We start from the raw sequence: 72089 nt of genomic DNA, 5'->3' as shown, positions 1-72089 counted from the left end.
TTGTGGTTGTAAATGAAATATGGTGTGAATGACACAGTATATTTAATCTGCAAAACCTAATCAAATGTACGGAGCATTAAGATTTATCTGCAGCCTCAAGTCCTTTGTAAGCTTTCTCGTGGTCTCTTCCTACATACTGAGGGGAAAGGATTTTGCATACAAAAAAAATCTACTCCTTTCCTTCTTAAGTATGTCTTGAAATCTTCAAAACTGGGTGGGAATATTTTGCACACAAAGTATTCTCAATTCCCTTTTTATATAGTTAGTGTCCTCATTAGAATAACTGACCAGCATTCTATAGGATTTCTAAAGAAATTTTGAGGCTCTAATTATGATATGTCAACATATTCTAGAAGATTAATGGTAGTAAATTTAATGGTTCAGATTATTAAACACTGAATCTCTCTCTCTCTCTTCCTCTCTTTGTGCATGAAGAAGATAGATGTTAGATAAATGGATAGAGGATAGATAGATAGATAGATAGATAGATAGATAGATAGATAGATAGATAGATAGACAGACAGATGATAGATAGATAGAATGAATGGAGAGGGGGGATGGATGGAGATACTCTGGTCTGAAATCAAAAGGAAATTAGATTCTCAGCAGAACAGGTGGAACTATTGCTAGGAAGTGGAGTTGTGCATGTACAACACAAACTACTGTAGAAAGAGCATTGAAAAGACACGTAGGCTGGAAATGTAGGCTCCTCCAAGCCATGGGGCAGGTTAACTCTGCAAAAGGGGCATTAATTGTACCTCCCATTCGGTATAGCAGAGGTGAAGACATTAAGGCAAGGTAAAGAAAAAGCTCTACATTGTATTGGTAGGTAAGACTGAATAGGAAATGTGTTAGAGGGAAACATTTCTGGTTCATATCCTGCCAACACCAAATTTCTAATTAACCTTGCTCCACCTGTATGGCTAACATTGCTCTCCTAGGATTATACATTTGGGTCTTGTTAGCCTCCAGAAGTTGTAGGTGCTCCAACTCTGGAAGTTTTTCTAGAAAGAGATTGGTCAACCATTTGTCTGAAATAGTATTTCCTGCTTGAGCAGGTATTTGGACTACTAGAAGATGTTCAAGGTCCCTTCCAAGGCCCCATGTCCAGGAAGCCATTGTATGAGATGTTGCATTGGTATAGAATAGATCTTTCTGACTTCTAGCTTGGGAGGGAGAGGGAAGGGGAGAAGAAGAGGAAGAGGGAGAGATGAGAGAGTATCAAAAAGGGCCTTGACTGCCAGGGAATCTCTGGAAGAGTATTGTTTCAGCCAGAAATAGAGCCAGCAAATGCAGACTTTAGATCCCAGGGGGATCATCCTGGAAATTCAAGAGGGTATTCAAAATAATACTCCAAGGAAGCTTGAGTGAATAATATGTAATGGATTATATTTGCATATCTGGGGGACGGTAACATCGGGGGAAGGATTTGGCTTTAAAGAGTTTGATGGCCCTGTGTATGTTCTTGCTTCCTGTACTACAAAAGAAGCCCAGAATGGCCTTAAAGGAATTTCTAACCTCAGGAATAAATGGAATGTATTCATTCCAGATTCCAAAGGGTTGAAATGCTACGCCAAGAGATTTAAGGGATGAAACTTGGTCTACGATGTTAATTCCATTATGTTTTGTGACGCCTTAGTTCCTTTGAGAAAGTATGGTTTTGGTTTCAGATTGTACATTGTGAAACCTTTTCCCTACAATAATCTCCTGGTGTCTATGGAGGACTTTTAACGCCATCGGATAACAACATCTGCTTTTCGCAGATCCTTTGGAAGGTGTTGGGGGAAAAATCCATCTGGTTCAGTTCCAAGTGGGGAGAAAGACACTGGAAACATGAAGGCTGATTGGAAAGATGATTTATTGATGGACAGGACCACATGGGTAGCTGAACACATGGAGGAGAGAGAAATAGAGGTATTTATACCCTCTCTTGGGTCTTGCCCTTGAGCTACCTGTTCCTGTGCAAGAAATGTATTATATTGGTTGTCAGAATCCCAGGGAGCTATGCAGGAGTCATAAGTGAGGTTGCCTGAGGTAAGTTTGGTTGAACCTTGCTGGGTGATGCAATGAAGGGGTTTGGTTGTGCCATGTGGTGAGCTCTGCTGACAGATAATACTATTATGTCCTGGAGGGATCATGTCTTCATCCCATCACCCTGGAGCTGAAGGTCTAATTGTTTTGTAGATAAGCTTGGCCCAGTCTTAATGCGCACCCAATATCTGTTGTCTTTAAAAACATGTTTCTCCTTTTTTCATCCAGGGAAATTTAATATTCTGCCTTTTTAATATTTCCTAGAATATTTCATTCATCTAGGAGAAGGGTGCGTGCTAACTTTCTACAAAGGATTTGACAGGTTGGAAAATACATGCCAAATCCAGTCTCAACATCTCACTGACTGTGCAACCAACCACAATATTATTGTGTATTATTGTGTTATATAGTATTTGATTTCAGCACTGCCCAAATAGAGTACAGCAATGACTTTCTATCTTTTCTTCACTATGGACCCTAACCCTAACCTTAACCCTTTAAATATCTTTTGTGGCCACGGATGGTGGCCATGGACCACCAAGACTTAGCTCAAGATTGCATTAGACTGCATTAAGCCTTCACAGACCCTCTGGGATAATATCACAGCTCCCCAGGGATCCATAGACCACAGGTTGAGAATTATTAGAGTACAGTACTAATAAGAGATAGGGTAACTAAGGAGGGAAAATAAATAAATAAATAAGCAAAGATGGCAGATCTGACCATCAACACATCTCACAAAGATAACTCCAGAGATATCTTCAGAGAAATGGCTGTTGGGCTACTACTCTTACTAACGTGCGTAGCAGCTGCGTTTCCATGCAACCAACACCCTCATTAAGCAAAACAACCTCCCATCTATGGATGAATGAAACAGCTTTTACCATGGGCTTTCTCCAGGGATGGTATCAGAAACTGATTTTAAATCAATAAAGGCAAGACATATTGGTGATACCTCAGTTCATGGTGACATATGATCTCACCCAGCAGTTTCATATAAATGTTGAACAGAAGCAGAGATGTGGAATCCTGTAAAGCAGTGGGCGAGGGTTGGATCTCTCCCCTCCTATCAACACCGACAGAGAGCGGCTGCAGAGGAAGGAAGTGAACCAAGACAGCACAAGGCCTCCCACTCCCATTCCCTGAAGCCATCCCAGGAGAATCCCATGGTCAATAGTATCAATAGAATGGATGCACTACCCCCATCCCGCTCCCGCCAGAGATCAACTAAACGTGCAACCAATGCTGTTTCTGTCCCAAATCCAGGCCTGAATCCTGACTGGTAGGAGTTGAGATAATCCGTTTCATCCAGAAACCTCTGGAGCTGCTGCACAACCACCTTCTCAACAACCTTCCTCAAAAAGGGAAGATTGGAGACAGGTCGGAAATTATCCAACCATGTAGAGTCAAGTGATGGCTTCTTAAGAAGAGGGCGGACCACAGCCTCCTTACAGTGCTGGGGTACCATCCCCTCCTGTAGAGAAGCATTAATCACCACCAGAGTCCATCCGACTGTCGCCGATTTTAAATCAATAGAGGCAAGACATAAAGAGCAGGACTATTTTTGCTTGTATTTCTCTGCTAAAACCTCTTGTAATAGACCAGCCATCCCTAAAGCCCATTTGTTTATGGGCTTGAAACTTCTTCTCCTGTCCTGGCCAATCCAGAAGTTTATAGAACAAAAAAGCATCCATGTAATTTATTGGGAATGTTTTGGAGGCTGATCAGATGATACTTGGAAGGATCCATTTGGTTGCCTTTCTTTTTTCGGAAAGCAATGCAGTGATAGAAAAATTCCATTAATTCTTTAGGCAATTGGAAGCATTTATTAATTTATGTGAAGAGTGAGAACCCAATGTTCTTCATTGTTATGTTCCAGTAGGTAGCAGCTCATGCACCAGGGCAGTGATGGGATTCAATTTTTTTTACTACCGGTTTTGTGGACGTGGCTTGGTGGCTGTGGCAGGGGAAGGATACTATAAAATCTTCAGTCAGAGGTAGCCTTTGCCAGTTCTCCGAACTATTCAAAATTTCCACTACCAGTTCTCCAGAACTAGTCAGAACCTGCTGAATACCACCTCTGCACCAGGGTCTTTTCCATTGTTTAACTGACTGATTAATTTAGTGAGTGCAGGAAATGCTGTTTAGAGACTTGAATTTAGCCAAATTCTAAAAGAGCTCTTTGGATCTGTAAAACTTTTCTCCCTTCTCAGATGAAATTTTCACTTCTGGACAAACTGTTCTTTTAACTAAGTTTGGAACAATTCCCAAAAAATAAAAGGCATTCGTAGCTTGGAAGAATTGATCCTCAATTTGGTTTGTAGAAATGTTTACTTCTTTCTGTTTTATTGGATCATTACAGCTGTCGTTCAATCTATCCTAAAGCTCAAGGAACTGCATGAAAGAGAGAGAGAGAGAGAGAGATAGACAGACAGACAGACAGACAGACAGACATTTAGGGTATATTCCATTCAATTAACAGTTTCTTTTCATTGAATGCTAGGTTATTTAAAGGGTTTGCTTGACCTGGTAGATATTTTATTTTACTTATTATTATATGATATGCTATGATATAATATGACATGACATATTATTTTATTATATTATACTATACTATACTATACTATACTATACTATATTATATTATATTATATTATATTATATTATATTATTATGTTGTGGCTCCGGGCTTGGATTCAGCTCCTGTGATTGATATGAGTTCAAGTGAAGAGGTTATGTCAGAACAATATGAACCAGCCTGGCTTACTGATTGGACTGATAACCAGGATGAGGAGATGAACGTGACAAAGGACGACAGACCTGATGTATTAGAATTGTCAGGACCTTTGACCTCCTCTGGTTCCTTATCTGATCAACAGCCGGGAATGGCTGACAGGGAAGTTTTGAGAGAGTCTTCTAGTGGAGATGAGAACTTGGAAAATTTGTGGTTAAATGTAAAAAATAGAAGACGGTTGAAAAGGCAAAATCAGCTGGAGCAAATGAGAAGGGCAAGTCAGTAAATTAGCACGTTGCCTTAATGAGTATAAAAGGACACAGCTGGGCTGGTACATTTCGCCAGGAACAAAATGACTATTTGAGTGAGGACGTTACAGCAAAGAGCTCTGAGGCTGAGGATTTATTGCCAGGACTGGTTTGCCGGACAGAGTAAAGATTTATGCTGTGATTTCTGCCAGCCGTTATCTTGTAAGACTTCTTTCCGTTTGATTTAATTGTGAAACGGCTGCTTTCTGTTTTGTTCGTTTGAATTTCGAAGGGGAGTCATAACAATATTATATTATATTATATTATATTATATTATATTATATTATATTATATTATATTATATTATATTATATTATATCATATCATACCATACCATACCATACCATACCATACCATACCATACCATACCATACCATACCATACCATACCATACTATACTATTGTGGCTTCATGTCAGTGTTGACTTCTGGTGATTGCCTGGACAAGTCTCTGCCATTTTCTTGGCAAGATTTCAGAGGTAATTTGCCACTGCCTCATTCCTAGGGCTGAGAGAGAGTGACTGGCTCATGGTTACCCAGCTGGCTTTGTGCCTAAAGTGGACCTAGAACTCACAAACTCCTGGTTTCTAGCCTAGTGCTTTAATCACTACACCAGTTCCCCAGCTTGTTCCAGATAGTTAATAATGCTCTTCTGAATACCGTTCCCAATTTTCTAATATCTCAGGCACTGTCACAAAAAGGAGAGGGTCAGTTTATTTTCCAAAACACCAGCGGGCAGGACAAGAAACAATGAATGGAAATTAGAGGCAACATGGAATTAAAGAGAAACTTCCTAATAGTGAAGACAATTAACCAGTGGAACAACTTGCCTTCAGAGGTTGTGGGTGCTTCATCAGTGGAGGTTGATGACTGGAAAGTCATTTGTCTGAATTGGTACAGGGTCTCTTGCTTCAGCAGAAGGTTGGACTAGAAGACCTCAGTCCCTTCTAGCTCTATTCAGACTGATTGATCTTGGAGATGAAATCATGTACCAAATAAAATCCATGCAAACTCTCTTGAATCTCATATACTCTCTCATCCTTCCCCCTCCTCCCCAATATCTGTTTCAACAGCCAAAGTCCTTGGTAAGTGGCAATTCAGTAATGCATCACTCAAGAAGAAGGGATTAAAGTATTGCCTCTAAATTGTAATGCTAGAAATTAGCTAAATGACAAAATTAACATAAAAGGTTTCATCAGTCACAATTGCAAGGGCAAAATTGCTGAGATGTGGGTTACTTTCATAGAGAACCAGGCAGGGGGTTGGTTATAATTATAAAGTTTTGAGGCTCAGTAAGATCCCCATCAACATACTATGAGTTTTGCTAGGAGAACTTTTTGACAACGCTAAAATAAATCCCCAAGGAAGATCAGAGTGTATACAGGTACTCCTCGAATTATGACCACAGTTGGACTCTGAATGTCCATTGCTAAGCAAGGTGATTTTTAATTGAGTTGCATCTGATTGCCGTGGTTGTTAAGAGAATTGTCAAGATTTTTTGTAGGGGGCAAAGGGAAAACCAGGTCTCCAATTAATTTTCTCTGAGTTGCATCTGAATTTTTCTTGGTCCTGGCACTTTTAAACAAACCAATCTGATTCATACTTTTTGGGTGACTATTTAGAACAAGCTCCCGTTGTCCTTCTGTTTTCTCATTTTACTGGATTTTGTAATCTAAACTGCAATTTAAAAATAGACTTGAAAAGGAGTAATTTGTAAGCATGAGAATTTGAAATATGCAGGTCTCGCAGAACCCCAGCTTTGAGTTTTTTATGACAGCTTAACTGTAATTTGAGGGGAAAAAAATGTAATAGTTTTCTCTTTGTACTAGTATAACTTGCTGGAAATAGGACAAACCACTGATACAAAAAGAAAAACACTATCTTTTTGTAAGTCCAAATAACATTGGTCAGATGCTGCCACTCAGTCTCTGGAAAAGAACACAGCAGTTCTTAGTTTTATGCTGTCATCTTCTGTTTTTCTATCAATTAAAAATCTTTGATATAGTTATCATCCTTTCTGGTGAAAGCAAGAAAAAAATGTTCTGATATTCAGCTTGCTACCTTCCTCACTAAACCCCCTCCCCTCCACACACACCTTTTTCAAAACTGGTTTTAATGTTATGCATTGTCTTCCCAATTATTCACAAACTTGGCAATTATTTGAGATTAAAATGTGTAAATTTTAGCTTGTTGGCATGAGATCTTCCATCTGTTGTGCTTTGTGCAATTAAATTTAATAGTTATTAATGGCTAAATTGGTTATCATAAACACCATAGAACTAAGAGTTGTGTGAGGAATCACAAAGATTAGCAAATTGCTAATCATGAACAAATTGTTGATGTTTAGCAGAGATAACATAGAGTATCTGTTTTAACCATGATCAAATAAACTAACTTTAATTTCCTTCCTTTTACTTTTGACAATTTTGATCTCTAACCCCTTCAGATAATGTCCTAGAACATTATTACATAATTGGGAGCCTCACATTTTAATTTCTAATAACACCCAGGAATTATTTTAATTTGGATATTCATGGGAAGTATGGGAAATCTGGCATTTGGCAATCAGATAACAGATAATCAGAGTTGGAAGGAACCTTGTAGGTCATCTAGTCTAACCCCCCGCCCAAGTGGAACACCCTACACCATTTGGACTGACAAATGGCTGTCCAATCTCTCCTTGAAAGTCTCAAGTGATGGTGCTCCCACAACTTCCGAGGGCAAGCTGTTCCATTGGTTGATTGTTCTCACTGTCAGAAAGTTTCTCCTTATTTCCAGGTTAAATCTCTCCTTGTTCAGTTTCCATCCATTATTCCTACAGGAGCTTTAGAAAATAGCTTGATTCCTTCCTCCCTGTGGCAGCCCCTCAAATATTGGAAGACCGCTATCATGTCTCCCCTGGTCCTTCTCTTTACTAGACTAGCCAAGTCCAGTTCCTGCAACCGTTCATTGTATGTTTTAGCCTCCTAATCATCCTGATTGCTCTTCTCTTACTTCTTTTAGAGTCTCAGCATCTTTTTTATCATGTGGTGAACAAAACTGGATGCAGTACTCTAGGTGTGGTCTTACTAAGGCTTTATAGAGTGGTATTAGTACTTCCCTTGATCTTGAGTGTATCCCTCTGTTAATACAATTTAGGATTGCATTAGCTCTTTTGGCAGCTGCTGCACACTGCTGGCTCATATTTAGCTGGTTGTCCACTAAGACTCCAAGATTCCTCTCACAGTTACTGCTATTGAGCCTGGTTTCACCCAGTCTGTATGTGTCCTTTTGGTTTTTCTTGCCTAAGAGTAGAACTTTACTTTTCTCTACATTGAATTTCGGTTTGTTAGATATGGCCCAGTGTTCTAGTCTGTCAAGTTCCATCTGGATCTTAAGCCTATCTTCTTGGGTGTTAGCTATTCTTGCTAGCTTAGTATCATCTGCAAATTTGATAAGTTCCCCTTCTATTCCCTTATCTAAGTCATTAATGAAGATATTGAAGAGTAGTATTGGGCCTAAGATGGAACCTTGTGGCACCCCCACTGCTTACTTCCCTCCATGTAGACTTAGACCCATTAAGGACTACTCGTTGAGTACGGTTTGCCAGCCAGTTGCGAGTCCATCTAGTGGTGGTGCTATCTATTCCACTTTTTTCTAGCTTACTAAGAAGTAGACTGTAGTCTATTTTGTCAAATGTCTTGCTGAAATCTAAATATATTATGTGCACAGTATTTAGTCACTGTGTTGAAGAATGAAATTAGATTGGTTTGCCATGATCTGTTTTTAACAAACCCGTGCTGACTGCTAGTTATTACTTTACTTGTTTCTAGATGTTGGCAGATCTTTTTTTTTACTATCTTTTCCAGTATCTTCCCGGGTATTGTTGTTAGGCTGATTGGTCTATAGTTTCCTGGGTCTGTTTTTTTTTTTCCTTTTTTGAAGATGGGAACCACATCAGCTCTTTTCCAGTCCTCTGGTAGTTCCCCGGTGCTCCAGGATTTTTGAAAGATATGGTGCAGTGGTTCTGAGACCTCTGCCAGCTCCTTTAAAACTCTGGGATGTAATCCATCAGGCCCCGGTGATTTGTTTTCATCAAAATCAGACAGGTGTTCTCTCACTATTTTTTTGCTTATTTTAACTTTTATTTCTGGTCTGTCTTTTACAGTTATGTTTTTGGTGGGTAGAGCTATAGTCTCTTTTTGCATGAAGATGGATGCAAAGAATGAGTTAAGTAGTTCTGCTTTCTCTCTTTTGCCTGTTACTTCCTTGCCATCTTCTCTCTTTAGCGACCAACTTTTTCCTTGACTTTTTTCTTGTTATTTATATGTTGGAAGAAACTTTTTTTTATTATCTTTGACTTTTGTTGCAAGTCTTTGTTCGTTCTGAGCCTTTGCTATCCTGACTTCGTCTTTGCAGATTCCAGCTATCTGCTGATATTCTGCCTTAGTTGTATGTCCTTCTTTCCATTTTTTGTACCTGTCCTTTTTTTCTTTCAATTTGCCAGAGAGATCTTTGTGCAGCCATGCTGGTTTTTCCTTGGATTTCTTGTTTTTCTTTCTCAGTGGTATTGTGCTGGTCTGGGCTTCTATGATCATACTTTTTAGAATTTCCCAAGATTCTTGAGTTGTTTTCCCCTTGAGGATTTTCATTCATGGAATCTTTCCCATGTTCAATCTGATTTTATTGAAATCAGCTCTTTTAAAATCTAAGACTATGGTGTCATTATGTTCTGTTGCTTGTGTTTGTGCTATGTTGAATTCTAGTATGACATGGTCACTCTCACCCAAGTTTCCTGCAGTTTCAACTCCCTCTATCATTTCTTCTCTGTAAGAATTAAGTCCAGTATGGCTGTCCCTCTAGTTTCACCCTCTACCTTTTGGACAACAAAGTTGTCAGCTAGGTTGGTTAGGAACTTATTTGATTTCTCACTTGGTGCAGAATTAGTTTTCCAATTGATATCAGGATAATTGAAGTCTCCCATTACTATTGTTGTGTGTTTCCTGAATATGTTTGTTAGTTGGCTGGCAAAAAGGACATCTATATTTTCTGCTTGATTGGGTGGCCTATAATGTACACCTATGGCCAAGTCACTCTTTTTTTCTTTTATATTGACCCATATGCATTCTAGGAGGTTTTCATCTTTGGTTTCATGCATTTCTGTAGAAATGTAGCGATCCTTTACATACAGTGCAACTTCACCTCCTCTTTTATGGGGTCTGTTTTTTTTTAATAGTTTGTATCCTTCTACCAGTATGTTCCAGTCATGGGTTTCATCCCACCAAGTTTCTGTTATTCCAACTATATCATATTTACCTTCATGTATTCGTAGTTTGAGTTTACCCTGTTTGTTCCCCAGACTTTGTACATTTGTATATAGGCACTTGAGATCTTTATGTCTGACACTGTGTTTAATCTCTATATAACCTGTGTTGTGCCTGCCTGGCCCTGCTTTCTTGCCACCTGTTTGATTAGTGCACATGGTATGGCACTCACTATTAAATGCTTGGTTTTGGTTGGCATCAAGGTTAATAATCTTACCTGCACAAACATCTATTTTGCATGCACTGGTATCCTTATTAGTTTTAGGTTGCTGGGGACAGAAATGTTCTGAATCCATTAATTCTCTATTCCCGCTGTTCAGTTTAAATGTTTATCCAGGAAATCTGTGAATTTAATGCCAAGTAACTCAGTCCCTTTCTTTGATGGATGCAAACCATCTCTTTTGAACAGTTTTTCATTGGACCAGCTTGGATGTTGACCTTGGCATTGGTGGGGCACTTTGTATTGGGGTCAACGCTTTTTGGATGTCTTGCTCTTCTTGTGTGACTTATCTTAGAAAAATTTATAAAAATCAGCAAAAGCTTGAGAAAGACATCAAGACTAATAAAACCAAAGCCTTCCCTTTTACACCATTCCTTTAGCCACACCTTAAACTCTGCTACACGCTGCCCTTTCCCTTTTTGTTCCTTGCATACTGGTAGAACCTCTGAAAAGATAAGCCTACAGCCCATATTACTAAGTTTATACCCCAAGCTCTGGAAGTCTTTCTGAACAGAAAGTACATCCTTCTGGGATAGATCATTTGTACCAAGATGTATACTACTGCGTTTCTCATATAATAAGGCCGGGTCTTATTTTTTTTTGAGTCCCAAAAAAATGGCTAGGTTGTCTTTTCGGGGGTGACTTAATTCCGCCCCCCTCTTGCATCTTTGGATGGGTGGGCAGCGACAGCTTGGATGTTGACCTTGGCATTGGTGGGGCACTTTGCATCGGGGTCAACGCAGGCAGCACCATATCCAGGTGTGCAACAAGAGTACTTCCTAACGGCAAGCCCCCACCATTCCCCCCCATTTCGCATGTTTTAATATAGGCCTTAATTTGGGGGGAGGGGCTTAATTTCATTTCATGCCTATAAAACATGCTGGGACTTCCTATTGGGGGAGGCCTTATTGTTGGAGAAACAGGGTAGCAACAACATCACAGTCCTTGCTGGCAATCTTGACTATCTTAAGAATATGCTTCTTGTCTCTGCTGGCAGTAGCACCTGGCAGACACCTGACCTCTTTCAAAACCTCAGTATCCTTTCCTAAATTTACATCCCTTACAATTGAGTCCCCAACCAGAAGGTGGCTTCTCTTTTTGGATGTCTTGCTCTTCTTGTGTGACTTATCTTAGAAAAGCTTATAAAAATCAGCAAATGCTTGAGAAAGAAATACAGCAGATCTTTGGAAAAAAATAAATTAAAAATACATGAGAACTAAACCACCCTTCAACATACAAACAAATACCTAGTTTGTATAATGGAAGTGGCATAAAGAAAACAAGTATATATTTGGGGAAGTTGTGTAGAAGAGATTGTAGAATTGGATTCTTTACATAAAGAAACAGTACTGAGGTGGTATGCAGCAGGTTCTGACCAGTTCTGGAGAACCGGGAGTGAAAATTTTGAGTAGTACGGAGAACCGACCAATATCATCTCTGACTGGCCCCATCCCCATCTATTCTCTGCCTCCTGACTCCCAGCTAATTGGCTGGGTCTTCTTTGGTTGCCCTGCACAGGAGAACGGAGCCTTGAAAGCAGGTTAGTGGGATGGGGAGGCAATGGGATTTTACAGTAACCTTCCCCTGGGAGTGGGGTGGGAATGGAGATTCTGCAGTATCTTTCCCTTGCCACACCCACCAAGCTACTCCCACCAAGCCATGCCACGCCCACCAAGCCAGACCCACAGAAACGGTAGTAAAAATTTCTGAATTCCACCACTGAAACAGTAGATATTGGGATAGTCAAAGTCATTAAAGGTATTGAATAGAAAAAAGATATCTATTAATGATTAAATAGTTAATACATTAATTATTGGGAAAATGTCTAAAGGATTTGGCTCAAAAATTATTGAGCATTTCTTTTTGATGAGTCAGTAAGCAATTAGATGAACAGGCAGAATAAATGTAAATATGTAGCAATATGGACTGAATTTCTCCCTGTTTGTATGATTGCATCTAATTCTCATACCAGACACTAGATAGCCAATCACTTAGTGTATTTCAGTCTCCTCCATGTGTTTTAATTGTCATAGGCAGCAATCCAGGTGGATGCGTAAATTGAATGCAACATATTTTATGAATACTTAAAAGGTAGGTTCACATATTTTTATGGGTCTTCTGCTAGGTTAGGTCACATTAAAAAAAAACTTTTATAAATGTGTAGCGTGGGAAAACTGTTGCTAACCTGTCATAATAAACTAACTAACTGAAGCCCTCCATGAAAGGGGGAGGTAAAGGAAAAAGAAAAGCAAGCAATATTTGCCTTGTCTATGAAGTTTATGAAAGTCGCTACGTACCAGCAACCGTAAACTGGTCATAAAATAAAATTGGAATTTATATTGAAATCATTCTTAACACCCTTGGGCCTTTTTGGATCACTGCATAGTTTACCCAGAGCGATTTAGCAGTAGAAGTTTATGCTAAGTGGCTAAAAATAATAGCAAGCCTGTCAGTAAAAGTACCTTTTGGGGAATTTATATTATCAGACTATTTATTCTGATGTTACTATACAATCTACTCCTTGGAAAAGATTCACAGCCTGGTGTTATTTGCAGGAACGGGTTTCTTCATTAGACATGACCACAGATGAGTCTGTTAATAGTTGTGGATGGAAAAATGGTTATGTGCAAAAAACACCCCAATCCAACATCACTCAAAACTAGGAACGCACACCCCTAACTACCTCTATTCCAACTACAACTGGCCTTAAATGCAAGCTACTCAATGCAAGAAGCCTTATAAATAAACTACCTGAATTTCTCCTCTTACTGAATATGGCTAAATTCGACATTATATTTGTCTGTGAAACATGGCTCAACGCATCTCTCCCTGACTCCATTACCTCAGTAAGAGACTACCAGGTTTACCAATCCGATCATGAAATCCGTTGAGGAGGTGATGTTCCTATCTTCTATAAAAAGTCCTTACATCTAAAAAACATCCAAGTTACCCAGGAGCTTGCTATTCCTGAGACCATCGTCTGTGAACTGTCTTTAAATATCACATTTAGGTTCTTACTATGTTACAGAGCCCCTGATTATGACATCGAACATGCAAAGAAGCTAAATACACTACTTACATGGACAGCATCCTGCCCACACACTTTTATCTTTCTTGGTGACTTCAATCTACCTCATATTCACTGGACCCTTAATGAATGTACAACTGAACCCACACACGCAACCAGGGGTGGGATTCAAATTTTTAACAACCAGTTCTGTGGGCATGGCTTAAATGGTGGGCGTGGCTTAGGTGGTCATGTTTTTGGCTGGGTGTGGCCAACTCAATATCACTCACATTGAGGCACGCATCTCCTCGTCTGGCTTCTCATGACTGTGGGGATGCTGCAAGAGTCGTAAGTGTGAAAAATGGTCATAAGTCACTTTTTTTAGTGCCATTGTAACTTTGAATGGTCACTCCACACAAGCAAAGTACCAGCAAAGGAGGTGAAAAATCTCCAGAGACTTTCCTAAGACAGGAACTCTAGTCTTTCCAAGAATGTAATAAGGGTTAACGGAGAGGCAGTTTCCGTAAGCAACACCAGAATGTTTCCTTCCTGCCTTCCTTACAGGATTAGGCCAGTAACTTCTAACAACTGGTTCTCCGAACTGCTTAGAATGCTAACAACTGGTTCTAGCAAATATGTGTGAACTGGAAGAATCCCACCCCTGCAAGAAACCTTCTATAATGCAATAACAAATCTGGGACTGGAACAACTAGTAACCAACAACACTAGACTTAACAACTGCCTCATTCTCATCTTCTGCAATAGTTTGAATTCAATTTATGGAATACAAACTAAAGAACCCTTTTCCAACAGTGATCACAACATGATTGACTTTTGTCTCAACATACGTCCACACAAAAATTATCACAACGACGGAATCCCCAATTTGTATAGCTGAAAGTCTGTAGAGCTTTTTAGTCATCCAGGTCATGGTTGTCCCAAAAGTGCTTTTCCCCTTTGATTCAAGGATATAAATCTTTCCATACATCCTGAAAATCTCTACAGACTTTTACTTGGGACAGTTTACATCCTTCGATGATACTTTAAACATAATTAAACAACAACAGCCTATCCCAAATCCTTGGGAAGGACAGATGGACAAAAACGATGAATCCAGTCTAAATGGATGACCAACTGTGAGGCCAACCACATGTAATTTATTAAACTTGTTTGGCTCACAATATTAGAAATATTTACTTCTAAATATTATTTCTAACTACTTATTAAATTCCGTTTAGATAGGAAATAATGACATGAGCTCAGCTCAGCAGGACTTATTTACTAACTGACATTCCAAAAGTCCCCAAACAAAATTCTTTTAGCCCCTGAGCCTGAGAGAGGTCAGCTCCTAGTTCCAAGAGTACTTGGAACTTTATTACTTTAGGAATACTTGTTGTCCCAGCATCCATGGACCTCCTAAAATTTTGGGGCACCATCTCTGAAACTAGAAATAAGATCTCAGTTGTTCAAAAGCAGGGGGGGTTGAGAAAGCCTACATGAAGCTAAAATACAGTTGGCTTGACAGTTACTGCTTACTCTGGCAAAAGAACAATTTTGCTCTGCAAAAGCTTAAAAAGGAAACTAATTCCCATGGTTGGTGGGCTTAAAAGCCAAGGAAGAGTTTCATAGAACTCTATTTCAGGATTATTTGCTTTAGGGTTTGTTTACCCAGTGGGTAATGAGTTTAATACAATTTTTCCCAGGATTGTAGTGAGACACAACTCACATGTAAACACTTGAATTGAGGAGGAAATACTGCACTTGCTAAACAAAACAGGCCATAGATTGGGGTGAATGGGTGGGAGAGGAGCTTAACAAATAATAGAAACCATGTGATAATTTCAGCAGTGCAAGTATGTTTTCTGCAGTTGACTCTTTTTCTTCTCACCTTCTATTATTTTAATAATTTGGTGGGAAAGAGGAGATTTGAATAGGTTTTCAATATTCTGTCTATCCTTAGTAAGGATTGTCTTAGACTTAGTAAGACCACATCTAGAGTACTGCATCCAGTTTTGTTCACCACACTGTCAAAAAGATGTTGAGACCCTAGAAAGAGTGCAGAGAAGAGCAACCAGGTTGATTAGGGGACTGGAGACTAAAACAGATGAAGAACAGTTACAGGAACTGGTCATGGCTAGTCTAGGGAAGAGAAGGACCAGGGGAGACATGATACCAGTCTTCCATTATTTGAAGAGCTGCCACAGAGAGGAGGAAGGGGTCAAGCTATTTTTCAAAGCACCCAAATGCTTTTTCAAAGCACCCAAAAGAATAATGGATGGAAACTTATCAAGGAGAGATTCAACCTAGAAATAAGGAGAATTTTTCTGACAGTGAGAACAATGAACCAATGGAACAGCTTGTCTTAGCAAATTGTGGGAGCTTCATCAGTGGAAGCTTTCAAGAAGAGACTGGACTGCCATCTGTCAGAAATGGTGTAGGATCTCCTGCTTGGGCGGGAGGGGGAGTTAGATTAGATGATTTACAAGGTCCCTTCCAATTCTGTTAATCTAATCTAATCTTAATATTTTCCTGTTTTAGCCTACTCAAAGGACAGGCAATGCCATTTTCTTATAAACTAACTCAATTCAGCTAAAGGATAAAGCACAACTCAGCCCTATGGACACAGAGTATAGTACTCAGAGGTGTGCACAAATTACACTTATGGTAGCTCTCCAAAGCCTTCTCCAAGTGTTAATAATGTTGAAAAAAAATTGGGAGGTTTTAGTCAAAATAGAAAATGGGTGTATAAAATTATGAGAGCCTTAATTCATTTTATGGTTTAATAACTCCCAAAGAGAGAAAAATACACACCTCTACAGTTAATATTTTGGCTCCAGAATCTTGGAATTTCCAAAGGCTATCCGTGTACCTGTGGGAGCCCTGTGTGCTTCCCCCTCCCTTCTACAAGTAATTGATTCTACATTCATTAGCAATTAGATACCTACCCATCTGCCCAAGATGTCTAACAATCAGATGACTAACAATCTGAACTGGTCTCTCCACACATCATCCTTAGTAAAGCATAAAAAGCAGCATTTGTGTTAAGTTTGGGTAATGAGAGGCTGAACCAGAGCATGAGTGCAACAATACTTTATTATAGCAATAAAGGACTGACCGTGCTTGCCAAGCCTGGAACTGGCTCGCAGCGATCAGCACCTGAGTTGGACCCTCGCAGCCTGCTTTTATAGCTGGCTGCTGGGGAGAACTAACCAATGAGCGAGGGGAAAACCGCCCCGCAATGTGAACGGATCTGAGTGGGAACTCCTAGAGTTCCAGGGACATAACACCCTTCCCCAGATGCGAACACGCATAGTCCTTGAGGTAGGCAGGAGGTTTATGCTGGCGCCCGAACGGCGCAGCTCTGGTGGGTTGTCTGTCAGTTCAGAGTCTGTAGGGAAGGCAGAATCGTAGAGCTGCTCACTAACGCGCCCTCGGTTCGGGTTGGCCCGGGACTCGCGTGGCTGGTCACTGGGGCGTGCTTGCTGACTGGTTCGACTGGTCAGCCATCTGGACGCCGCTGTCCGTGTTCGGATTCCCTGGAACGGTTGCTGGTGTAAGCAGGTCACTGGGATTGATGCTGATGTGGGGTTGATGCTGAGGCCTCGCTCCGGTTTGTAATTCTGGGTCACTGCTGACTTAGGGTGCTGTGACGCCTTCGCAGCTGGTCCAGGTGCCTTCTCCATATTCGGCCGTCCTCCAGTCTGACTCGATATGACCTAAGGTCCGTGACGGCCACGATCTCGCCCGGGATCCACAGAGGGTCTCCAGCGAAGTTCCTCATGAATATCGGCTCCTGTAAGATAAAATGTCTAACCCCGATGTGGAGCGAGGGAGAGTCAGGGGCAGTAATGTGGGTGAAGTCTGTCCAATACAGTCCTCAGGCGCCTGCCCATCAGGAGCTCAGCCGGGACTTATTGGTGACTGAACACGGAGTTGAGTGCTGGCTCATCAGGAAATGCGAGAGTTTGTGGTGCCAGTCATCCTTGCTGAACCTAGCTAGGGGCTTCTTTAGTGGTCCTGACGGCTCTTTCAGCCAACCCGTACTGGCAGGATGAAATGGGGCCGCAGTAACCTGAAAATGTGGCGGATGCCCAGGTTGGCAGCGAGAACGGCTGAACTCGGCTGAACGTACTGTGGGCCATTACTCGGAGACAATGGAGTCAGGCCAAATGGACCTCCTAAAATTTTGGGACACCATCTCTGAAACTAGAAATAAGATCTCAGTTGTTCAAAAGCAGGGGGGTTTGAGAAAGCCTACATGAAGCTAAAATACAGTTGGCTTGACAGTTACTGCTTACTCTGGCAAAAGAACAATTTTGCTCTGCAAAAGCTTAAAAAGGAAAATAATTCCCATGGTTGGTGGGCTTAAAAGCCAAGGAAGAGTTTCATAGAACTCTATTTCAGGATTATTTGCTTTAGGGCTTGTTTACCCAGTGGGTAATGAGTTTAATACAATTTTTCCCAGGATTGTAGTGAGACACAACTCACATGTAAACACTTGAATTGGGGAGGAAATACTGCGCTTGCTAAACAAAACAGGCCATAGATTGGGGTGAATGGGTGGGAGAGGAGCTTAACAAATAATAGAAACCATGTGATAATTTCAGCAGTGCAAGTATGTCTTCTGCAGTTGACTCTTTTTCTTCTCACCTTCTATTATTTTAATAATTTGGTGGGAAAGAGGAGATTTGAATAGGTTTTCAATATTCTGTCTATCCTTAGTAAGGATTGTCTTAGACTTAGTAAGACCACACCTAGAGTACTATATCCAGTTTTGGTCACCACACTATCAAAAAGATGTTGAGACCCTAGAAAGAGTGCAGAGAAGAGCAACCAGGTTGATTAGGGGACTGGAGACTAAAACAGATGAAGAACAGTTACAGGAACTGGTCATGGCTAGTCTAGGGAAGAGAAGGACCAGGGGAGACATGATACCAGGCTTCCATTATTTGAAGAGCTGCCACAGAGAGGAGGAAGGGGTCAAGCTATTTTTCAAAGCACCCAAATGCTTTTTCAAAGCACCCAAAAGAATAATGGATGGAAACTTATCAAGGAGAGATTCAACCTAGAAATAAGGAGAATTTTTCTGACAGTGAGAACAATGAACCAATGGAACAGCTTGTCTTAGCAAATTGTGGGAGCTTCATCAGTGGAAGCTTTCAAGAAGAGACTGGACTGCTATCTGTCAGAAATGGTGTAGGATCTCCTGCTTGGGCGGGAGGGGGAGTTAGATTAGATGATTTACAAGGTCCCTTCCAATTCTGTTAATCTAATCTAATCTTAATATTTTCCTGTTTTAGCCTACTCAAAGGACAGGCAATGCCATTTTCTTATAAACTAACTCAATTCAGCTAAAGGATAAAGCACAACTCAGCCCTATGGACACAGGGTATAGTACTCAGAGGTGTGCACAAATTACACTTATGGTAGCTCTCCAAAGCCTTCTCCAAGTGTTAATAATGTTGAAAAAAAATTGGGAGGTTTTAGTCAAAATAGAAAATGGGTGTATAAAATCATGAGAGCCTTAATTCATTTTATGGTTTAATAACTCCCAAAGAGAGAAAAATACACACCTCTACAGTTAATATTTTGGCTCCAGAATCTTGGAATTTCCAAAGGCTATCCGTGTACCTGTGGGAGCCCTGCGTGCTTCCCCCTCCCTTCTACAAGTAATTGATTCTACATTCATTAGCAATTAGATACCTACCCATCTGCCCAAGATGTCTAACAATCAGATGACTAACAATCTGAACTGGTCTCTCCACACATCATCCTTAGTAAAGCATAAAAAGCAGCATTTGCATTTCCTGTGTCGGATGAGGAGAGACATCCTTCTCTTCTCTCCTGACCGCTTGTTACAGAGGCACGATTGAGAGCATTTTAACAAACTGCATCACTGTTTGGTGTGGTGGCAAAAATGCCTCAGATAGAAAGTCCATACAGAGAGTGGTAAGGACAGCAGAGAAGATTATAGGAAGCTCGCGTCCTGTCATTCAGGATACTGCTTATAAGCTCTGTGTGCTTAGAGCTCAATGCATTGTTAGAGACCCCACACGCCCACTTCATGGTTTGTTTCTGTTGCTCCCCTTCGGGAGGAGGTTTTGAATATTTCTAGCAGGACTACCAGCTTCTGTAACCGCTTTGTTCCTAATGCCATCCGTCTGGTAAACATGCAAGATTAGTTTCTCTTGCCATGTATACATCCGAACTAGACTGTGTCGTTTCTCTGGGTCACATAATATATATGGATATATGCATATTTATTTATTTTTGGATATTGGATTTTTTAACAAATCATCCACAAAGAGTTAAACTGAATGATTATATTTCTACTGTCAAGACACTTAGCATTGGCACTCCGCAAGGTTGTGTCCTTAGTCCACTACTGTTCTCCATTTATTCATCAGGTTGCACAAATAAACATCCCAACAATAAGATAATAAAATTTGCAGACGATACTACGCTTGTAGGACTTATTTCTGGGGATGATGAGTCTGCATATCGGGATGAGATGTTACAGCTATCCCACTGGTGCAAAAATAATAATCTTCTATTTAACATTAAGAAGACCAAGGAGGTTATAGTGGACTATAGGAAAAAAAGAGCAGACATTCAGCCACTGTATATAGAGGGAGTTCGTGTGGAACAGGTGGTTGAATGTAAGTATCTCGGGACCATCATTACAAATGACCTGACCTGGAGTGCAAACACTGCTGCTTTAATTAAGAAGGCACAACAACGGTTGTATTTACTAAGGATTCTTAGGAAACAACAACTGGCTGAGAGTCTACTGACTACCTTCTATCGGAGTTCAATTGAGAGTATATTATCCTACTGTCTCTGTGTATGGTTCTCGAGCTGCACAGTGGCAGAGAAAAGGCAATTCAGAGGGTGATTAAGATGGCCCAAAACATCATTGGCTGCTCACTCCCCTCTTTGGAAGAACGGTATAGGAATAGATGTAAGAGGAAGATATTTAATATATTGAATGACTCCTCTCATCCGGGACATCAGCTCTTTGAACTATTACCATCGAGAAGGAGATTCAGGGTATTAAGAACAAGGACGACTAGATTTAAGAACAGTTTTTATCCAAGTGCAGTTTTGAGTTTGAATGCAGGGTCATAAGATTTTGTGGAATTTAATGGCTGAGAGTAATGGGGTATTTACATTTTTAAATTGTATAGAGATTATTGTATGGTCTGTTGTGTTTAATTTTATTTTTCTTTCAATGGTGTTGTCCAGTTTTACTTGTGGAAGAGCACCTCATTTCGTTGCACCCGCTTGCGAGTGTAATGACAAATAAATTCTTATGTCTTATGTCTTATTTATTTAGCCACGTTTATGTAGTGCATAGTAGAGTTGGAGACCTTTTGAGAGCTGCGTGCAACAAAATTTTAATGTATGCCAACTAGTGTGTACATTCAAAGTGACAATAAAGTTATTCTAAGATGTATTAAAGCAAAGAAAGATATTTTGACCAACTCATGATTTCCTGTAGAGTGGGCAAAGGACAAAATATAAAACTCCTTCACTTGATCACACTTTGCTCAAATTTTTCATGGATCTGTTTTTCTTGTGGTAGAAACTCCACCAAGTAACTTCCTCCCAATAAATGGGCCTGTTTTTTTTTTTTTTAAGTACAGTGACTTTGCAAGGGTAAATGTATCTCCATACCTTTTCTACTTTAGAAATAATCGACAATAATCAAACATCAGAAAAATAACCAGAAACATTGGGTATGGATTTTTAATAGCTAGCTCTGGAATGTAAGGAACTGCTGAAGCAGTTAAAATAAATAAATAAATAAAAGGCTTATTTGGTTTACAACAGCTATATCAGCACTGTAAAAATCTCAGTGACCACTAGATGACAGAAACAAGAAAAGTCAAATTCTTTGTCGCTAGTGATGCTCTTTCAATTTTTTGCAAAATAGGTAGTTCCTCATTTATGAACATTTGTTGAATGACAGTTTGAAGTTTCAATGGGGCTGGAAAAAAAATACTTACAACCTATCCTCCAGATTACAAGCATTGCACCACCTTCAAGGCCCCACAATCACAATTTGGCCTGATGAGGTAGTTTTTGATCAGCCAATGAATGATGAAGTTTATGAAGGGAATATAATTAGCATTTTTCCTTTCTACCCAGAACTCATGCTGCCATTTTTTTTAAAGAGAATGGAAAGCTTTTTTCCCATTTAAAATCACATGTGGGTTATATAATGTATTAATATTTTCAATAGCACTTGATACTTATTTTAATTAACTTTGAACTCAGACACAGAAGAAGAACAGCAGGTTTTCCAAAGAGGCAAAAAAAAATAATAAAAAAATAAAGTGGCATTTTACTTTAATGCTGAGGAAATAAAATTCAGAAAAGACCCTTTTAATGTTAATGAAAACAAATGCATACAGAGTAAAACTGAGTTTAAAAGACCAGATAAACTGAATTCCAAAACCCAGAGGTTTGCTGTTAAAGTATTAAAAGGTCTGATTTCATTTATTCCGGATAAATCTTCAGCCTCGGAGCTTATGAACTAGAGTTCCCAAAGGCTGTGCATAAGAATTTTAAACTAATGAGCTGAAAATAGTGATCATTTGGAGAGATAAAACATACATAGCTCAGGGTTGAACTGTGGGTTCCTTTGGTGCTCTCTGAACTAGGTTGTTTTTTTGCAGAGGTTTCATTACCTAACTTAGAAATATCTTGTGCATTGAGGATGAGTGTAACATCATCATGCATGGATGGTATTTCATAGTTTGGTAGTGAAATGTCTGCAAGCAAACAACCAAGTTCAGAGGGCACCAAAGACTCCACAGTTCAAGATCCTTATTAGGCCTGTATAAAGTTTTATATCAAAATGTATTTTATTCCTTATACCATCTCCAACTTCTCTTAACCATTTACAAAACCCACAATTGACTGAAACTAGAAACAAGTAAGTAAGCAAAAATAAAAGCACTGTTGTGGAAGATCGCTGAATTGCACCTCTGCTAGATAACTGAAAGCTAAGTTAATCAAGTAAAAAGAGCAAATGGGAGAAAATATTTTACTCAAACTTCCTTAAACCTCCAAATAAGTTACTCAGGCTTAATCCAATATCAAAGAAGAATGTTTGTAAACATGAGAGTTAATTAAAACTGTCTTCCATTGGAGCTGCACATTCACTAAAAAGAAAATTACAGATAACACATACCTATTCAAACTATAAAAATGTCTGATTTCTGTACCCCATTTGTGGGCTGCCTTTCAGGGGTGGATTCTGTGCTCTAACCAACCCTTTTCTAGGCAGCATGTTGGCATCCTTGAGGCATCCTGACTTGGACTGGGACCCACACATTCCCCGAACTGGCCCAAGCCCAGAGAGTACACTATGAAATCCAGTCAATGTCAACCCTTGGTTTGCTAACAGCTTAAAGGACAGAATCTTGCCAAGCAAAGGTTATAACTTCTAACCTATTAGAAAGAGATGTATATCCTGAGAGGTTCTAGGGTGGTAGGCAGGGATGGGATTCTAACGGTTCTGACCGGTTCAGGCAAACCAGATATTAAAGTTACATCTGGTTCACCAAACCGGTATTTCAACCAACCGGCTGGCCCTACCCCTCCTGCCCCTCGCCTTACAAGCGACTCCACATGGCCCATTTTCAATGGAGGTAAATACCGGGTCCACATGGAGGCTGTGGGAGGAGGAAAAATGGGCCTTCCGGAAGTCCAGAAACAGGTCTGTTTCTGGCTTCCAGAGGGCCTCCAGAGCCTGGGGAGGCCGCTTTCGCCTTCCCAGAGGTATGGAGGAAGCCACTGGACCCTTGGGAGGGTGAAAAACAGCCTTCCTGGAGAAACTGGAAGTCACAAAACAGACCTATTTCTAGCTTCCAGTGGGCTCCAGAGGCCGGGGGAGGCTGTTTTCGCCCTCCCAGAGGCCTGGGGGAGGCATCTGGACCCTTGGAAAGGTGAAAATGACCTTTCTCAGGCTCTGGAAGCCTGCCGGAAGCTAGAAACATGGCCACAACCACCCAGCAACTGGACAGCAACGCAGTTGCTGGGATTTTTGAATCCCACCCCTGGTGGTAGCTACCCTGAATCTCTTCTTCCTGTTTTATAAGATCAGGACTGCAAAATTTCCTAATCTTTCTGGAAAAGTGCTATGGTGCAAAAACTCTTTCCCACTGCTCCTCCAGTGGCTCTAGCAGGGGTGTCAAACTCAAGGCCTTGGGTCCAAAGCAAAAACTATCTGGATGCAACAACGATGCTTGCATTGACATAACATACTTAACCAGGGTGAGAGAAAGAGGTCACAGTGGCATGTTAAGCGTAATGTTGCTTTCCTTTAGGATCGCTTGTAACCTAGCCACAGACTCAGCTCACTAGGTCAAGATGTAACTCCTTAGACTATGTCCCCAAGGTGCTTTTTCAAGAGGCAACCGGACCTTTAGGACAACCATGAACTGGATGGCTGGGGACCTCTATCGTCATTAGACTGTGGCAACTCAGGAAAAAAATAGATTGATTTGATAAACAAGTGGAGCAGATGGCATGAACCTACTGTGTATCACACATCAAGGTTCAATCTTGTAGTGTTTTATTAATGGCCCCAGATGCTCTAGAAGATTGATCAAAGAGCACACACAAAGTATTCATGATCTTCCTTTAAATGTCCTTTGGGAATGGTTTTTTTTTAAAAATTTGGATCAGATTTTATCAGCAAGTGTTGTGCATTACAGTATCAGAGTGGATCAGAGATACATTTGTTGAACCAACTCAAAAATGAAGCAAATGGTTTAGGAACAACATTTTGCCTAAAACAGATATCTTGTTCAAATGGAGCTTTTCTTTAAAAAGAAAAAAAAAAAAAACAGCCTCACTTTTAAAATAAAATTTAGATAGAAATTTGGATGAGGTTAGTTTGGAATCATCCAGAAATAGAATGGATGTTGGCAAAAAAAAAAAAAAAAAATCCTTTTATTTTAACTTCACTCCTGTTTCTAAAGAAATGGGGAAAAACATAATCAGAAGGCCTTGTATAATGTTTTTTTTCTTCTGAAATGAAGATATGAAACAATATACTGCATTTCATCTCAACAAAAATGACCAGGCCTCTCATAAAAGTAAATGCAATGATATATTGCTTTAATTGGGTTTTATTTAGGCTCCAGAATATTTGCTATCTTAAATCATTTTTCACGGATGGCAAATACTACCTTTTTTTTTGAAAACAATCTTTGGTGATTACAGCAAAATAGCAACATTGGCCCAAAATAGAACACTTAGAGCCATCTTTTATTTTCCCCCTCTCCTTTTCTTTCTTGGTTTTTTGTTCCTTTTAAGATAAAGTTAAAAATAGCATTCTATAAAAGTAAGCCAACTTTCTGTAGCCTTTATATTGATAATGATCAGTTGTCTTGCAGGGGAAGGAACACACACAGCAGAAAGTACAACACAATTAGACTTGCAAGACAGCTGTCGGCCTTGCTAGGCAAACCAGACCAAGAAATCAATTTCACAGGAAGGCTAAATGGGCAATCCTGTCCGGGAAGCACAGACAACTGCCTGTGTTGCTGTATTCTGCACCCACTTGAAGCTTCCAGATATTCTTCACAATAACAGAATAAGTTGGATGGGACCTTGGAGATCTTCTAGTCCACCAGGGTCAAACTCGATTGCATTGAGGGCTGCATCAGGGCTGTGTTTGACCTTGGAGGGCTGGAGGGTGTGGCTGGGGGCGTGGCATGGTAGGCGTGACATGGGATTCGTGTCAAGGGCACCTGTGGTGGCCCAGTGCTAAGGCAGGACTTCCCTGAGACTCTCCCTCACTCTCATTATAACCTTCCTTTCTGTTTTGTTTTTTTCCCTTACCTCTTCATTCTCCTTTCTTTTTCCTTCGCCTCTTTCCTTATTTTCCTTCCTTGCTCTCTTCCCTTCTTTTTCGTTTTCTTCCCTCTTTCCCTTTCTCCTTTCCTGTCCCTTCTTGCATGCTCAAATGCAAAAGGGGAAACGTTTCTCCTTTGTAGCAACGTTTCGGCAGAATCTCATCTGCCATCATCAGGCTTCTGTATTGTGTTCATCTGGTGATGAACACAATACAGAACAGATGAACACAATACAGAAGCCTGATGATGGCAGATGAGATTCTGCCGAAACATTGCTACAACTTTAAAAGCACAACTACAATGACGTGGAAAATACCCGAACAAAGCTGAATGCCATACATACATACATACATACATAAATTCAATATATATATATATATATTTGGATCTTTGGTTATTCGGGTTTTCTCAGCGTAAGATTGGAAGTATCTAGACAACGCGTTTCAATGAAGTTTCATCGAACGTTGCCTAGATACTTCCAATCTTACATGGGAAAACCGAATAACCAAAGATCCACAAACTCTACATGCGAGAACCTCAGAAAATATATATATGTATTTGTTATATATATATGTATGTATTTGTTTTCTGAGGTTCTCGCAGGTATTTGTATGTGGATCTTTGGTTATTCGGGTTTTCTCCCGCGTAAGATTGGAAGTATCTAGGCAACGTTTCGATGAAGTCTCATTCATCATCTTCAGGCTTCTGTCTCCGGCTCTGTGCTTCTCAGAGTAATGTGAGATTGCAGCTGCTTCCTCCTTTTAACTGCCAGTGGGGGTGGGACTTGATTGGGTGGGGGCTTGGCTGTGTTCTGATTGGTTGGGGGGTTAGCCGTGTTCTGATTGGTTGGAGGCGTGTTCTGTTCAGGTGGGGGCTTCATTGTGCTCAGGTTAGTCTTAGTTGCTGGGGGATTTGAGCTGGTGAGTTGTGATCTTGCTGTTTGGCTTCGAGTTCGTGGTCGTGCTGCATCTTCATAGTGGGTGTCGGTTTGCTTCATGTATGGCTCGGAGGGGTTTGAAGTGGGTAGTGATGCAGCTGCAGTGCGGGAGAAAACCCGAACAACCAAAGATCCATCCATATATATATATATATATATATATATATATATATATATATATATATATATCCATACATACATACATACATACATACATACATACATACATACATGTTGTGATTGGAAGGATCGGTCCTGTTAGGAGTTTTGAATCTGATGACTGTTAGATCGTGGATTGACGTCAGAACCAGGAAACGTTAATCTGAAGGGCAAGCCAGTTAATTAGCACGTTGCCTTAATGGGTATAAAAGGACACAGCTGAGCTGGTGCCTTTTGCCAGAAACAAAATGACTATTTTGAATGAGGACGTTACTGCAAAGAGATCTCTGTTTGTTTGAATTTTGAAGGGGAGTCCTAACAGTTTCTGCCAGCCATTATCTTGTTATTTTCCTTCAGTTTGATTTGATTGTGAAACGGCTGCTTTGTGTTTGTTCGTTTGAATTTCCAAGAGGAGACATAAGATTATTGTTTCTGGCCAAAACAAACCATCTTTCAAGCAAGATGGATTTAAATCAACTGCAGCGTTTGGTAGAGCAGCAACAACAACAAATTAATCAGCTACTGCAAAGCAATGTGACGCTTCAGAATCAGGTAACACAATTGCTGAATTATGTTTCCAGCTTACCAAGCCCTGCTGCTGTTCCCCCTGCCCCTCCTGTGAGGAAAAGCCCAGTATCCATGCCGGAGAAATTTTCAGGACAAATGGACATGTTTCCGGCATTTCTGGGGCAGTGTCAATGTTTATGTCCTTGAGGCCTGAAAACTTTCCAAATGATCGGGCCAAGACAGGATTCATTCTTAGCCTTTTATCTGGGCAGGCTGCTAATTGGGCTACTCCCTTGTTAGTTCAAGATAGCCCGTTGTTGAATGATTTCAGGGTTTTCTTCAACAAATGAGAGTGATGTTTGAGAACCCAATTAAGATACAAACTGTGGACAGACGGTTATGGGACATAAATCAGAAGCGTTCCCTGCAGGAATACGTTGCAAATTTCGTTTGCTGTGTTTGGACTCCAACTGGAACGAACCGCTCATATGGCTGCATTCCAGGAAGGCTTGTCTGATGCCATCAAAGATGAGCTGGTCCATGCAGAGAGGGCTTTAACTTTGGATGCATTGATAGTTCAGTGCTTACGAATTGAAGCTCATTTACAGCAACGTGGACACAAACGGCTCGGTATGGAACCATCTTCGTTTTCTCGTGTACAACCCACGCCACTGAGAGTTTTCCAACCCACGGTTAATGTTGAGGAGCCGATGGAGTTAGGCGCACTCCACCCTCACTTAACGGTACGAGAACGTTCGAGAAGGTTCCAGGAAGGCTTGTGCCTTTATTGCGGGGGTCCGGGACATTTTGTTAATTCCTGCAAACGGAGAGGGACCCGCAGATCCGTACCTGAAACCACTCTTGGCTTGTCAGGAAAACAGGGTAGACCTGACCTCAAGGAAACCCTAGGTCGGACACATTTCACATCCCCACCTCAAATTGCTGAAGTAAATCCTGGCCCTCCTCGGCATTTACTTTTGGACACTCGAATTTTTCTACAGTCACAGAAGGAGGGAATTCCCACTGTTGCGTTGGTGGACTCAGGGGCTACAACCAGCTTTATGGACCGAGCTTTTGCTACGCACTATGGGATCCCATTGGTTGCTGTACATCCACCCATTAAGGTGGAAACCGTGGATGGGCGTGAGCTCAAGTCTGGGCCAATTCGTTTCGCCACCCAGCCAGTGCGTATGATCATTGGGGATCATGAGGAGGCGATAAGTTTTTATATCACCTCTAACCTTCATCTCCCTTTGGTGCTCGGAATGTCCTGGTTGCGGTTGCACAATCCGTTGGTGGCTTGGTGCAGAACGGTATTTCTTTTCCAAGTCTCCAATGTGTAGACCACCTGAGACAATTGGAGCAGCGACGCCTCCATTGGCTGTGGGAGACAGAGTGGGGTTGTCAACGAAACATCGTCAAGTTAATCATCAGACTCGGGGGAAGGGCCCTGCGGTGGGGGATAGTGTTGTGATTGGAAGGATCGGTCCTGTTAGGAGTTTTGAATCTGATGACTGTTAGATCGTGGATTGACGTCAGAACCAGGAAACGTTAATCTGAAGGGCAAGCCAGTTAATTAGCACGTTGCCTTAATGGGTATAAAAGGACACAGCTGAGCTGGTGCCTTTTGCCAGAAACAAAATGACTATTTTGAATGAGGACGTTACTGCAAAGAGATCTCTGTTTGTTTGAATTTTGAAGGGGAGTCCTAACAGTTTCTGCCAGCCGTTATCTTGTTATTTTCCTTCAGTTTGATTTGATTGTGAAACGGCTGCTTTGTGTTTGTTCGTTTGAATTTCCAAGAGGAGACATAACACATACATACATACATACATACATACATACATACATCAGGAACCAAGATCTGATATTTATGCACAAGAATAGACAGTTGAATCTCAAGCTAGTCTTAATAGCCTACAAGGGGTAAAAATGTTGAATATAATTATAACCAGTAGGTGGTATGCATTAGCTGTTATTGCCCAACAGTGGATTATTCCTTAGCTTCTGTAACAATAAATCATGGTGGTCAGTAAAGGCTTGGGCAGGAACGTTTGAGAGAGAAAAAGAATGATTACCAAATCATAAGTATTCATGATGAATCATAAGTACCAGAGGCATACATGCTGGGAATAATTGGTAACACACCTCAATATTACTGAATGTCAATGATGTTTCTAATGCTTCTTCACAAAACAGTGTCTACAAAGCAGCTGCGTGGATTTTAAATGGGCCTGTATAATTTTGTTAATTGCAGAGATATTGCTGGGAATAAAAAGGAAAAGCTCCCCGAAGTGATACACTACTGTATTAGGACACAGAAAACAACCTTCTGTATTGAATGATCAGGCAACTGTTCTCAGAAGGAGGATTTTTTTTTCAGTACATGTGAGGAAAAGTGCTTTAAAATCGCAAATTTCATCAGCAAACGGTAAGTCACTTCCTTAGAATTTTAAAACACCACATAGAGGCTGCCTTCACATACCACACTAGGCTGACATATGTTTAGTTTGGTTTGGATTTTGCATAGTGTGGTTTAACAGAATAACAGAATTGGAAGGGATCTTGGAGGTCTTCTAGTCCAACCCCCTGCTTAGGCAGAACACTGTATACCTTTTCAGAGAAATGGTTGCTCAATCTCTTCTTAAAAATTTCCAGTATTGGACCATCCACAACTTCTGGAGGAAGGTTGTTCCACTGCTTAATTGTTCTCACTGTCAGTAAATTTCTCCTTCGTTCTAGGTTGCTTCTCTCCTTGATTAGTTTCCATCCATTGCTTCTTGTCCTACCCTCAGGTGCTTTGGAGATTAACTTGACTCCCTCTTCTTTGTGGCAGCCCCTCAGATATTGGAACACTGCTATCATGTTACCCTTAGTCTTTCTTTTCATTAAACTACCGGTAGACATACCCAATTAAAGCAAACATTTTAGTATGTTTTAACCTCCAATGCCCAAATCATCTTTGTTGCTCTTCTCTGCACTCTTTCCAGAGTCTCGACATCTTTTCTACATTGTGGTGATCAAAACTGGATGTTTCCTTGTTTATTCAGCAAACCAGGGTTAAGCAGACCCATTGACGTCTCTGAAGTTTAGACTGTCATCTTTATAAGCTGCTTTAACTAGTTTTTATATATAAAAGAAAGATGGCAATCTGTATATGTATACACATACACACACATATATGCACACACACACACATATATATATATATAGATATAGATACAGATACAGATATAGATATATATGAAGAAACAGATATCCTGCAATCTCTGGAACTTAAAATTATATTTAATGTAAAGCTTTCGTCAGCCTCTGCTGACATCATCAAAGTATTAAGCTACCATTACAGAGATCTTTGCCTTTGTATCATTGATCAATTTAGCCCTTGCACACAGACTTTCTGACACACAGACAAACACAATACAGAAGCCTGATGATGGCAGATGAGATTCTGCCGAAACGTTGCTACAACTTTAAAAGCACAACTACAATGACGTGGGAATACCCCCACAAAGCTGAATACCATACATGTAAGTACCCACGAAAACTTAAGAAAGAAAGATAGATAGATAGATAGATAGATAGATAGATAGATAGATAGATAGATAGATATAGATATAGATATAGATACACACACACATAGATGGATAGATAGATATAGATATATAGATATAGATATGGATATATATATCAGGAAAACATACATGGCTTATGATGTGTCCCTATGCAAGGCAGACATTTTCCTGAATTTCTTTTACAATTTTTGAGATTTATGATCTGTACTTTTTCCATCCGTGCTCCTAGAACTATAACCTGGCTACATTCATCCTGTTTTAAAACCCTCTGATAGAAATTAATCCAAAACTAATCGCTCTTAAGAGTGAGATGGGCATGACTTAAATTTGACAAAACAAATGAACAAGTAAACTATAGAAGAGCAAATTACGTGCAGCATTACTTTTGGGACCCTGCTCAGTTTAACAAGACTTCTGGGTGTTGTATTTGCACAGCAGTTTCACTAATGCAGGTTAACGTGGAAAACAGAAGTACAGTAAAACCTGGATTTTATGTCTCTCTTCTATTTTATGTGTCCATTGTTTTGTGTTAAAATAGAATATCAGTTAAGTCTGGATTTGTGGTATCTAGGTAATTTTTACCCCAATTACCTCACAGTTATCTAATTTACATAAAAAGTATGGATGTTGCCTGAACTGATTTAAAGAACAATGGTCACCATTTAGCAAAGCAATCTGAATTCAGATTGCTCTCTCTTGCATCCCATGTCTGCTGAATGGGGGGCTGTAAAATTGAGGTTTTCCTCTAGTAATTTACCAGGCAAAGTGTTTAGCAGTTCCATTAATCAGAATAATCTGTTTCTTTCTGTCCCTTCTTTTCTTTTGAGAAATCTAAGTCAGGACTCTATCACACAACTAACACAAACAGGATAGATACTGTCATTTTTATTAGCTAGTGCAGCTTCTAACTCTCCTTTGAGATTTGAACTATTTTTCAGCTCAGAAGTATTTATTTTCGTTGTAAACAATAAACTGTGCATTTGGGTGACTGGATGGAGTCGTAAATAAAGAAATTTGGCAGGCTGTATTTGGAACTGTTTTAGCATCGCTCTACTGCAGAACAACAAAAAGGCAGCCCAAAACCCTCAGGTGAATTGAACCAAGATAAAACATTAAACCTTAAAAGGACTACAATGCGTAGCCAAAACTATGCTAGAAACATAGCACCGTGTGGGGTGGCTTAAATCAGAAACCAGTTCAGGGGTGGGATTCAGCCGGTTCGGCCCAGTTTGAGTGAACCAGGTGTTAAATTTACATCTGGTTGACCAAACTGATAGTTGAACTGACCGGCTGGCCCCACCCACCCTGCCTCTCCCCTCCCAGGAGTCTCCACATGGCCCGTTTTGCATGCAGGTAAATGCAGGGGCTGCACAGGGGCTCTAGGAGGGCAAAAAACAGACCTCCTGGAAGTTCCGGATGGCCACGCCCACCACAGCCACGCCCACCACACAGAAAACCATTTGCTGGAATTTTTGAATCCCACCCTCAACCAGTTCCAAGCTGATGGGGTTTCTTTTCACTAGGTATGAGAAGAAAGGGGATGAAGCTTCAGGGAGCAACAGGCCAATTTACTTCTGCATTTTAGACACTCAATACAGGTAAACTTCAACAGCAAAGAGAAATGTCAGCACTATATCAGAAATATCATTAACAAGCTTCTTTTCAGCTTCAAGCTTCCATATTAGCCATTTCTTCCAATGAGGATATCCTTTGTTCATTCCGTTTTTAATGAAAACCCAGACAAGATCATCAAAACTGCCTGGTCTTTTTTTTTCTTCTTAAATTTAATCTGTGCTTAAATACAATTTCAGCACTAACCTGTTCCAAATGAATGATCAAAAGTGCTGCTGGTTCCCCACCCCCCTTTGCTTCTGGCCCTAGAATTAGTTATTTCTGCTTGTCATTACTTCTTGTCAACTAATTAAAAGGCAGCTAATGACCAGAGAAAGTATCAGGAAATGACTAATTAAAGAAAGCAAACGAGAATCTCAATTAAATATTTTAATCAAGGAGGGTGGGTAGAGGATAATTCTTAATTACATGGTAGAAAGGCAGAAAAAGAAAGACCACTTCTGAGGAAATGTACATTAACATTATAGAATTGCCAAAGGGACTATATTCTACACCTGTAATTGTAATGCCATCTCAAAATGGAGAAAGAGTGTCTCTGAAATGGAAAAAAAATGGTATTAAGCAAGAATCACTCACAGATTAGCTATTTTCCCATCTTTAACACAGTAAATTAAAGTGAAGAGCCTAGAATAGCCAAATTTTTGTGTCAAAAGGCTATTTCTCTTTTTGCTAGTGAAGAAGAATACTATCTAATGTGTGTTCTTAAGTTATGGTAACTAACCACATAAATGTTATAATAATGCTATGGGCTTTAAAAAAAAAAAGAAACACGCATGGAATATGAAAATAAGCAAGGAAGTAGACTTTCTGTGAAGTATTGTAATCTTTAAAGCTCCCCTATCCTGTTTTCTGAGTTTATTAAATGTTTCCCTTTGCGGTGAGAATCAACAGTGTTTAGTTTGCTAATGCAAAGGACTAAAATTATATGGCAGGCAGAGCGCAGGTCTGTTTTGATATAAACACAAGAGCTAAAGCAAAAATCTTGCATTCCAATACTAAAAATAGGTCTGACAACTCACAATTGGCATACCATATTTTCATCCATCCCAGCCTGTCAGTCGCGGAGTGGGAATTTAGGATTAAAAAGCTTTTTTTCTCAGGCCCTGATCCTGTTGCTCAGAGGCTCCAGGGGCTACTGGATTGCTACAAACTGCGGAAATAGTCTGGGAACGAATCTTCAAGCTTAGATCATGAAAAGATCTGGGCCTGATATGACAAAAAAGGTTTTATCAAATCCTGTGGCCAAACTGAACAACTGTATTTGCTGCAAAGTATTTGTTCCCCTAAATAGAATGCCAATAGATCCTTCCCATCATTTTCTTCTGGTAATATGGATTAAGTAGCCATGAACAGAAAAGTTTTATTTGGTATTTTTCTTATTCTACGTTGGAACAGCTTCTATGGCAGAACGAAATTTCCCATCCAGATGTGACTACAAGGAGGAGCCAAAACCATCAAGATGTCGATCATGACAATGATGATGATGCTATCCATTCGGTTGATATCCAATTCTTGGCGATTCTACAAGCCAGGTCTTCTGATCTTGCACTGCTTCTTTGAGTTTTCCTATGCTCTGGCTGGTGTCAGCTTTGATGGTGATGGCAATCATAACCTCACAATTAAAGCCTTTCTCCCAAACCACCTTTTGCCTTTTGAATCCAGATCTCTGTAGAGTCCTAATAATCAAACTAGCATGTGACAACCTTCTGGAGTCTGCAGAGAGCTGAAAAAGGAACAACTGACCAGATTCATACACTGCAACATACTACTATTACTACTACTACTACTACTACTACTACTACTACTAATAATAATAATAATAATAATAACAACAACAACAACAACAACAACAACAACAATAAAAACATCCTGGAAGATGCGAAATTATTTCCATGTTATTGCTAACTTAGCTGTTTGGGCTACATCTGTAAAATCATTAGAATTTAGTTTTTTTCTTTATAGCTTTTTTCCTCATTTTTTTCTTTGCTTGTCATTTTTAGTTTTTTTTTTTTCCTTCTTATTTTATTAGATTGCATTGGGTTTTTTTTTTCTTGTTTAAAACATTGAATAAAGAATTATATAGCTAAGACCCCACTTTGTCCCCAGGGGCATCTTGCTCCCTTCCTTCCCATCTTGTCCATTTTGAATCCATTTTAGTGTAACATTTATTGTTTTAATGTTTTATCTTGCTATTTTTATTATTCTAATCTGTGAAGAATTACCTCTAGGTGAGATGGTGGCATATGAGTTTAATAAATAAATACAATATGTATCTTTTTACATAGCTATGTATATCATGAGCTAGGTTCGAAGAAAAGTACTCCTCGACTTATGAGAGTTCATTTAGGGACCATTCAAAGATACAACAGCACTGAACGAAGTGATTTATGACCATTTTTCACACTTATGACCTTTATAGCAGCCCCATGATCATATGATCAAAATCCAGATGCTTGGCCATTGACTCATACTTATGACTATTGCTGTGTCCTAAAGTCATGTGATCACCTTTTGCAACTTTTTGACGAGCAAAATCAAATGGGAAAGCCAGATTCACTTAACAACTGTGGTAGTAACTTATCAATTGCAGTGATTCACTTAACAGTGGTGGCAAGAAAGGTCGTACAATGGGGCAAAACTCACTTTTAACAAATGCCTCACTTAACAACCAAAATGTGGGCCTTAATCGTGGTCATAAGTTGAGAACCACCTGTAGATCTTTTTAGTGCAATTACAACCAGAGAGGTTTAGGCTCTGAAAAACTGGTACGTTGCTCCTGGACTTGGAGGATCCATTCACCTTACAAAATAATTACACTGTCCTGGGAATAAAGTCCCACTTGACTCAATGAAATGCCTGTCCGATAATCATTCAACTATGGGTAGTTTTCTGCTAGGAATCTTGTTTAATGGCCAATTAGCAAACTTTTATCCTCGCATTGCACACTTAACTTGCTTATTATTTTAAATCTTTTTCTGGACAGAGGTTTTTTTTTTTTACTATGAACACACCCAACCCCCCATCTAAACACCATTAGCATTAATCATTGTTGAAGTACAGTGCCAGCATCTTTTAATCATTAGCACTGACCATGTTATCGAGTTAGGGTAATGAAACATCTGCAAGAAAACAAGCAAGCTGAGAGTGCACCAAGCAGCCTTTAATTCAAACTTGACAGCTTTAAGATTTGTGGGCTTCAACTCCCAGAATTCCTCCTCCAGTCATGTGAGTTCAGGAATTCTGGGAGTTGAAATCCACGCAAGTCTTAAAACTTGCCTTGTTATAGCACCCCAGAGGTCCTATGCCAGAGCTGCTCTTTCCTTTATGCCAGAGGTCTCCAAACTTGGCAACTTTGAAGACTTCAACTCCCAGAATTCTTGCTTAGTGGTGCCACTCTGGTCCAAATTATGGTTATAAACTAAGGCAGGGGCCTTCAACCTTGATAGCTTTAAGACTTGTGGACTTCAACTCTCAAAATTTCTCCTCCAGTCATGGAATTCTGGGGGTTGAAATCCACAAGCCTTAAACTTGCTAAGTTTGAAGACCCTTGGCTTAAATGCTTAAATGCAACTCAATACTTCATCTTGACCAATCTTTCTTCCATGAATATATGAACAGAGACTATGAAAGGAGATGGTCCTGTTTCTTCCATCCCACTTTCTGAGAGTTGAAGGCAAGTATTTTCTGAGACCTCTTACACCAGGGCTGTCCAATCTTGGGAATTTTAAGACCCCTGGACTTCAACTCCCAGAATTCCCTAGCCAGCCACGCTAGCTCGGGAATTCTGGGAGTTGAAAGTCCACAAGTCTTAAGCTTGGCAAGTTTTGGAGACTTCTGCTTGAATGGGTTGCTCAAATTTTTCTCGCGAATCCAGCCACTGTGGGAAGCTCCGAAAGTCGTGTTAAGAGACCCGTGTCCAACAGAACGGGAAACTTGACCAACTAACAAGCCAGTTTCGCTTCTTGATTCTCCCTTCTTCTCACATCTTGGGATCAGGGGGGTGGCGAAACCCACCAAACCCAACATCGCGGCGCGGAAGCCGGAAAAAGACACCGAGCCAATTCAGACGACCGGTTGCATTTTCGGCTTAATCCACGCGGGCTGGGAAAGAAGAGGGGCGGGTCTTTGATCTCTGTTCAAACGCTACCCTCCTCCCCAGCCACCCACTCCGGCTTGACGTCCGCAGCCCGAGAGGTTATCTATATATATATAGCCGCGGGACGGTGCAGCGGGCAAGCCGAGTTGCTTCCCAGGCATCGCAGGGAGCGAAAAGGGAAGCAACGGACAACCTTCAAAGCAAAGGGCTCTCCGCTGCTGGAGCATCTCCACACGTCCCGGGTCAGCCAGCCTGCCCGCCCGCCCGGCGGAGAAGTTGTCTGACTTGGGCGCTCGGAGTGGCGCCGGGGATGAATGGCGTGCGGGTAGCCGTGCTGGGCAGCGAAGGGACGGGCAAATCCGGTAGGCTCCGGCGCGGCGCTTCCTGGCCGGTGCGGGGGTGGGTGGGTGGGGTGGGGGAGGTTTGCTGGCTACAGAAAGGGAATCGTTAACGCCCCCACGTCCACGAGTGATCGCGGGAATCGCACCTTCTGTCTGAGCGCTCTCCTGGACGTACGGAGCTGGTGAGAAATGACAGAAGAAATAACGGAGTTAGTTGGAAGGGACCTTGGAGGTCTTCTAGTCTAGCCCCTTTCTCAGGCAGGAAACCCTACACCCTTTCAGACTATTCTTACAAAAAAAATTCCGAATAATAGAAGAACAGAGTTAGAAAGGGACCTTGGAGGTCTTCTAGTCCAGCCCCTTTCTCAGGCAGGAAACCCTACACCCTTTCAGACAAGTTGTCCAATCCCTTCTTAAAAACTTCCAGTGTTGGAGCATCAACACCTTCTGGTGGCAGGTCGTTCCACCGATTTAACTGTTAGGAAAGTTGCTTCTCTCCTTGATTAGCTTCCATCCACTGCTTCTTGTCCTGCCTTCAGGCCCTTTGGAGAATGGGTTGACTCCTTCTTTGTGGGAGTCCATTAGTCCCCTTTGAGTTGAACTTATCTCCACTCCTGCAAAAATATGGATGGCCACCTGAGGAAGACCGACACTGAAATTCTCTGGTTGTCTGTACCTGTTGCAATAGCCCAGATAGAGTAGCACTTATTCCTGGTAGTCTACATGAAGACTTTTTTAGCAAGCTTATTGAAATTCTTTGCAGGTCCTAATTGTGGGGTGGATTTCCTCACTTCTCGGGCCTATGATTTCCTAGTGGCCTCTCATCCAAGTACTAACCAGTTGAGCATGTTTTTGGAGACACCCAAATCTGCTGCATGTTGACCAACCCCAGTGGCACCTGATGGTAACAAGCCATCCCAAAGTTGATCAGATGTCTTGATGTTGTTTGCTATTACACATGAATAGTAAATTGCCACCAGGTGTCTGTCTGTGATAGACTCTGGTATTGTTATTTTCATTCAATTGTGTCTGATTCTCAGAGTCTACCTGGATTACCTGCAGATTTTTTGACAAGGTTTTCCAGAAGGGGTTTGCCATTGCCTCCTTCCTAGGGCTGAGGGAGGGTGACTGGCCCATGGCCCATGGTCTCCCAGCTGGTTTTGTGCCCAAGGTGAAACTGGAATTCAAATTTCCCCATCTCTGCCCTTAACCATTACACCAAACTGGCTCGCGCAGCTACTGGTTACCTGTTGCAAATTTATTTTCCAGCCTTTGAAATACATTCAGCTGATACAGCAAAAGTATTCCGATAATAAGCTCACACCATTTTCTTTTCTTTTTTTAAAAAAATAACTTTTTGGTGTCGCAACTTGCACTTTATTAATTTAGAATGGGATTCCACTTTTTATTTTAAAAATTCCTCCAAATTGAGGTGCAATTCATGAAACCTCTAAGGGATTGCCACAAAGAAGAGGGAGTCAAGCTATTCTCCAAAGCACCTGAAGGCAGGACAAGAAGCAATGGATGGAAACTAACCAAAGACAGAAGCAACCTAGAACTAAGGAGAAATTTTCTGACAGAACAACTAATCAAATGGAAGGACTTGCCTCCGGAAGTTGCAAATGCTCCAACACTGGAAGTTTTTAAGAAGAGATTGGACAACCCTTTGACTGAAATGGTATAGGTTCTCCTGCTTGAGTGGGGGGTTGGACTAGAAGACCTCCAAGGTCCCTTCGAACTCTGTTATTCTGTAAATGTTCTAGGAATAGAAAAAGCATTGACTTCGGCCTCACTCTGTTGCAGTAAAATAAAGCAAATAACATCGAACCTCCACTTTTTACTTTTCCAAAACAATATAAACTATCAATTTCTATAACAACAAATCAACAAATCTCTCTCCCCCCTCACTTTTCTGTCTCCTATTATTTGCTTTCACATTTTTGTATTTTATCTTTGTATTTTATTCTATAATCTAATAAAATGCGAAAATGTTCTAGGAATAGTATCTTACTAAGTATGGTTGTCAGCGTTTCTCCAGGTCTCTCCTTTTCACAATTCTTTAATATCTTATTTCGATGCTAGAGTAAAGTTTAAGTAGAGATCATTACTGCATAAATGGTTACATCTTTGACCTGTTTGCCCTTGAAGGATTACCAGCTGTATCACCAATCTCTTTGCTCTTTTCCAACCTGCTAATCTATTGCATTCCAGTTTTTCTACTGTACAGTAGTTTCTTGAACCTTAATGAGCAAAATTATATTTTCCAGTCTATTATTTCACTGGTATGACACTCCAAAGTATACGATGTGCCCAGCTGGTCAGATGATGTAATTATTGCAAGTGATAAAAATGTACTCAAACGATATACATTTGGATTTAACAAACAATTGGATTTAACAGACATTCCTTTCTCTGGAATGGTCTCTTAAGTTGAAATTTTATCGGAAAATAAGAGTTGTCATAATAGTCTTGGTATTTCCATTCACTCAATCCATAATTCCACTAACCTAGTGATTGAAGCAATGAAATATAGTTTAGAATCAGTGATTATCCATTATCCAATAACAATATCCATTAACAAATCTGGTGTAAAACTGCTTTTTACCTTGGTAAGTGGAAGTTGAAAATATATACTAAAGATCACTTTGTAAGTTATAGTGAGAGAAAAACTGTTAATATCTCAATTATGCATAATGCTAAAGACTATGGTTTATGTTTAGTTTATCACAATGTACAAAGCTATAGATTAGATTATGATGTGATAGGTAAATGAGATTATTATGAGTTATTTGACAAAATGTGGTTAAAATTCAGGATCATTTTTAGGATTTAATTCTAAATTTAGAAGTCCGTTGGGTTTTCACAATTATGCTAAACCAGAATGATGAGTTTTTGGTTTGGACTTAGCAAGATATATGAACAGGCCAGTGTGCTTTGTGCAACATGGTTTAAGTCATAACCCATGTGTAGGGAACCTTGATGGTCTGTTTGATAATGATTATAATAAATTACGGCTCAGAGCAAAACATAAATCTTGTAACAGCCTTCCTTCTAATTTTAGGCTTTACTTCTAAGGTTCTAATTTTGGATGAAATGCAATTCTAGTCTAGTGTAGCTTGTATAAGCCCAAGGCATAACTTGAAGATACACGATGCAACAATCAGATCTGAAATCTAATCCAGGTGAAAGACTGTTTAGGTGTCCTTGCATCATGGAAGATAAGCAAGAGAGAGATAATCTCAAAAAAACCAGATGTTGAGCTGGGTATTATCCATAATGGAAAATATAATTCCAGATGGCTATCTTTTTCTGCTTTTCCAGCCTTCTTTCCAGTTGTTTCTATGCAAAACCATGTTAGCAATGGGACTTCAATAGCCACCTTCACACAACTTGTTAGATCACACAGGCTTTTTAATATGGCTGTGGAGGTACTTTTTAAAATCCATATAATAGCAATAGCAATAGCACTTAGACTTATATACCACTTCACAGTGCTTTTACAGCCCTCTCTAAGTGGTTTACAGAATCAGCCTATGGTCCCCAAAAATCTGAGTCCTCCTTTTACTGACCTCGGAAGGATGGAAGGCTGAGTCAACCTTGAGCCGGTCAGGATCAAACTCCTGGCAGTGGGCAGAGTTAGCCGGCAATATTGCATTCTAACCACTGTCCCATCATGGCCATATAAATATAACCACTATTAGTGACTTCCCTATGAAGAATTGTGCTGTGTGAACATGAAGTAATTGCCATTTTCTGCTTGGAATTTGGCACGTCTTCTCCTTCTTCGCCTTTGCCCTTCACAACAGGGATTGAGGAACAATATGAAGTAGTAGGGAAGACTTGGCCTTCATAGTACAACCCTAATTGGGACTGGAATGTCTGTTGCTAAGAAATGTGGTTGTTAAGTGAGTCGTACCCTATTTTGCCACCTTATCTGCCAGGGTAGTTAAGGGGACCATTGCAATTCTTAAACGAGTCAGGTGGTCTTAAACAAACCTGGATTCTCCCATTGAGTGTCCTTGTTGGAAGCCCCCTGGGAAAGTCTCAAATGGTGATCATGTGATCCTCAGGATGCTGCAGCCTTTGTAAATACATGCTAGTTGTCAAACACTTTCATTTTGATCATGTGGCTGCAGGGATGCTACAAGTAATTCATATAACATCTGGCAGAAACAACTACCTGACCACTAGATGGCAGCTTTAATAACTTTCTATATCCCTTTCCTGCCATCTAGCTGTAATACTGATTTTTGCAGTGCAGAAGTATATAGGACTTTTTCCTTTATGAAATACACACATACCAGAGGTGCTATTGAGCAGGTTCTGACCAGTTCTGGAGAACTGGTAGCGGAAATTTTGAGTAGTTCAGAGAACCGGCAAATACCACCCCTGACTGGATATTTTACAATATCCTTCCCCTGCCACGCCCACCAAGCCACGCCCACAGAACCAGTAGTAAAAAGGTTTGAATCCCACCACTGACACACACACACACACACACACACACACACACACACACTCATAGTAGCACTCAAAATCCAGGCTTTGCTGTATATGCCTGGGAAGAAAAAAAAGGCAGCATTCTAGAGACCTTTTCTTTGGAAAATCATGCCTTCAAAATTAGAGATAGTGGATAGTTTTAATTGTTGTTTGGGGTTTTTTTCCCCCAAGGGTCAACGTTTTGTCTCTAGTGATTATACATATTATTGAAGTCCAGTTTGGGCTACCCTAATATGCTTGAATAAATAAATCATGGTAAAATAATAGCCAAGTACAGTGTGTGAAGCCAGGGATTGCTCCTGTATTGTTCCTGTTTAGAAAGTCTTCGGTGAAGTAGGAATGGTCGCATTCACATAAATACACCTTAACATTTGAGACTCTATTCATTTCTTCATCTCTGGCGCCAGAAGTTGATTCCTGGTTTACATCTTGGGACCTAAATAAGCCTTGTATTGCACTGGCTAATTAAACTGGGAAACTTAAAACAAATATAAAATTTTCAGAACCGAGGCAAAATAGGAGTAGAAAGATCTGTGTATCTTGTCTGCTGTATATAGGTTGGTAGCCTGACTCATAATCCAGTTATTAGCTGGATATACCTGAGACCAAAAAAGAGGTTAAAATCCAGAGAGATTTTCTTTAGAAAAACATGTGGCCAAAGCAACACTCCTATGGCCTCTTTATTTTGTCTTTTCAGCCCTTACGGTGCGCTTTCTGACGAAGCGTTTCATAGGAGAATATGCCTCCGATTCTGGTAAGCTTCCACTCACTTTGAATCTTCCTTGCATTTTATTTAAACTCAGATGATTCAGATGTTACTGCTGGTAATAGAAGGGGAATGTGTATGTGTCATTTCTTTTGGGCCTGAAGATTAACATTATTTTCTGGTTAAATACCAGATTCAGACAAGGAAGGGGTAGCGATAGATTGATTCATCTTTGTTATATTGCTTTGGGATGTAAAAATGATGGTAGCTCTACCCAGCCTGTTTATTCCTCTCTCTTTTTTCCCCTCTCAGAATGCATTTATACAAAACATTTGTGTCTGGATGGAAAGCAAATTAACTTGGAAATATATGATCCTTGTTCCCAAGTAAGTTGGAAAACTAGAATACGCATAATAAATTCTACTTCCTCCTATTTTTCCTGCAATGGTGGGGTGGAGTGAGAAAAAGTGTTTGGCCCAAAGTCACTCAGCCAGTTTTTGTACCAAAGGCAAGATTAGAACTCACAGTCTCATTGTGATTGGCTCAAAGTCACCCAGCTGGCTTTCATGCCCTAAGGCAGGACTAGAACTCACTGTCTTCTGGTGATTGGCCCAAGGTTATCCAGCTGGCTTTCATGCCTAGAGAGGGTCTAGAACTCACTGTCTCCTGGTGATTGGCCCAAAGTCACCCAACTTGCTTCATGACCAAGGTGGGAGTAGAATTCACATTCTGCTGATTGGCCCAAGGTTGCCTTCCAGTTGACTTTCATGCCTAAAACAGGACTAGAAATGGATAGCAGAAGGAATTCAATACCACAGGTAACTGAGAAGGGAGATGTTTTACCCAACAACCTGAGATTATGAATTGTTCCTGAGACCAGCTACTTTTCAAAGTGCCTTTAAGACATTTTTGATTACTCCTATGACGATACCTGGGATGATAGTTTGGTTTACCAAGGCAGAGAACTCAAATAAATTGCAAAATCATTTAAACAGATACAGATTGTGTAATTCAGCTCATGCACAGATTGCACTGTGCTTCTACCAAAGTTGATTTTCTACACTTTGAGAAAATGGCCAGTTGGAGAATTTGATTAGAGTTGATAGGGACTCTTCACTTAGTTGGTTTTCTAAATAATTGTGGTTTACTCGCCGTCTCTCAGAGTAATCTATTTTACAAGTTCATGATGGGGATAAAACAAATGGAACCATGGAACCAGTAAAACTGTGCATGCCAGCCACTTTATAAAAAGCATGGAATAAAACTTCTGTTAAAAAAATAAGTTCCTGCATAATTACAGTGGGAATATAATATCATTCTGTCCATATAACCCAACACTTTGGAAACCCAAAGAGCTGGATTAAGAAACAGATCCTCCAGGAGAAAATCTGTCTGTGTGGTTGCTAAGTGTTGACACCAAGATGATGGTGGATGATCAGTTGTGTTTTCAATTAGTCTTCTTCCATCCAAAAGCACCATATAAACTGCTTGTCTTTTTGCCTTCCAGCCTCGGCCAGGGAATTTGTTACTTGCACATGAACTCCAATGGGCAGATGGATTTGTTGTGGTCTATGACATCAGTGATAGAACTTCATTTGTGTTCGCAAAAGCGTTGCTGTACAGGATCCGTGAGTGTCATGGAGGAGCTTGCAAAAGGCAAGTTAGCTAAACAATGTGGCTAGGAAAGTGGAAAGGTTTGCGTGGACCATAAGGGAAAAATGGGGCTAGATTCAGACTTGGTCCCTTTAAGTCAGGAGTGGGGAAACATGGTCCTTTTATGACTTGTGGACTTCGACTCACAGAATTCCTGAGCCAGCATGGTGAAGACCCAATAAAAACCAGGAGCAATGAGTCCAATTGATTGCAAGTACATCTACCCAGTTTGATTCAACCAGTCCCCTTTTTACACACAGACCTACCAAATAGAAATTCTACATAGTTTAAAAACCAGTTTATTAGGGTCAGCTTATCTACAGCCCTGAAACAAGCTACCTCAGAGTAAGTTTTATGGAACCGTGTGACATTTACAACTGTCAGCCAGCTGAAATTCAATCTCTGCTTTTAATTGCAGCGTGGGAAAGAAATTGCTAGTGTGAAAGATGATCCCCATCCAATAAAAGCAACTCTTCAATGACTGGTTATTTTTTGCAACGTTTGTCTTCATATATGTGAATCTGTCACTGTCAATAGTCCAACGTAAAAAGTTCGTGTCCATTCACTTTCCAGAGAAAATGGCCGGTGGTGGCTCATACTTCACTCTCCTTGCTTTAAAAGCAAACAAAAACACTAAGGATCAATCAGGATTCTAATAGAAACATTTTAAAAATTTGCCCAAACTGTTTCCCAAACAGTTCTTTTGAAAGCACAACAATTCCATTGTGTTAAAAAATATAGGCTGGTCCTACAGAGAAAGCATCTTATTCTTTGCTGATTTTTAACTTAGGCATTGCATATTGAATATGATATAAATGGAAAACTTTTTTTAAAAAAGAGGGATATATGAATTACATAGGTGAGCTCAACTGGGAATGTGCATCAGTATAAAGACACAGTTGTGTATCTCCCTTCTATCAAATAATGTCATCTGGGAGAACCAGATGTCTTCTCTATAGTGATATCTACCTTATGGAACAGCCTTCCTTTTGAGAGTTGGAAAGCTTCTACTCTATTTGCTATCTCTCTCTCTCTCTCTCTCTCTCTCTCTATCCATGTAACTATCATCTGTCTGTCTATCTATCTATCTATCTATCTACCTACCTATCTACCTACCTATCATCTGTCTATCTATCTATCTCTCTCTCTCTCTCTATCTATCTATCTATCTACCTATCTATCTTTCTATCTATCGATCGATCAATTAATTGATCTACCTACCTACCTACCTATCATCTATCTACCTACCTACCTACCTACCTACCCACCTATTATCTATCTATCTATCTATCTATCTATCTATCTATCTATCTATCCATCTATCTATCATCTATCTATCTTTCTATCTATCTACCTACCTATCATCTATCTACCTACCTATCATCTACCTACCTACCTACCTATTATCTACCTACCTACCTATCTATTTATCATCTATTTATCTATCATCTGTCTGTCTATCACCTCTCTCACCTCTATATCTCTCTTTCTGTATTTCTATCTGTCTGTCTGTCTACATCTATCTATCTATCTATCTATCTATCTATCTATCTATCTATCTATCTATCTATAAGATAGATGATAGACTATCATCTATAAGATATCTATCTATCTATCTTATAAGATAGATGATAGACCTATTTATCTTATCTATCATATCTATCATCTCTATCATCTCTCTCTCTCTCTCTCTCCCCCTCCCTCACTCCCTCCCTACATCTCTCTCTCCTATCTATTTCTCTCCTCTGTTTGCTCAGAGCTGGATGTTTTCTCATGCTCTGGACTGGGATGTGGGCTGAGCTCAGTTCATGCACAGTTGGTACAAGTTGCTCTGATGCCTTGATTGAAGTATGATAGCCTTTGAATTTGTAAGATTTGAATTGGTATCTTTTCATATATTTACTCTTTCGATGCCCAAGACTGCATTGTACAGCTAGTGCTCAGGTTATGGCCATAATAAAACCTATCTGTCTTGGTTGTGAAACAGCATGGTTGTTAAGTGAACCAGTGATTCACTATAGCTGCAGTTCTGCTGAAAATCACCAGCAAATAACAGTTTTTGGCAAAACCATTGTAAAATACAATCACATAAATATGGCACTTCAAGTTCCTGAAGTGCTGTCATGTGACCAGAGAGATTGTACATACAGGTAGGACCATTGAAACTTTGAACAGTCACTAAATGACTGGCTGTAAGTTGAGAACTACCTGTATAAGATGGTATTTTAATATAAATGACTTAACTAAATAAAAATATATTGCCTCTCATTCAAGTTCCATGTCCAGAGATCTAACATTTCAAACCCCTTAATGGAAAGGACTGATGTTAGCATGAGCTAAGCAGAAGAAAGTTCTTTGTTTATAACCTTCCTTTTTCCCAACTTTGTTTGTCCAGAACATCAGAGTGCACCGTGGTTTTGGTTGGGAACAAGCAGGATTTGTGCCACGTACGAGAAGTCGGTTGGGATGAAGGACAGAAGTTGGCCCTGGATTACAGATGCCAGTTTTGTGAACTCTCTGCTGCAGAACAGTGCCAGGAAGTGGGAACGATGTTCAGCCAAGCTTTGAAAAGCCTTGCGGCTCATCCCAAGGGGAAGGAGAAAAGACGGCCCAGTGGCTCAAAATCCATGGCCAAACTGATCAATAACATGTTCGGGAAGAGGAGGAAATCTGTTTAGTGACAGGCCCACCAGAAACGGGCAGGGAGCCAAGACACTGTCTCGTACACATATGCACACACATGCCCAAAGGATCTAGTTCACGTGAAGATCTTAGCATGTCACCCAAGGAAGCCACAGAAATAATTGGTGTATTCCCACCCAGCATGGCAAAAATCATCGCTTAAATCTAGCCTTTTGATAAATCTTCTGGGAATTTAGTTTTTCGTGGAAGCAGATTGATTTTTGAGCATACTAATATATGGTTGTTAAGGAGTGAACTGTGAGTTAATCATTAATCATCTTAAGTGGATCCAGTGGCAGGCAATATGAATAAGGCTTGGAAAACAATGTGGTGTGGTGCCTAGATCAATGTTTCCCACGCTTAGCCATTTATAAGATGTATGTATTGCAATGCTGGCTGGGGTGTTCTGGGAGTTGAAGTCCAAATATCTTTAAAATGGCAAGCATGGGAAACATTATGGTATTGATTTCAGCTATAACAAAATTCTTTTGGTCTGTGGTGAGAGAGAGGCAGTCCACAATTTACATTGGGAAATGATTACCCAAAACATCACCAAGGTCTTTGATGAAGCAGGAGAGAAGGAAAGTCTTGAACTTTTAGCATCTTTTCCAGAAGTGACATTAAACTCATATCAATTTAACTTGTGCTTTCCTAGCTACAGTTCCTTTCCTTAGCTTGGAACAGACTTAGGAGAAGATTAAAATCTGACTGAAATCTTATCAGCTAATTCCTTTTTCCAGCTTTTGGCTGCAATCAACTATGTGGCAGTGTTCCCTTCTAATATATTTTAGTGTCCTTTTAACTACTTAAGTGCAGAATCAGGGACTTCTTGTTAAGTCTGCCCTTACATTAAATATTGCAAAACCAGTGAGAAACTGATGGCTTTTTTTTAAAGGTAAACTGGAGTGGGGGGCGGAACAGGATGTAGCATATTGCTACATAAGTTTGTGGAAAATTTGATCTCCACCTCTTGCTGTTTTTTCCTGCTTGTGGGTAACATGAACACTAGGATGCAAAATGCATTTGGAAATGTGAACACTCTTTCCACTCTCCGAAATATGCAACTCTCAACAGCTGCCCAGAAGAATCCCTTGATAGTGAGATGGGCAGCTTATTAATTTAATCAATAAATAATAAAAATAAAAACTCTGCTCTCTGTGATGACAGCATTCCAAATTATGTCGCTTGAGAAAGTGGGGGTGCAGCTTCAGCACGAACCGGCCAAGTATATTTTCAGTTCATTTTCTCTCCTACAGAGGTTCCCCCACTCCATGGTGAAACCAGTCCAGCGATACTTCTTAAGAGTTGTTGATTTCTCGTTATGGGTTTTGGAGTTATTGCTTTTTGCTGAGTAAGCACAGGAGGCTGCAGAGACCAAAGCCATATAATAAGTCATCTGGTTCCCAAGGTATGAATTAACAAGAGGTCTGACACAGAAATTCAAGCAAAGCAAAAAACAAACACTGACATAGTGTACTGGACTGACCTAAGAGGCTCAAGAACAAGTGAGGTTCTAATGCCACTCTATAAAGCCTTAGTAAGACCACACCTAGAGTACTGCATCCAGTTTTGGTCACTATACCATAAAAAAGATGTTGAGACTCTAGAAAAAGCACAGAGAAGGGCAACCAGGATAATGAGGGGACTGGAGACTAAAACGTACGATGAATGGTGACAGGAACTGGGCTCGTCTACTGAAGAGAAGGACCTGGGGAGACATGATAGAAGTGTTCCAATATTTGAGGGGCTGCCACAGAGAGGAAGGGGTCAAGCTATTTTCCAAGGCACCTGAAGGCCAGACAAGGAATAAGGGATGGAAACTGAACAAGGAGAGATTCAACTAGAAATAAGGAGAGCTTTTCTGACAGTGAGAACCATCAACCAATGGAACAGCTTTGCCTTCAGAAGTTCTGGGAGCTCCATCACTGGAGACTTTCAGGAATTGATTAGACTGCCATTTGTCAGAAATGATGTAGGGTCTCCTGCTTGGGCGGGGGCTTGGACTAGTTTACCTAGAAGGTCCCTTCCAACTCTGTTAATCTGTTGCACTGCTAAAGAGGAAACAAATAACAAAAATTTGATAAACATTGGTGTCATATAGGAAGGTGAATGAGCAGGATGCTGCAGTGCTTGTAGCATCTTCTTGCCTGGGGAAAAAAGTAACCTATTTGTAGAATAGAATAGAATAGAATGGAATAGAATAGAATAGAATAGAATAGAATAGAACAGAACAGAATAGAATAGAATAGAATAGAATAGAATAGAATAGAATAGAATAGAATAGAATAGAATAGAATAGAATTCTTCATTGGCCAAGTGTGATTGGACATACAAGGAATTGGTCTTGGTGCATATGCTTTCAGTGTACATAAAAGAAAAGATACATCCGCCAAGAATCAGTAGGATGAAGTACAGTGAGGGATTTACATTATTTTTCATCCTGACTGTTATTAAGACCGTCCTCATTCCTCTGTGCTGGAAATATTCAATATCACTGATAATGTCAACGTCACCATTTGGAAGTAGTTTGTTATACAGTGATGTTACCTTGCGTATTTGACACCAAAAGTAGGTCAGAGGGATATGCAGCTGCCACATGATTCAAGGTGCCCTGGCTAAACCACCATTAGTCCACCCTGCTTCATCTCTGTCACTGACAGAAGATCGTGCCCTAGCAGAAGTGACCCAACTCTACACCCACTAGATAGACTCTTCACCTTACTACCTATTCTCAAAGTGTATCACCCCCAACACACCACCTTTAGCATGCTACCATTACTATGGTCTTCTTCCAAGAGCTGAAAGAGATGGATTGGTCCAAAGTCACCCAGCTGGCTTCCTTATTGCCCAAGGAAAACTAAAACGTACAGTCCCCCAGTTTCTACTTTTGTGACTTTAACCCAGGGGTCTTCAAACTCAACAGCTTTAAGACTTGTGGACTTCAACTCCCTGAATACCTCCTCCAGTCATGCTAGCTCAGGAATCCTGGGAATTGAAGTCCACAAGTCTTAAACTTGCCAAGTTTGGAGACCCTTGGAATAGATAGATAGATAGATAGATAGATAGATAGATAGATAGATAGATAGATAGATAGATAGATAGATAGATGCTGGCTGGATGCCAGAACTAGGAGAAGATTGAGATGTCAATCTCAATTAGAAAAGAGACGTCCAGCAAAGGATTAATTAATGAGACTAACACGCCGTTTCACAATCAAATCAAACTGAAGGAAAATAACTAGATAACGACTGGCAGAAAGCGGTTAGAACTCCTCTTCAAAATTCAAACAAACAGAGATCTCTTTGCAGAAACGTCCTCATTCAAAATAGTCATTTTGTTTCTGGCAAAAGGCACTAGCTCAGCTGTGTCCTTTTATACCCATTAAGGCAACGTACTAATTAACTGGCTTGCCCTTCAGATTAACGTTTCCTGGTTCTGAGCGTCAATCCACGATCTAACAGTCATCAGATTCAAAACTCTTAACAGGACCGATCCTTTCAATCACAACACTATCCCCCACCGCAGGGCCCTTCCCCGAGTCTGATGATTAACTCGACGATGTTTCGTTGACAACCCCACTCTTTCTCCCACAGCCAATGGAGGTGTCGCTCGTTCCAATTGTCTCAGGTGGTCTACACATTGGAGACTTGGAAAAGAAATACCGTTCTGCGACCAAGCCACCAGCGGATTGTGCAAACGCAACCAGGACATTCCGAGCACCAAAGGGAGATGAAGGTTCGAGGTGATATAAAAACTTATCACCTCCTCATGATCCCCAATGATCATACGCACTGGCTGGGTGGCAAAACGAATGGGCCCAGACTTGAGCTCACGCCCATCCACGGTTTCCACCTTAATGGGTGGATGTACAGCAACCAATGGGATCCCATAGTGCTTAGCAAAAACTCGGTCCATAAAGCTGGTTGTAGCCCCTGAGTCCACCAACGCAACAGCGGAATTCCCTCCTTCTGTGACTGTAGGAAAATTCAGTGTCCAAAAGTAAATGCCGAGGAGGGCCAGGATTTACTTCAGCAATTTGAGGTGGGGATGTGAAATGTGTCCGACCTAGGGTTTCCTTGAGATCAGGTCTACCCTGTTTTCCTGACGAGACAAGAGTGGTTTCAGGTACGGATCTGCGGGTCCCTCTCCGTTTGCAGGAATTAACAAAATGTCCCAGACCCCGCAATAAAGGCACAAGCCTTCCTGGAACTTTTCTGATCGTTCTCGTGCCGTTAAGTGAGGGCGGAGTGCGCCTAACTCCATCGGCTCCTCAACATTAACCGTGGGTTGGAAAACTCTCGGTGGCGTGGGATGTGCACGAGAAAGCGAAGATGATTCCATACCGAGCCGTTTGCGTCCACGTTGCTGTAAACGAGCTTCAATTAGTAAGCACTGAACTATCAATGCATCCAAAGTTAAAGCCCTCTCTGCATGGACCAGCCCATCTTTGATGGCATCAGACAAACCTTCCTGGAATGCAGCCATATGAGCCGGTTCATTCCAATTGGAGTCCAAACACAGCAAACGAAATTCTGCAACGTAATCCTGCAGGAACGTTTCCCCTGATTTATATCCCACAAGCGTCTGTCCACAGTTTGTATCTTAATTGGGTTCTCAAACATCACTTTCATTTGCTGAAGAAAACCCTGGAAATCATTCAACAACGGGCTATCTTGAACTAACAAAGGAGTAGCCCAATTAGCAGCCTGCCCAGATAAAAGGCTAAGAATGAATCCTGTCTTGGCCCAATCATTTGGAAAGTTTTCAGGCCTCAAGGACATAAATAATTGACACTGACCCAGAAAATCCGGAAACATGTCCGTTTGCCCAGAAAATTTCTCCGGCATGGATACTGGGCTTTTCCTCACAGGAGGGGCAGGAGGAACAGCAGCAGGGCTTGGTAAGCTGGAAACATAATTCAGCAATTGTGTTACCTGATTCTGAAGCATCACATTGCTTTGCAGTAGCTGATTAATTTGTTGTTGCTGTTGCTCTACCAAACGCTGCAGTTGATTTAAATCCATCTTGCTTGAAAGATGGTTTGTTTAGGCCAGAAACAATAATGTTATGTCTCCTCTTGGAGATTCAAACGAACAAACACAAAGCAGCCGTTTCACAATCAAATCAAACTGAAGGAAAATAACTAGATAATGACTGGCAGAAACGTTTAGAACTCCTCTTCAAAATTCAAACAAACAGAGATCTCTTTGCAGAAACGTCCTCATTCAAAATAGTCATTTTGTTTCTGGCAAAAGGCACTAGCTCAGCTGTGTCCTTTTATACCCATTAAAGCAACGTGCTAATTAACTGGCTTGCCCTTCAGATTAACGTTTCCTGGTTCTGACGTCAATCCATGATCTAACAGTCATCAGATTCAAAACTCTTAACAGGACCGATCCTTTCAATCACAACAGATTAGATAGATGCTAGCTGGATGCCAGAACTAGGAGAAGATTGAGATGTCAATCTCAATTAGAAAAGAGACGTCCAGCAAAGGATTAATTAATGAGACTAACACGCCCTTTCTTAGAGGATATAAGGGAGCGCATGACTGTGAGATATTTGCTGGAAAACAAAGTGAATCTTGCCTGGGAAAGACTTGCATTTGATTTACTGCATTGTGAGCTAGACAGAATTGCCGGACAGATTCTAGGAGGATTGCCAAAGGACTGTGATAACAGAGCAATTAATCTCCTGACTCCAGTTTTGTTTACGTAAAGTATTTGAACTATATCACTCGACGTTTCATCTGTGGATACAGGTGGAACAGAACAGATAGATAGATAGATAGATAGATAGATAGATAGATAGATAGATAGATAGATAGATAGATAGATAGACAGATACTGTAGATCAGGGGGTCTTCAAACTTGACAATTTTTAGACTTGTGGACTTCAACTCCCAGAATTCCTCCTCCAGTCATGCTAGCTCAGGAGTCCTGGGAGTTGAAGTCCACAAGTCTTAAACTTGCCAAGTTTGAAGACCCTTGCTTTAACCCCTACACAAAGCAGAGTCTCACTGCTTAAGAACATACAATTAATGTTGACAATTTTATGTCTGCTGGTGGGAGGGGATGTCAAACCAAAGTTTTAAAACAAACTTTATTTTAAAATAATAATAATAAAACTAGCATAGAGGTATCTACCATTTCTTATTTCTAAAAGAAGTAAAGCAAATGTTTGCCTCCTGTCTTGAAGTTAACAAAAGCCTCTTATTCCTGGAAGAAGTAAAAGAGACTTTAGCCAAATGATGATTGCATCCCAAGGCAGTAATTTTCATTTTTCTAAAAACAGAACACTTGACAAGCTGCTAACTATAACACACGTTTGGACAGACCACAGTCTTTATCTTGTCCTTCTCAAAAAGAAAACATTTTCATCAGCCGTTGATGGTGATTCGCAGTTCACGCATCATGCTGTTATGCTTCCTTCCCTGCGTAAAACAGGAATATGCACTGGGAGCCATTCTATTCACTCAGCATTGAGAGACTTATACATGTGCCAGGTAAACAGAATAAAACTATTTCCTTATCATTTTAGATCTTTTTTTTTTTTAAAAAGAATGTTTTAGATCTTTTAGCAGCCTGGATTTGCTGATGGATGATGAACAGGTCTTTTGCATCAGCAGTTATGAACTTTCCTGAGCTTGTCTATTTTTGCAGAAGAATTTTGTAATTTGGTAATCATTTGGTTTGGTCTGGCTGTAACATAGACAATAGAAACCCATCCTTGGAAAATGTCTAGAAGTTGCAACTGGTATACAATGTGGCAGGTCCACAGATGAAAGGTGGTGGTGGCCAGAATCTACAAGTTGCCAACAATAGTATTGTGACTGAAGCCCTGGCATTTTTGTATATGCATGCAATATTTCAAGATGTACAAAAGGAGCATTGCTTTGACAGCAATACAAAGCCACTGTCTTGCTGATTTTGGGGCACTTATACTTGTTCTGCTATTTCATGTCCTAATATGCAGGGGTGGGCTTCTGGGGATTTGCAGAGGCTTAGGAGAGCCCCCAATAACTTCAGAAAAGCAAGCAACAAGGGGAAGCTCTTAATAGGTTTAATTGAACTTCTGGGCATTCAGCCAAGAGCATTTCACACCTGGTAAAAGTGTTGCAAGCTAGATAAACAATCCACTCAGTGCTTGCAGGAGCACCATTGAGAAAATCAGACAACGTAGCCACTAGCCTCCAAGGGGATTAATTCCCAAATAATAAGAATCATGTAACTCTCCAGAAACTCCACTAAGACTCCAAGATCCCTCTCACGGTCACTGCTTTTAAGCCTGATTTCACCCAGTCTTTTATCTAACTATTAAATGCACGAAATAATAAACAACTTTTTGGTGTACTATCTTTTTTTTAAAAGGCAAGTTAGGGCAAAGAAGTGATGATGAGTTGGCTACACCCACCCAGTCACATGACCACCTAGCCACACTTAGCCAGTCATTAGGGCAGAGAAGCTGCTTACTAAAAATTTTGAAGCCCACCCCTGCTAATATGTCACCTTCAAAACCCTAGAAGACTGAGGACCAGGTTATTCTGAAGGATCATCTTTTCCCGATCACATCTACCTGACCCACAAGACTGGAGAGGCAATGAATGTTATGGGTCCTCTCTCCTAAGAAAGTCCATCTAATGCAGGGGTGTCAAACCGCATTGCATCAGGGTTGTGGTTAGCCCCATGGGGCTAGATGGGCACATCCAACTGTGTGGCTTTGGCCAATTGGGTCGGCGTGGCCAACTTGATGCCACTCACTGGGTATGGCTGACTGGGTGGGCACGGCCTGCTTGATGCCACTCTCCAAACTGCTGGCATGTTTCCATTTTCCAGGATAGCCCCGCAGGTCAGATCTGTCCACACTGTGGGCCGCAGGCCTTGTGTTTGACATCCCTGATCTAACAGAACCAAGAAGAAGGGTCTTCTCCATAGTGGCTCCCTTTCTGTGGAACATCATCCCCATGGAGATAGGATTGGTCCCCCCTTTGACACTCTTTCAAAAGGCTCTGAAGATCTGGTTTGGACAACAGGCCTGGGGATCCTAGAGTGGATGGAACCCATCAAATGTCTCATTCAATTATGGTTGGCAAGAATTGGGGAATTAACAGAAAGAGTTGGAAGGGGCCTTGGAGATCTTCTAGTTCAACTCCCTGCTTAAGGAGGAAGCCCTGTAACATTTCAGTCAAATGGTCGTCCAACCAGACCACTGTTACCCTTGAGACTTGATAAAAACAACCCATGGCTCAGAATACTGGATGAGCCCAGTGTGAAAGTATACCCAGAAGTATGTCAGTGATGGTATCACCTAGTTGGGTGGTGAAACGTCTGCAAGATGCTTGCTTTTTATTGTTTTTATATTGGGTTTTTATCTTTGTATACCACCCAGAGTCACTGAGACTGAGCTGGGCGGCCCTATACATTTTCTTAAACAAACAAGAAGGCATAGGACTAAACATCAAACAATCAACAGCCTTTCCCCTCACTCTTAAGCTCAGAAGTTATTCTTTTTCTTGGTGCTTTCTATGTAGTCAATAAAAGTGAATTTTAAGAAGGGAAGAAACAAAAGTAGAGTAGCTGCCTCCAACTTACAAACAAGAGGAGTGAGGCTATTTCTGTCTTTTTATCAGCAGATGGATATCCAGCTTGATGGTGGACAGTTCATACATAAGGTCAAGAACCAGAGGACAGGGGCTGATTGCCTGCAAGGCTGCAAGCAGATGCCAGCCAACTGTTGATGGGCCCAGGGAAGTAGCCAAAAAGCATGTGTTATCAGATTATAACTTCACAATTTAACAAAGACCATTCTAAAACTATCAGAGTAATCATCCCAAACCAATAAGCAAACAAAAAGTGTTAGAGCTTTTCAGAAGTTTCCCCAGACACTCTGCCTCTCTTCTATCAGTACAGATATTTCTTTTCCTGTTTTAGGAAGAGAATATCTGTAGCTCGCAGCTGAGTGGTGGAGTCTCGATGCTCTTTCAGCTTGGTTGTTTGCCTGCAGATGTTTTGTTATATACCCTGAGACATGTAATTTACTATCACTTATGACCCTGTTTTCCCCCCCCACCTCCCTGAGTGCTGTTCCAAATCAGACTCTTCAACGAGACAAGTTCACTGGCTGGGTGTCATCAATCACAACTCTCCAATAAAGGATTTTCACGGGCAGAAGATCCAGTAGCCTAAGCTACAATCCCCACAATAAAATTGAAGCACCACAATATAAAAATGATGTTGAAACTCTGGAAAGAGCACAAAGAAGAGTGACAAAGATGATTGAGGGGCGGGGGACTAAAACCAGTGGTGGGATTCAAATATTTTTACTTGGTGGGCATGGCAGGGGAAGAATACTGTGAAAGCTCCATTCCCTTCTCACTCCTGGGGGAAGGTTACTGCAAAATCCCATTCCCTCCCCACCCCACTAACCTGCTTTCCAGCTCCGTTCTCCTGTGCATGGCAACAAAAGAAGACTCAGCCAATCAACTGGGGCTTGGGAGGCAGAGAATAGATGGGGGGCAGGGCAAGTCAGAGGTGGTATTTGCCAGTTCTCCGAACTACTCAAAATTTCCACTACCGGTTCTCCAGAATTGGTCAGAACTTGCTGAATACCCACCTCTGGCTAAAACATACGAAGGACAGTTGCAGGAATAGGGTTTGTCTAGTTTAGTGAAAAGAAGGTCTAGGGTTGACATGATAGCAGGGTTCCAATATTGGAGGGGCTGCCACAAAAAGGAGCAAGTCAATTTTTTCTCCCAAAAATCTTAAGGCAGAGAAAGAAACAATGGATGGAAGGTAATCAAGGAGAGAACCAATTTCCTGATAGTTAGGACAGTCAATCAGTGGAACAGCTTGTCTCCAGAACTTGTAGGTGCTCCAACACTGGAGACTTTTAAGAAGAGATTGGACAGTGATTTCTTCAGAATGATACAGCTATCCTGCTTGAGCAGAACATTGGAGTAGAAAAGTGGTGGGATTCAAATAATTTAACAACTGGTTCTCTGCCCTAATGATTTCTTTCAACAACTAGTTCACCAAATGGCCCAGAAGTTAACAACCAGTTCTCCCGAAGTGGTGCAAATTGGATGAATCCCATCACTGGACAGGAAGACCTCCAAGGTCTCTTTCAACTCTATTATTCTGCTAAGCAAATTCATTGTAGCCTCTATTTTGGTCTAGTTCAGCGTTTCTCAATTATGGCTATAGCACTATAGTCTTATATACTGCTTCACAGTGCTTAACAGCCTTCTCTAAGTCTGCACATTGCCCCCAACAATCTGGCTCCTCATTTTATTGACTTTGGAAGGATGGAAGGCTGAGTCAACCTTGAGCCGGTGAGACTTGAACTGCCAAACTGAGGTGAGGATCGAACTCCTGGCAGTCAGCAGAATTAGTCTGCAATATTACGTTCTAACCACTGTGCCACCATGGTTCATCATTTAGAATCAATGACCATCAAGGTATTGCTGAATGAATTCCTAGCATCTTTCACCATTGGTAAATTTGGTCTGAACTTCTGGAGACTGTAGTTTAGCCACCCAAAAGTCCACTGGCAACAAGTAATATAAAGACACATTGGAAAGTATTCTAGCTGCTAAGATAAAGACTGCAAGACAATAAGATATCAGGGTATTTTTAAGAATGGAGGGCAAAAAAAATTGCAAGAAAACAAAACCAAACTTGTCTCAATCACGATTTTTTAAAAAACTCTGACCAAAACCAAAGTTGCACAGGGAAATAGAGGTTGCTTCACATGATAGAAATCATGTTCACAATTTCACTCTCCTTTCTGCATCAATTTAGTCTTAATAATCCTTCCTCCCACCAGCTATTTCTAACCATCCATTTTTTGGGTGGGCTCAGAAGCCAGAAGCTTCTTCAGGAATGACAATTTACAGATTAACAGAATTGGAAGGGACATTGTAGGTCATCTAGTCCACCCCCACCACCCACCCAAGCAAGAGACCCTACACTATTTCTGACAAATGGCTGTCCAATCTCTTCTTGGAAGTCTCAAGTGATGATGCTCCCGCAACTTTTGAAGGCAACTTCTGTTCCGTTGGCTGATTGTTCTCACCATCAGAAAATTTCTCCTTATTTCTAGGTTGTATCTCTCTTTGATCAGTTTCCATCCATTATACTTTGTCTGGCCTTCAGGTGCCTTGGAGAATAGCTTGACCCCTTCCTCTCTGTGGCAGCCCCTCAAATATTGGAACACTTCTATCATGTCTCCCCTGGTCCTTCTCTTCACAAGACTAGCCCAGTCCCTGTCACCATTCATTGTACGTTTTAGTCTCCAGTCCCCTCATTATCCTGGTTGCCCTTCTCTGCGCTTTTTCTAGAGTCCCAACATCTTTTTTATAGTGTGGTGACCAAAACTAGATGCAATATTCCAGGTGTGGTCCTACTAAGGCTTTATAGAGTGATATTAGTACCTCCCTTGATCTTGAACATTGTAAGCAAAAGGAGGACTTAAACGTCTCATTTCTTCCTTCCCTTCTTTAAAATGCAGTCCATTCCCGGCATTCTTTTTATCTCCTTAAATCAGGGTTGGGAAGACACATTTGCCGAGATAATATGTTGCTCTGCCCTTTCGCTCTATCAGAAGAGGAGCCGTGCTGAGTTTCAGTGGCTCGGTGGGGAGGTAATAAGATAGAGTAAGATCTTAGCATGCACACATAAATTTGCCAGACATCTAAACAGATTGGTAAGTCAAGTGTTCTCAGGTCAGCTGTTACCAGAATGGAGTGCTTATTTGTCTCAAATTAGAAATAAGATGCTTGGTGACAGATAATAGAGATGAGAAACATGTGAAATCAAGCAGGGAAGGCTTTTCTTCTTCTCTTTATCAAACTGACTTGATTTAATACAAGGCATGCACAGTTAATGACGGTTTTGAGTGATACCTGTATGTTTTATGGGGGGTATAAATTGGTCGGAGTAAAATCTTATACATCCTATATCACTGGATATTGTTTCAGCCTATTACAGGTGATACCTATCCCGAGTTGACTGGATTGCATTAATCTGAATCTAGTTTAATGATGCCTTAACATTTTTATGGGAGAATTTAATGTTTGCAATATCCATGTTCCTTATTTGAACGTGTGACTTATAGGTTCTCATCTCCCTTAAATTATGAAATCCTTCAGCTAATAAAGGAAAATGATTATGCTTTGGCAGAAAAAAAGAGAAAGAAAAAGGAGGAAAAAACGGCAAAGTCATTTAACAAGCCATATAACTGTCTATTATAGGACTTTGCATAATAATTGTAATTTGGCTATTAGGAATTCTAAAGCCAGATTATCAGTCATAACCTGTAATTTGAAAGGAAAGGAAAGGAAAGGAAAGGAAAGGAAAGGAAAGGAAAGGAAAGGAAAGGAAAGGAAAGGAAAGGAAAGGAAAGGAAAAGGGAGAAAAGGGAAGGGAAGGAAGAAAAGGAAAGAGAAGGGAAGGAAAAGGGGGGAAAGGGAAGGGAAGGAAAAGGAAAGGAAAGAGAGAAAAGGGAAAGGAAGAGGAAGGAAGGAAAGGGAAGGAAAAAGGGGAAGGAATGGAAAAAAGGGAAAGGAAGGGGAGGGAAAGGAAGGGAAAGGAAAGGAAAGGAAAAGATCACTGACTATTATTTCTTATTTATGCATTACCTGAGGGGAAAAATCACTCAGGATAAGATATAGTCTTCACAGATACCTGACTGCACCTATTCCAACTGACAAAAATGTAAGGTGAGGCTGAATATGACCTCCTGTTTCATTTATTTATTTTTGTATAAATGACAGAGTAGACCAGCTTAAAAAACCACCTAAACTGGCAGAGAGAAATATTGCCCAACTATTATGTGCAGAGGACACAATAATTCTCCCAAGAAAACCTTTCGGACTTAAGAGTACCTTGAATGCCATTGTGGAGTACTGTAAAGAGGTCTAACTGGAAATTATTTATTCCATCATTAACATTATGGCATTTGCCAATCAGATTATGAAGTTCTTCTCGTCTATCAACACACAGCAATGTCATCAATTAACAAGCATCTGGTAGAGAATTCCATGGGGACTCTAAGACTATAACAAGGCATTTTCATTCACAGAATCACTATTGAGCTTAGTCAACATCATCCAATTGATTGGAGACTTATAAGCCTCCTGAGAGAGGAGAAGAAGCAACAAGCAATGACCTGGGAAATATTCCATTCAAGCAGTACTCAGAATATCTACTCTCTTGCTTACTCTGCAGATCTTCCAAGTTGTTTCCCATTGAAGTAAGTACCTTTTTATTTCACTGTTTCCACCTGGTGCTCCTTCCACTCACCACTACATCCTTCTAATGGGGCAGGAGCAGGGGTGGGATTCTACCAGTTCGCACCTATTCACTAGAACCGGTTGTTAACATTCTAAGCAGTTTGGAGAACCGATTGTTAGAAGAAATTACTGGCCTAATCCTGCAAGGAAGGCAGGAAGGAAACATTCTGGTGTTGCTTACAGAAACTGCCTCTCCGTTAACCCTTATTACATTCTTGGCAGGACTAGACTTCCTGTCTCAGGAACTTCTCTGGAGTTTTTTTTCCTCCTCCTTTGCTGGTACTTTGTTTGTGTGGAGTGACCATTCAAAGTTACAATGGCACTGAAAAAAGTGACTTATGACCATTTTTCACACTTACGAGTGTTGCAGCATCCCCACAGTCATGAGAGGCTAGGCGAGGAGATGCGTGCCTCGATGTGAATGATATTGAGTTGGCCACACCCAGCCAATAACATGACCACCAAGCCATGTCCACCTAGTCACCAAGCCACGCCCACCACCTAAGCCACATCCACAGAACCGGTTGTTAAAATTTTTGAATCCCACCCCTGGGCAGGAGCCAAAATCCAAAGGCAGCTAATACTGTGCCTCATCTTGTAAGTTGGCTGGGCATTCTGGGAGTTGAAGTCCACACACCTTAACGTTGTTAAGGCTGAGAAACATTGGCTTACAGGAGTTTCTTCCAGTTGCTCTTTAGTCTGTAGAGACACTCAGTCATTCAGGTAATGGTTGTCCCAAAGGTGCTTTTTCTGGAGGCAACTGGACTTTCTGTTTTTTCTTTGAAGACGTTTCACTTCTCATCCAAGAAGCTTCTTTGGCTCTGACTGGATGGTGGGGAAGGGAAGGATTGATATTCCTTGCAGACAACTGGTCGTTTGCATTCTTTTAGAGGGTCATTGAAGCACTTAGAGGTTTATCTGTGTCCTCAGGGTCAGCTGAGTAGTGCTCCTAGTTCCTGTTCCTGATAAAGCACCTTTGGGACAGTTACTCTTTAGATACCTGGCAGGAGGCATAGAAAAGGATGTGTACCTAAGTCGGTGGCTACTGTTAGGAAGAAAGATCAAAGGATGTTTTTCCTCACCTAGTTTTCCTCTTTTTTAGGTTGCCCATCTTTTCTTCCCCTTATATCCACCCCTTTGTGCCACTGGCATTGTCTCACTATTCCTGGTTCAGCTGGTTAAGACAAAACCTTTACCCATCTGAGTCTCCCCATATCCCAACTCTTCTTTTGGGGTACTCACAGGAACCTATAGCCCAAACCACATCTCATTTGAGCAAGATCTTCAGCTATAATTTAGAAGGCATCTCTCAACAACCACAGGGGTCACTCAAGACGCATAAATGGACAAGTGTATGTTTATAAAGAAACAGGGGAGACAGGGGTAAGAACTCAGTCACCCAGCTGTGATTGTGGATACTGGTCTTTCTTTACAGTCATGACTAAAGATCAGATCAGCATGCAAAGATCATGTCAAGACATTCGTCTGGATATTAGACTAGCATCACTAGCTTACGAGCCACGGTGGCGCAGTAGTTAGAGTGCAGTACTGCAGGCTACTTCTGCTGACTGCCAGCTGCTTGCAATTTGGCAGTTCAACTCTCACCAGGCTCAAGGTTGACTCAGCCTTCCATCCTTTCCAAAGTGGGTAAAATGAGGACCCAGATTGTTGTTGTCTGTAAACCACTTGGAGAGGGCTATAAAGCACTGTAAAGCAGTATATAAGTCTAAGTGCTACTGCTGTTGCTATCACAGCCATTCTACCTTTGGGATGCTTTTCATTTTGCTGGTGCTTTGGGCAAAGAATCAGACTTAAAAATCAATGCAGCGAAACTTTTGAAGGTGTTGTCAAAAGTTTCCCTATCAGTTTTTTTTTTTTAACTCAAAGAGATCAATTTTTAAATTACATCGGATGAAGCCGAGTACCCTGGGAAAAACAGGCGCTACGGTGATCTGACAGAGGATACATTATCCTCATGAATTACTGGTGCCCTTTATAACTCACTTAAAGATGGAGTAATGCACAGAGCCACAAGTGACTTAGTTAAAGGTCTGAGGCTGGTAAAAATGAAGATGAATATGTTCCTAGGCTGGCAGGAGAACCCACTCAGAATAAGCAAATGCAACACGGGAGAGAGAATTTAAATGAACTCTTTCCTTACTTTATAATTTGTTGACACCTCCTGCAGTCTCCTTTGATATTCTACCATGCGTATGTCTGAAGTTGAGGGGTTAATGGTACAATTAATACCAAGCTAGTGCAATTATCTTTGCTTGAATAGGATGCATTATATTTGATCTAGCTGTACTGTGCTCCTTTGAACCTTAGTTCATTGTGGTCATACCTGAAACGTTAATCTGTCCATAGTCTTAATGCAAAATCATATCTACTGGTATGTATATAGCAGAGCAACAGAATAACAGAGTTGGAAGGTACCTTGGAGGTCTTCTAGTCCAATCCTCTCCTCAGGCTGGAAAACCTATACCACTTCAGACAAATGGATGTCAAATCTTTTCCTACAAACTTCCAGCATTGTTGCACTCACAACTTCTGGAGGCAAGTTGTCCCACTGATTAATTGTTCTCACTGTCAGGAATTTTTTCCTTAGGTCTAATTAAAACTTGTCTTGATTAGTTTCCATCCATTGCTTCTTGTTGATTGCTTATTGTACACTATGACTATTATTAAGTGTTGCACCTTATGATTCTTGATGAATGTCTCTTTTCTTTTATGTATACTGGCCAATAAATAATTCTATTCTATTCTATTCTATTCTATTCTATTCTATTCTATTCTATTCTATTCTATTCTATTCTATTCCATTCCATTCCATTCCATTCCATTCCATTCCATTCCCTACTCTACTCTACTCTACTCTACTCTACTCTACTCTACTCTACTCCATTCCATTCTCTATTCTATTCTATTCTATTCTATTCTATTCTATTCTATTCTATTCTATTCTATTCTATTCTATTCTATTCCATTCCATTCCATTCCATTCCATTCCCTATTCTATTCTATTCTACTCTACTCTACTCTACTCTACTCCACTCCATTCCATTCTCTATTCTATTCTATTCTATTCTATTCTATTCTATTCTATTCTACTCTTCTCTTCTACACTATTCTATTCTATTCTATTCTATTCTATTCTTTTCTATTCTATTCTATTCCATTCTATTCTATTCTATTCTATTCTATTCTATTCTATTCTATTCTATTCTATTCTATTCCATTCCATTCCATTCTATTCTATTCTGCCTTCAGATGCTTTAGAGAATAGGTCAACCACCCTCTTCTTTGTGGCAGCCTTTCAAATATTGGAACACTGCTATCACAGTCCTTCATTCATTAAACTAGACACAACCACTTTGCAGAAAACAACAACTGAATGAAAACTGCTGGTGACCTTCTACCTCTGCACCATAGAGAGTATCTTAACTTACTGCACCTGTGTATGATTTGCCAATTGCACAGTGGCAGATAGGACTCCAGAGGGTTAACGTCATTGCCCAGAAGATCGTTGATTGCCCTCTCCCCTCTTTGGAAGAGCTTTATAGCTCCTGCTGCCTTCAGAAAGTTCAAAACATTCTCAAAGATCCATCTCATCCTGGGAACCCTTTTTTTGAACTATTACCATCTGACAGATGGAAGAAGATAATAAAAACAAGGACAAACAGGCTGAAAAACAGCTTCTATCCCAGGGCAGTAGCTCTATTGAATTCTACCGTATAGTGCAATATTAATGCAATATCAGGGGTTTTCAATTCCATTGTACAGAATGCGAAGGATGTGTGTTTTTGTTTTACTTTTATAATTACGATGTACACTGAAAATGGCATTTAATTTTGTTGTATGAGGTTCAGTGACAATAAAGTAAACTAACTCAGATACACCCCGACAAACTCCAGCATGCAATGCCTTTCTTCTGAACTCCATTTGACTTTATTCATGTTTTATTTCAGCGTTACAAAGTACTGCTTTCTCTTTTAACCATACAAGGCTAATAATGAAAGCAGCATTTAGTTTAAGTGGATAAGCAAATAGATCTTCCCACCTTCCACTTGCATCTGACTTGAAAGTGAACTTTGACATGCCTTAGAAAGCAATAAATTATTTCATGATATTAATAACTGCCACCATTCAGCAATTAACTATAATGCCTCTTTTGAGGTCAGTGTGCCAATTCTAGGATGTAGCTAAGACTTTGTGTGTAACCATGTTAAATTTACCCGTAGAATTAATCAAGAACATTAATTACTCCTAGTTTGCAATCTATCAGGGGCGACAGCATTTTAATCTTCTTGGGTTTTCTTCAGATCTTCTTATCTCTCTGGTTTGTGCAGAGTAGACATGACTTCCTAATTGTCCAATGCTTCACTGTCTTTGGTCATTTTAACTTCACACCAGAACTCTTTTGTAGTGAGTTGCCCAGAGTTATTGGGGGGGTCAGGCAGCATGCATTCTTAAATCACCATCATCACAAAACCCTAATAAGAACACATCTGGAGATGCTGGAAACCAGTGGTGGGATTCAAATTTTTTTACTACTGGTTCTGTGGGCAAGGCTTGGTGGGCGTGGCATGGTGGGTGTGGCTTGGTAGGCATGGCAGGGGAAGGATACTGCAAAATCCTCAATCCCCCCCTACCCCACTAACCTGCTTTCCAGCTCCGTTCTCCTGTGCAGGGCAATCAAAGAAGACCCAGCTGATCACCTGGGAGGCAGAGAACAGATGGGGAGGAGGGCAGTCAGAGATGGTATTTGCCAGTTCTGTGAACTACTCAAAATTTTCACTCCCGGTTCTCCAGAACTGGTCAGGACCTGTTGACTACCATCTCTGCTGGAAACTAAATTTTGCACCTTCTAGAAATATGTACTGCCTATGAGTGATGATCATGTCCTGTCTGACATATATCTTAACTATTGAACTCCAGTCCAAAAACACACATACACAAATAAAACCCCAAACAAATAAAAAAGATGGAACCACTGTGGGTACTGACCAGAGAAAGAAATTTACAACTACCAAAAGGGAGAAATGGCTTTTTAAAATGGTCCAATCAGTTGGTAGAAGGGGAGGGGAGGGTAATTACTCGAAATTTCATAATTTCTCAAGAAATTTCTTAGCGGTGACAAAAGCCCCTGTCACGATCAAGATACTTCATGGGAGGTTGATTGTTGCAAAGTTACTTTTTCAGGGGGCAAGAACCTCATATCCATACCCCCTGTTGGATAGGTTTTCCTTTTTCAGAGAAATATTGAAATAAAATTCCCTTCTATCTTGCTGTATAAAGATTGGCAGAAAAAGGAGAAGATATATGAAAATAAAGGATATGCAATTTGTGTTGATCCAATACTTTATTCATTATTTATTTATTATTACTTACTGGTATTATTTTCATAAACAACCTAAGGTGGCAAGCTTCAAGGATGAGCCTCCGTGGTTCAGTGGTTAGAGTGCAGTACTGCAGGCTACTTCTGCTGACTGCCGGATGCCTGCAATTTGGCAGTTCAAATCTCACCAGGTTCAAGGTTGATTCAGCCTTCCATCCCTCAGAGATGGGTAAAATGGGGACTCAGATTGCTGGGGGCCATAGGCTGACTCTGTAAACTGCTTAGAAAGGGCTGTAAAGCACTGTAAAGCGGTATATAAGTCTAAGTGTTATTGCTATTGCTATAACCAATACTACTCCTACTTGGTGAGGTGAGTTGGGCAGAGGGATTGGCCCAAGCTCACCAGTCAGCTTTCATATATAAGGTGGGACTAGAACTCCGAGTTTCCTAGTGATTGACCCAAAGTCACCCAACTTGCTTTCATGCCTATGATGGGGCTAGAACTCTGATATTTTAACCTCTAGACCACAGGTGTCAAACCTGCGATGTCACGTTGCCACCACATGACATATCACAACTTTTTTTTCCCTTCACAGAGCTGGGGTGGGCGTGGCTTGCATGTGATGCAGTCAGCCTGCAGGCTGCCAGTTTGACACCCCTGAGCTAGACCAAACTGGCTCTTATGTCTTCGTTTAGTGACATGGATATGAAAGTTGGATTCTGCATGGAAAGGGGTGTTAAAGGTTATAACTGCAATTTTAACAATGTGGAAAAAACCAATATGGAAATCAGCGTTGTCAGAGCCTACCAGTATGATGTTTTTGAACTTCTTTTATTGCTGTCAGAAGTTGCTACAGATTTTGGTGAACCTTTCTTCACTACCTATTTCCCTAACTGAATAAGCCCAAAGGGAGAAATCCAGAAATCCATTCCTGAAAGCTCTCCCAGAGATTGAATAGGAATCTCAGAAGCCAAGAAGGTTGCGGACTGCTGAAATGATGATTATTTAATAAACAAGACATTCTCACAATTCTTGGCCACCTCTGAACTAAGTAATTATCGCATTTATCATATTTCATGTAAAGCAATCTATTTGAGATTCTCTTCTCCCTTGAAATAAACATCAAAAGGAAATTCACCTTCATCAAAGCACACACAAATTGGTAGGAAAAAATAATAATAACTCTGCAATATTTTTTGTTTCCTGCATGGTGCAAATCAAGAGTGTTTCCATGTAGTGCATTACCAATCAATGAAACAAGGTAAAACACCGCACAGGATGGAACTATAATATAATCAAGTTTTCTTTCTTTCTTAACATTTAACATAAATAGCTTAATTGTTTTTTCCTGTGTCACTGGTCTATCAGGGCAACCTAGTCTACCCAAATATGGGATAGAGCATACAGCTTTCTGCTTTCCCCTTTCAGCCCCAATCCAGAAGCCTTGGAAGGCAGTTGCTTTCACGACAAACTATTTTTGTATGGAATTTATATTTACTGACAAAGAAAGACTAGTATAGATCTATCTCAAGCTACTTAACTCTCACCAGTTAGCCATACCCTTCTGGGATTCAAACCCAGGCTGCTTTCATATTAGGTAGATGTATTAACCTCTAAGCCACGGGCTGTCCTCACTTTGTTGGCTATACCAGGGGAGATATTAGGGTATGGCTAGCTAATGAGAGCTAAATAGCTTGAAATAAATCTATACTAGTGTCTCTTTATTTCTTTGTCGGTTAATATAAATTCAACACTTAGTTGTGAGAGCTTCATCACTTGAGACTTTCAAGAAGAGATTGGACTGCCATTTGTCAGAAATGGTGTAGGGTCTCCTGCTTGGGGGGCGGGGTTGGACTAGATGACCTAGAAGGTCCCTTCCAACTCTGTTAATCTGTTAATTTAATATCAATAGTAGCATTTATCTACTGCACTATTGGATTTTGAGACAATCCTAAAAATAAAATAAAATGCAGGATTCTTAATCATTTGAAGTAAGCAGGCACACCCTCAACACAGAAAGAAAGCAGGACACACATGACTTAAAATCTCTTATCAGACATTCAAGACACAATAGTTTTAACTATTGTTCCAGTTAAATCTGAAACTAGTAAAACAAGGATGAGTGAGGGAATGAGGTTTGTTGCAAAAATGCAAAACTGTAATTAGGGTGTGGTTACTCAAACAGCCATAAGATGGATCCAGAAACCTGGGTTGTTTTAGTCTTAGTCTGAGTCTCAGAAGAGAGTGTGAGTGTATCTCTGTTTCCTTCTGCTGGAAAGTGTTGCCGTTCCTCCATTTTTCATAATTGACTGCTATTTCTGGATTTAATGTAAGTCTGATACTGAACTGTTTTTTCACACTGGACTTTGATATTTGGATTATCCCTGGATTGAAAAACTGACTGATTTACCTGTGAATTACTTTTGGACTGCTTATCTTGAACTTTGCTTAAACTGTCTGGAAGTAAAAACCTACATTTACTGTACAGTGTATCTGTGTGCTGTGTGTGTATTATTCAAACACTCCTCTCAAATACGTCTCCCTGTATGCGCTCATTCTCCTAACGGGGAATTACCTCAACAATAATCAACATTTACCATATTAAACATTAAAGTGGATGCATCCACTACCATTACTGCTTCTCATTATTGTCTGATTGGATATTAATATTTTAAAGGATCCTGAAAAGGATAGCGCCTAGGACCACACTTTAAGAAATACTGATTTGGGTTAACGTTATAGTCCATTTGCCCTGGATTAGTCAAGTTAACTAAGCCATAAAGTCCCTTTTAACATATGAATAGTAAGAAATTGGGTCATTAATAATTATTATTTCAAATGTCACTGGTTTCAGATTATGAGACTTAATAGACTGTAGCCATTGCAGCATGTACATCTTCGAATGAGGTTATGTACTTTTCGGTTCCCACAAGGTTGCTTGCACACCCAGCTGCTTCTGGAGAAACATTTTGGAAAGTTGCACAACTAAGAATAAACTTAATAAGACCTCCCCACCAAACCCTTCTAATTTCCTATGCAATTGCTGTGATGTGAAGACCAAGCAATTCTATTAATTGCGGCTAGATGATAGGACTTAGACAAATGAGAGAAACACTTTTTCCTTTGTATGTATTCATTCCCCCTGAGTTATAATCAAGTACTGTACTTGCTTCAGTATTTGTTTGTTTGCTTGTTTGTTTGTTTATCTGCAGGATTTATTTATCATATCAGTTGGCTACTATTCTAGGCCATGGATAAATTAATAAATAATCCTAAATAGCCCCTATTGCTTAGAATTAATTAACCACAATTGTAATATGGGTGATTACTGCTCTGTTGCTCACATTTAGAAGCTGTGAGCTGTTTCCTATTAAAATCATATGCTTGGAAGCATATTTGACAGAGTTTTCTTTCTATTTCTGAAGTGGGTAGACTAATGCAGGGGTCCTCAACCCAGAGGTGGTATTCAGCAGGTTCTGACCAGTCCTGGAGAACCGGTAGCAGAAATTTTGAGTAGTTCAGAGAACCGGCAAATCCCACCTCTGACTGGCCCTGCCCTCATCTATTCTCTGCCTCCCGAGTCCCAGCTGATCGGCTGGGTCTTCTTTTGTTGCCCTGTGCAGGAGCATGGAGCTGGAAAGCAGGTTAGTGGGTTGGGGAGGGAAGGGGGATTTTGTAGGAACCTTCCCCCAGGAGTGGAGAGGGAATGGGGATTTTACAGTATCCATCCCCTGACACGCCCACCAAGCCATGCCCACCAAACCTGTAGTAAAAAATTTTGAATCCCGCCACTGGTTTTCAAGAGAGAAAAACATACAAAATGTCCAGTTGCCTTTTGAAAAAAGCACTTTTGGGACAAGCCATTGTAAGGATAAATGCACAAACCACGGTTAAGCTTATCATCGACATTCAGCTGAATTAAAGTTTGGAGGTTTGGAGTTCAAAAAACTACCTTGGAGTATGTGGGGGAGCATCTGATTGTCACTCTTTAAAGCAGCTGCATCTTTTATTAGGATCTTAGGATGTGGCTATTTTAAGGAGTGGCAGACAGCCATGCCATTCATGTCAACATATGTTCCAAAGTATCATTTTGCCTTCCAATCTGTAGCATTGCACAGCCCCTTTGAATTGCATTAAACACTAATTTCTTGTATCATAATCATCATCATCATCTTTTAATTACCCCATAATCCCTTGCGGGGGTGGAGTCTGGGCAGCTGAATGGAGCTGTGTTTGCTGGCTGGATGCCTTTCCTGTCGCCAATGCAGAGTTTTGTTCAGCAGATATATCCTCATTGTGCCCAGAAAGAGAAATATCTGCCTCTAACCTAGGATTGAACTTACAGCCTCCTGACTGTGAGGCGAGAGTTCCACCTCTAGGCCACCGTACCACTCCAAACGCTAATTTCTTGTATGTTCCTGATTATTCTCCAATTCATCCAATTAATTGTGACTCTTCTCAACCATCTGTTTGTCAAGGAAGGGAAGTCTCTGAAAGAAATCAAGAAGAAAAGCTCAGTAATTGTGATCATCTTGTTTATTTAATTTCTTCCCAAGTCAATTCTCTCCCCCCTCCCACCTTTGGACAGACCTCTACAGAACTATAAAAAAAAACCATGGTGGTTTGAATGACTCTGTTGGCTCTGTTGCTGCTTGAAACTCATGGCTCTAAAATTCAGAACACATCTATCATTTGGGCCGAGTCCACAGGAGTGATTCTTAAGTCAGGTGCATCTGGCAGGCTTGATTGTTCGATGGTATCTTTATAAATAGACTGCTGCTTTCTGAATGCCTGATGTTACCTCTCCTAAAGCCATGAAAGGATAGGCAGTAAATATAGGGGCACTTGGATCCAAGGATTCAGTTGCTTGATGAGATGCTCAATGATGATCCAACAGTTTGTTAGAATAACAGAGTTGGGAGGGACTTGGGAGGTCTTCTAGTCCAACCCCATGCTTAGGCAGCAAACCATGTACAATTTCAGACAAATGGTTGTCCAATCTCTTCTTAAAAACCTCCAGTGTGGGAGCATTCAAAGCTTCTAGAGGCAAGTTATTTCACTGGTTAATTGTCCTCAATATTAGGAAATTTCTCCTTAGTTAGTTAGGTTGCTTCTCTTCTTGATTAGTTTCCATCCATGGCTTCTTGTCCTGCCCTCAGGTGCTTTGGAGAATAGAAAATAAAAGGTGATTGTCTGTCTGTCTATCATCTATCTATCTATCATCACCTATGCACCTATCTATGTTTCTATCTCTCAATCTCAGTGACTCTCAATCATCTCATAGAAAGAAAATCTGTCCGTAACTGGTCCTTCAAGTGTACCCTGCTGTTGATTGTCCTTTTCTTTCCAGTGATCTCTTTCTCTCTTCCTCCCTCCCTCCCTCCCTCTCTCCATCTTAAAATAGTATGTTTTGTTCTGAGGAACAAGCCAGTGAAATCTGGCACAACCCTCTTGCATTTCTGTTTCTGTTTTTAAATTCCAGGGATATAAAGCCCCTCCCCAGACTATAAGCAATCTATAACATGGGAGTTGACACAATCCAGATGTAGTGCATGCCTGCATCATGTCAGGAGGGGAGCTGCCACTAAATCGGAAGAAGAACATACTAAACATGGCTAGTGAAAGGACAGAAGCACTGCCCTGGGCAGCAGAACTGGGAAATTGCTTTTATAAGCTCATGCATGGCATTTTCCTTATGAGAAGTAGATATTTTGAATGGTCAGGACAATCCTTTCATTCTAATTAATCACAGTGTAGTGGAAATATATGTCTTACCGGTAGTGTAATGCGACAATGATTGCAGAATTCAACGAGAATTAGATTCCATGCCAAGTGGCAGTTGGTAACTCGGGGAAGGGGAGAACATGAATATAAAAAGGGGAGGAAAAAAAACACCTAACTGGCAAGACAACCTGTTCCTTACAGCAAATAGATGAGCTCCTCTCCACCTCCACAGCTCATTTGATCATAAGTTCATTATTCTCCTAAGCACATATGCAGTTCTAATGCTTTTGGGGGGGGTTTGTCTGCATGAGCAGTAGACAAATTAAGATTTGGTAGCCTGCCCCTCTCCACAGGAGGAAAAAAATATCCTTGGGCAGCCAAAGGCTGTAAATATCTCATTCTTTAAAAAGAGATTTGTTTAATGCAAGAGTGCATGCAATTTTAAACTTTTTAGACCTGTTCAGTCAATAGGATGGAATGGCAGACTGAGGAAACTTAAGTTCCCATGTATCCCGAGAAAGGACATTGCTTAATATACTCAAGGGCGGCCTGGTGGCCCAGTGGTTAAGACACTGGGCTTGTCAGCTGGAAAGCCAGAAGCTCAGGTTCGAGACCCAAGCTCCAGCAATGGGTGAGCTCTCATCCTCGCTCCAGCTCCTGCCACCTTAGCAGTTTGAATCATGAGCAAATGAGAGTAGATAAATAGGTACCACTTCGGTGAGAAGATAACAGCGCTCCATGACATACGCTGGCTACATGACCACAGAAATGTCTTTGGAATGTACTGACTCAATGGCCTTGAAACGGAGATGAGCACCACCCTCTATAGCCGTGATGGCGAACCTATGGCATGCGTGCCAAAAGTGGCACGCAGAGCCATTTTGGCCAGCCACGAGCCAGCTGATTTACGGGTATCTGCCATGCATGCACGGGGGGAGACGCATGCAGGGGAGACATGTGTGCATGCACAGGTGCCTGTGACATGCATGGGGGGGTCGCATGTGTATGCACAGAGGCGCGCAGTGCACTCAGGGGACAGGGGAGTCATGCATGCATTACATTATGGGTGCAGGCATGCGTGTGTGCATGTACTTTTGGCATGCGATGACCAAAAGTTTAGCCATCACCGCTCTATTGCAAGAGTGTCAAATTCAAGGCCTGTGGGCTGGATTTGGGCCTGCATGGTGCTTAGATCTGGCCCACGGGGCTGCCCTGGAAACACCGAAGGACCGGCCTGCAATGCCTCTGCCAGCAAAAATGGCACTTGGGGAGACCGTGTGATGCCTGCCTGGGCTCCATTTTCAGCCATGACGGCCTCCTGAAGCTCTGTGCCAGCGAAAACAGAGCCGAGAGAGGCTGTGTGCACCCCCCTGGGCTCCCTTTTTGCTGGCACAGGGCTTCAGAAGGCCCGCACAGCCAAAAACCAAGCCTCAATGAGTGACATCGAGCTGGCCATGCCCACTCTGGCCACA

At 40.8% G+C, this 72089-nt stretch overlaps 1 protein-coding gene across 1 annotated transcript; it reads left to right on the top strand.

Annotated features, from left to right (window-relative positions):
* The first annotated feature begins 36510 nt into the window (after nucleotides 1-36510).
* Nucleotides 36511-47409, top strand: RERGL (RERG like). The gene is made up of 5 exons (XM_026713380.2): nucleotides 36511-36743; nucleotides 41920-41976; nucleotides 42241-42314; nucleotides 43436-43584; nucleotides 45977-47409. Exons 1-5 carry the CDS (start codon nucleotides 36692-36694, stop codon nucleotides 46257-46259), a joined length of 615 nt encoding a protein of 204 aa, XP_026569165.1. The 5' UTR covers nucleotides 36511-36691; the 3' UTR covers nucleotides 46260-47409.
* The last annotated feature ends 24680 nt before the right edge of the window (nucleotides 47410-72089 follow it).

This window comes from Pseudonaja textilis, chromosome 5, assembly GCF_049901715.1.
Source record: "Pseudonaja textilis isolate UNSWEBS1 chromosome 5, rPseTex1.2, whole genome shotgun sequence".
NCBI classification, from domain to species: Eukaryota; Metazoa; Chordata; class Lepidosauria; order Squamata; family Elapidae; genus Pseudonaja; species Pseudonaja textilis.
Note: the sequence above shows the minus strand (reverse complement) of the source record. Positions and strands in the feature narration are given on the sequence as shown.

Excerpts from the sequence above, each read along its gene's own strand:
- RERGL (XM_026713380.2), top strand. The coding sequence starts at position 36,692 with ATGAATGGCGTGCGGGTAGCCGTGCTGGGCAGCGAAGGGACGGGCAAA. Across the intron at positions 36,744-41,919 it reads CGAAGGGACGGGCAAATCCG|CCCTTACGGTGCGCTTTCTG; the intron begins GTAGGCTCCGGC and ends TTGTCTTTTCAG. Across the intron at positions 41,977-42,240 it reads AGAATATGCCTCCGATTCTG|AATGCATTTATACAAAACAT; the intron begins GTAAGCTTCCAC and ends TTCCCCTCTCAG.